At 43.4% G+C, this 65864-nt stretch overlaps 3 protein-coding genes across 7 annotated transcripts in view; all 3 read left to right on the forward strand.

Moving 5' to 3' along the window:
- The window catches only part of pik3r5 (phosphoinositide-3-kinase, regulatory subunit 5), a 20860-nt gene extending 4292 nt beyond the window's left edge, over positions 1-16568 (forward strand). The window contains exons 1-18 of one of the 2 annotated variants that reach the window (XM_048248240.1): positions 2351-2626; positions 4123-4235; positions 5648-5748; positions 6010-6078; positions 6754-6892; positions 7671-7740; positions 8537-8711; positions 9047-9215; positions 9397-9465; positions 9845-10848; positions 11297-11422; positions 12051-12182; positions 13087-13180; positions 13811-13887; positions 15208-15301; positions 15519-15601; positions 15934-16049; positions 16418-16568. In XM_048248240.1, coding sequence (XP_048104197.1) covers positions 4136-4235; positions 5648-5748; positions 6010-6078; positions 6754-6892; positions 7671-7740; positions 8537-8711; positions 9047-9215; positions 9397-9465; positions 9845-10848; positions 11297-11422; positions 12051-12182; positions 13087-13180; positions 13811-13887; positions 15208-15301; positions 15519-15601; positions 15934-16049; positions 16418-16565 — 2766 coding nt within the window. In that variant the 5' untranslated portion in view covers positions 2351-2626; positions 4123-4135 and the 3' untranslated portion in view covers positions 16566-16568. Of the gene's footprint in view, positions 1-2350; positions 2627-4122; positions 4236-5647; positions 5749-6009; positions 6079-6753; positions 6893-7670; positions 7741-8536; positions 8712-9046; positions 9216-9396; positions 9466-9844; positions 10849-11296; positions 11423-12050; positions 12183-13086; positions 13181-13810; positions 13888-15207; positions 15302-15518; positions 15602-15933; positions 16050-16417 lie in introns of those variants that run through there. The other variant, XM_048248239.1, reaches the window with a different exon arrangement.
- A 4114-nt stretch (positions 16569-20682) lies between these two features.
- Positions 20683-42621, forward strand: LOC125298419 (phosphoinositide 3-kinase regulatory subunit 6). 4 transcript variants are annotated; one of them, XM_048249130.1, is made up of 20 exons: positions 20683-20776; positions 29252-29394; positions 29769-29873; positions 30481-30572; positions 31055-31123; positions 32243-32375; positions 32463-32532; positions 32790-32976; positions 34215-34365; positions 35076-35162; positions 35524-35968; positions 36643-36736; positions 36920-37042; positions 37663-37773; positions 38816-38918; positions 39342-39412; positions 40116-40206; positions 40510-40562; positions 40651-40757; positions 40920-42621. In XM_048249130.1, the coding sequence occupies exons 2-20, from the start codon at positions 29304-29306 to the stop codon at positions 41074-41076; spliced, it is 2340 nt and encodes a 779-aa protein (XP_048105087.1). In that variant the 5' UTR covers positions 20683-20776; positions 29252-29303; the 3' UTR covers positions 41077-42621. The 4 variants fall into 4 exon arrangements, with proteins under 4 accessions (XP_048105087.1, XP_048105089.1, XP_048105088.1 ...); XM_048249132.1 differs by having other exon boundaries at positions 29252-29355; XM_048249131.1 differs by lacking the exon at positions 20683-20776 and adding an exon at positions 27840-28020.
- Positions 42622-42834: 213 nt separating this feature from the next.
- pik3r6a (phosphoinositide-3-kinase, regulatory subunit 6a) lies at positions 42835-53450 on the forward strand. Its single transcript, XM_048248526.1, has 6 exons — positions 42835-43087; positions 45889-46009; positions 49469-49542; positions 50027-50141; positions 51061-51131; positions 52090-53450. Exons 1-6 carry the CDS (start codon positions 42994-42996, stop codon positions 52209-52211), a joined length of 597 nt encoding a protein of 198 aa, XP_048104483.1. The 5' UTR covers positions 42835-42993; the 3' UTR covers positions 52212-53450.
- Positions 53451-65864: the final 12414 nt, after the last annotated feature.

The raw sequence follows: 65864 nt of genomic DNA on the forward strand, positions 1-65864 counted from the left end.
CTTGTGGCACAGTTTCAGTTCTCTCCCTCTCTCCGGTGCACGCAGTCCTCTGCCCACTGCCGGCTGCGGTCACGTTTTTGCTTCCCCTCTGGTTTTCCAGGCCTTGCTCTTAATGGGGTGACCCTGGCCACGGAAAGGTCTACCCCAGATTTCCCCATGCTGTGCTGGACTGATGTGCAACCCCTGATGTTCATCCCCTCTCAGCTGCACACAATGACAGCTTCCTGTATTACTCTGTCCAAAAGCCCCATTTGGCCTAAAAATAGAGAGAAAATAATGCTTCCCTTTAGTCATATGTGTGTGCCCGGATAAATGACTTCCATACATGAACGTCTTGCATGTAGACTTAAAGAATGAATATTTGTTGCCACCTTCAGCTAGAAAATATTAAATTGAGTGTTTTAAGAATCATAATATGCCTGTAAAAACAAACCAAGGACTGGCCAAGGACTATAACGAGGCAGTGTGATTTTGAACTTAGGCTACGTTCAGACTGCAGACAAAAGTGGTCCAAATCTGATTTTTTGGGGGGTCAAGTGACCAGGTCAGACTTCTTCAAAAGTAGTGTGAACACTCAAATCTTGCCCAGATCTGTTTTTTTTTCAGATTTCCAGATTTAGACCACTTCCATATGTGGTCCTGAATCAAGGATACAAGGATACAAGGAAGTTTATTGTCACATGCATATAGTTACTGGAAGTAAGAAATGCAGTGAAATTATGTCTGGTGTCAGCCTATTTGTGCATTTATGGGGTAAAAGTGCAGTAGAAGAGGGGTTTAGTAGATTAAGTGGCAAGGGCTGCATAAGAAAGGTGGGGGAGGATTGGGATTGGGGGGGGGGCACCAACAAGGAGCACCCAAGAGCAACAGGGGCAAGGAAAAACTCCCTTACCAAGGAAGAAACCTTGGGCAGATCCACAGCTCAAGGGGCTAACCCAACTGCCAGGGGTCTTGGTGTGTGTGTTGGGGTTATCAAAGTGTTGGGGAATCAGACCCAGGTCTGATTTTTTTCAATGCGGCCTCAGTGTGAACAACCAATACGGATTTGATGTGACTTTAATGTCAATCTACATCAACATTTGTCACAATTATGGCCTGCGGGAGTTTGCTGATGTCATTGTTATTTTGCGCATGCGGGTCGGTTCGGAACTGCAAACAGTTCGGATCTGAGCAAAAAATCCGGTGTGCAAAAAACTTGCGGTGTGAACGCAGCCTTAGTCTGAACCTTTGATGAACAGTTCACTGCAAGCAGCATTGGTCTTTGATTATGGCCTTTACTCTAGAAACACTAACACACTAACTACTTCCATTGATGATGCATGGTGTACCCGGAGAGCTCTTAGCACAACAGGGTCTACACACCTCGCTCACCCTGTGTTTTCGGCTGACCTTGCAGTAGAGGGAACTGCAGCACCCATGCCTCCTTTGCTAGGCTGTAACAACTTCACACCTTCCAGCTGTTAGGAGGATCCATGTCAGTCAGTGTGTCTGTCTGATCCTGATGATACAATGAAGCAGTGAGATATCAGTGGATCTTTATTGCACTGTTGTGCAATAGAAACAAAATGTTGTTCCCCTGAACATGAATTTTAAGTAATTGCAATAACAAACTGATATGAATTAAAACAACACAAGTGTGCACAGATCCATCTAGTCCTGTCAATGCAGGATATAGCAAAATGATAAGTGTATAGGCCTATTGTAATGACTAAAAAGTATACTCATAAACGTGTCAACGTTTAGTGTTTCTTTAATCAACACAATAAATAAACAGCGTATCAAATTAATTTGATATAATAACCCTTCTCCATTTTCACCATAGCTATAATCTAAAAATCTCATTTTTAGTAGAGTTAGTTCTAACCATAGGCAGTATTTATGATACATGTATTTAAAATAAAATTGGTAAAAGCAATTTTGGTAATGTAATGAAAAAACAATGAATGTAGCATCTTACTGGTGCTGACCAATGTCAAGTTTCTTGAGAACTTTCATAATCAGAACACATGGAACTGGTTACAGGCATGTGGTTCCCCTGCAACAAAAAGTTGACTTACCTCATGTAGGCCATCACCTAACATGATGAACTCGACTCAATCCTCCACCAGCTACCAACCTCACAGAGTCACAGCTGACATCTTTGATTATAGTTAACTAAGTGTATTTTGATACACTTCAAATTAGGGTATTTGGTATTTTATTTGAACATACATTTTGATGTATTTTGCCCGTCCCTGGTTCTAACGCTACCATTAAACCAACATTGAGGAGAACTACAAGTGCGTCAGTCAGTCAGGGCCCGACATCACAAAAGGACGAATAGCCTACGTCTCGTTTGAAGTTCTGGAGATGAAAGCTTAGTAGGCCTTTGTTGAGGTCAAGATGATGGTGGTTGCTTACAGGTTTAGTTGAGTTAACTAAGCTAACTGTGCTTCGGCATTCTCTCATGAGCTACTCAGATTCAATGCGATTGTAGGTTATTATACGCACTTCCTATTTGAAACCATCGGGAACACTTGCAGCAGTGTTGCTGTTGCCAGGTTTCGGGAGAGAAATGCAACCAGCTCTATGGAAGGATACGAAGCCCAAAAAAAGCGGCTTCTAAGAAAATGATGCAACAGACTATGTAAGTTGCTTACTTACCTCACGTTCATATTGTAGTCTATCGTTATGCTTTGAGACTGAATTAAATGACCACACTGAAGAGAACGCACCATGCTGCTGCGTCTCTTGTTTGTCTGTCAGTGCTTAGAACAAAAACAACATCTCCGTACAAAACCTCATCATCACTAATTGCACAATTTTTATTTGTTTATATTTATCTGGAGAAGAGAGTGGGCAGAGGGGATGAGTTATGGACAGACCAGTACAGGATGGGCTTTTATAGAGTAGACCTACGGTAAAATACATTATGATTTGGATTAGATTAGGACCTACATGTTTACCACTGAACTTGTGGCAAGTCCATAGTCTTATGGATGACAGTTGCTAGAGTACTGCCTGAGCGAACTGACTCATAGAGGTTGGTTATCTGTCTTTAAATACCAACATATCACGCATTAGTGGTGAAGGGGATTTTTGGTTTTCTCAGAGGGGAATTTTGCGGTCTTTTTGAGTGAAGGTTCCTCTAAAATGAACACATGATGTCGTCCACAGATGCTAAACCTCTTGATATAGGCCAATTATTATAGCCTGCTCATAGTGTAATTTTGGAAATGTTTCCAAGGATGCTTTCAAACATGGGGCCATACTGGGTCATACAAGACTGATAAACTTTAATCATTTTTTTTCTTTGCATAGTTGACTAGACCTACTCATCTAATCATAAGGGGTCCCATGACACCAGTGCAAATAACCTGTTTAAAATCTCTGATCACGTAGCCTCTGATTACAAGGTTATGTTGAATAGTTGTCAGGCAACTCTTAAAATCCCAAACATGCCAATGTTTTGATGAAAACACTCAGGGTTCTGTAACAGAGTACACACATGATTGGTTTGGGGAGTAATGCATCATATAATTTTCATGTGTGGTGGCTGAGGAGAAGTCCCCTGTAGACATAAGTTGATAAATGACTGGAGGTACAGGTGCCTGTACTATGGCTATCAGGAAATAAACAAGCTGTTTGTGTTCTGAGTTCACCTGAAATTCCCTGTGCCTCGCTGTGTTCTTCGAAACAAACAAGGGCATTTTCCTACTTGGTGCATATTATCTGCCACATTACTGGGATGCAAATCCAGTCAGCTGTAGTCTTCCTTGTTGGAGAGCTGGTGTTTTTCAGGGTAGGGTGTGTGTGTGTGCGTGTGAGAGAGTGAGTGTGTGAGAGAGCGAGAGAGAGAGAGATGGTTCTTGTTTGTGGAATTATGGGATGTATCAGAGCCCCTGGATCAAAAGAAATGCATTCCATCATGATATTTCCTATGTTTTAACAGCAAGTTATTGAACTAGATGGAATGACATTTAGATATTTAACCTATTAGTTACAGTATAATTTTAAATGTAGCACTCATTATTATGGACAGTTATATAAAACACAAAGGTACAGACAATTTTGATTAAATGCATTATAAATTTAGTTAAGTGTAAGTATGACGTTGATCCCTGTTCTTTCATAATGCTTTAGGTTGTGACTGAAAATGCAGAACACCACGTGCACCGAGGACCGGATCCAGCATGCCTTGGAGCGATGTCTGGACGGACTCGGCCACATCAACGGCCTGCCTCAACCATGGAACGGTAAACTGCGCCTCACGAAGGGGCATATATCTACACGCCACTAGTGGTGTTTTAACGTTCTCTTACCCAACGCTGTTCATGTAACATGGGATCTTACTCACATACATATATGTCTATCATATACACAGCTCTCAATTTATTATTTACTAGTGTTTAGGTGTGATTTATTAATCTTGTGTTTTCATTATTCTTATCTATGGTTCCAACAGATTTCCCCCCCTTTAATCAGTTCAGATGAGACAAAACAACTAAGGATAGTCATTGTTTTTAACATGCTATTCACAGCACAGCTTCACACTTTTGCTTGGTTGTTTGTGGGCTGTTGCGTCTAAGTGGGAGTGCTGCTGTAGTTGAACGTGAGGGAGGAAGAGCATAGTGTTTGTCATCCTGTGAGAGGAGGAAACTGAGACATAGACCACACCGAGGGTATAGCGCATGCAGGCACAGCGCATTGGGGCACCGCCCACACAGCACTCCCATCATATAGTAGGCTACGCACTCAGGCACACTTCTGCCAGGCCGCAAGAGAGGCTGCATTTATGCTACATAGTAGTGAGGTGTTATCTGCCATGCGGGAGACGGCTTCAACAGAACGTGGGCTGATATGGTTTACATAACAAGCTGTCCGTTGCTGAGTGATGTAACCATAACTTAGCAGATGTTTATTTGATGTGTGCTTGATTTGCGCCATGATGACTATAGTCAGGCCCAAGTCATTTGGAGATAAGTCCTGTCCGGATAATAGAGCCTGTTTTTATTAACAGCAAGAAAAATAGAAAGAATAGTTCTTTACAGTATTTTGAGATGGGTATTTTTTTGTATTGCACTGATTACCATGCTCTTGTACATTTATTCAAGGTGAACAGATATCAATATAATCATCAGCATTATCTGATGCATTATAGATTCTGAGATACTCGTTCATAATGAAGAGACGTACAATACTCGGAAGGGAGGAAATCTGATGAGATTTTACCATACCTGATTGGAATGAGCCACTACTGTTTACAGCCTCCAGATGTGTTTGAAACTGTGATCAGAGTTAGATAAGGACAGGTTTCCTATGCTTGGATGCCTCTTGCATATCCTGTCTGCATTTTGCAGCAGGGCTTAGCAAGTTTTTGAGGGGTTGTTTGCAACGGTGGGTTTTCTATCATTTATTTGCTAGAGGAAGCTCTATGCTCTCATTATCTTTGTCCTAGTTTCAAACTCAGGCTTTTATTCGCTTTTTCACACGCGTGTGTGTGTGTGTGTGTGTGTGTGTGTGTGTGTGTGTGTGTGTGCATTTATTCGTATGTGTGTGTGTGTGCACGCCTATGTGTGTGTTTGCGCATATGTGTGTGGGTGCGTGTATTTGTGTGTGTGCGTGCGCATGTGCACGTGTGTGTGTGTGCGTGCGTGTGTGTCCTCAGTTGGATGGTGTATGAATCGATGGAGTTTGGGAGAGCTAGTCAAAAGGGACCCAGACAACTTCCTCATCCTCTTGCAGCAGATCCTGAGGAAGGCCAAAGAGGTGAGTGTGTGTGTGTGTGTGTGTGTGTGTGTGTGTGTGTGTGTGTGTGTGTGTGTGTGTGTGTGTGTGTGTGTGTGTATGTGTGTATGTGTCTGTGTATTTCTGTATGTGTGTGTGTCTGTGTGTGTGTGTGTGTGTGTATGTGTCTGTCTCTGTGTGTGTGTGTGTGTGTGTGTGTGTTTGTATCCGTGTGTGTGAGTGTGTCTGTCTGTCTGTCCACACACTCAACCTCTCATGCCTTGTGTGTTCATGTGTTCACAGGTCCAGGAGCACTGTCAGTATGAGCTTGTAGCGCCGCTTGCACTCATGTTCACCTCCTATCTCCAGCAGGTATGTGTGTGTGTGTGAGGCCACAGACACACCGCAGTCAGACAGCACACTGCACCTGAACACCACAGAGGCACATTCTCACCACCTCTCAGTGTTTCTGAAACTCAACTCTGGTGGTTCAAGCAGCTAATGTCACTTGGGTTTATGGATTATGACTGTAGCCTATTATGATTGGGTGTACTTTACTGTATTCGATAGAAAATAAGCTCCTGAATGCATTAATACATTAGTGAAATGCTATTAGTGAAATTAACTGTCAACTGAGCAGCCTTACCACTAGGTTCACTCCAGAATGTTTTTAAAGGATTGCTCAAGCTGAAGATTAAAATACACTAAATTAAGTTAACTAAATTAAATGTACACCTCCAAATAGACATTAGTTCCAAGTATCCAAATAGGCAGACAGCCATAGAGTGTATAAAAGAGAGAAAAAGAATACATTACTAAGAAGTCCATCACAGTATATGTGTATATTCTGAGGGCACAACATGTCATGAGTGTTTAGTAAACCGCGGTGTTGTGGTGGCGTTGGGCTCATCTGGGCATCTCATGTGGGCATGTGTGTTCTGTGGCGTTGGGCTCATGTGGGCATGTGTGTTTTGTGGTGTTTGGCTCATGTGAGCATGTGTGTTCTGTGGCGTTGGGCTCATGTGGGCATGTGTGTTCGGTGTCCAGATGCCCTTCTGCCCTGCTGACGGGGAGCTCCTGCTGAAAGCGTACGAGGTGTTCCATGGCTTCCTGACCTGGCCAGAGCCCTACTGTGGAGTGTGCTCTAGCTTGTTGTCCACTCTCCAACAGGAACTCCGAGCCCCAGGTAGCACACACACACACACACACACACACACACACACACACACACACACCATCGATGACGACAGACACACAGAAGTATGCTATGTATGCCATGATGTATTTTTACCTTCTACCTTCTTGGGTAAACAGCTCCCCAGGATGCAAAAAGCTGGCCTCAGATAATGACTTAATACTTCCTCAGTAGGCCTCAGGCTTATCCACACAGAAGTAGAGTTTGCATATGTAAATATGCAAGGGGAAATCATAAAGTCATAATATGTTTTATTACACCTGGGGAAATACAATGTATAAAAATGTATAAAACAGTAAAGTGTCCATCTTTATACATTGTATTGTGTTCAAAAACATGTGCTGCCCCCTTCTGGCTTGAAAAAAAAATGATGCATCTTTGGCCAACCTCTGGAAGGAGGAATGTCTGGCCTACATGACCACAGTCCACCCCTACTTTGTTCTTTGTTTGTTTGTCTGTTTTGATTATAATGCCACCAGATTACAGAAGTGTAACTCGGGAGTGCGTCATTATTTTAAGTAAAGGGTGAATGAGAGGGCAAATTGGGGAAGTCATCGGTCTTTTTTGGTATTTCACATTCTAACCATTCTCAGTCTCACTCTCACTTTGTGTGGTTGTCCTTTGGCGGACGTTGATGGAAAGGAGATCTTCGTTTTGACAGACCCATTGTTCTATATATACAGTCTATGGACAGACCATACTCACTGAAGTCTGTTTTTTTCTTTTCTCTCATTCTGTTTTCTTTCTCTCTATCTCTTTCTCGCTCCAGGGATTTCATACCACAGGTTGGTGAGGGAGGAACAAGGCCTGACCACCTCCAAGCATTACGCAAAGACCATGTAAGTCCACGTGATTTCCCCAGAAGGGCAAGGATGTCCTGTTGTGTCACCCTCCCATTACTCACGCTGTCTGTTCAGAGTCACAGAGTGGCTCATATCCTTCCTCTATCAGTTCTTAGACTGCCTTCCTCTATCTGCACTTAAGTCTTTTCACCCACGTGGCCAACCTTGGGCCAACCTGGACCAACCTGTGACAGAGTGACTACCACACTGTAGGCTACAGGTTATCCATCTATGTCCTTGTCAGGAAAACAAACCTACAAGGCAAGAAAAGCCAATGTAGTCTCAATTTGAGTGATTTGAAAGTTTAGCGTAGTGTAGACGAAGACTCCGTAGTGTCATAATGTTTGTCTCTGAGGAGCTTTTGTTTCTGTGAGGACTACTGTTAAACATCTCAGAGGATATGTGGCTCTATCACCTCTTTCACTCACCTTCTTTTATCACCCTTGCATGTAGAGAGAGGAGGGAGGGCAGCTTCAACATGTCTGTGGTGTCTTTTCTCAGAATTGGTTCTTATCTGTGAACTGCATGTGACACCAGCCATTTTTTAAATTAGTTTTAAATGAGCATAGAAACATTTGTAATAAATAAAGTTTATCTTTTTTAAAGTACAGAATACATTTTATCAAAGGCTCTTCCTTGACTTTGGATGTAGAAAAAGGAGCAAAATAGAGTTGTTATTTTTATTATTATTATTATTATTATTATTATTATTATTATTATTATTAATAATAATAATAATAATAATAATAATAATAATAATAATAAATCATTCCTGTGTTCTCCATTTATCCAGTACGGTGCTGTTGATGAACCCGTCTGAGGTTCCTGTGGAGTTCCTGTCGGTGGCGGAGCAGCTAAGCGGCGTCCAGCTCTCCCGCAGGGATGTGTACAGCTCCCTCATCAAACACGCTTTCCAGTCCAGCCTGGGCACCAAGTACCCACTGCCCAGCATCCAAGAGAGCCTACAGGTAGGACACATGGATTACCACCAGAAGGTGCGAGTTAGTGCTAAACAGAGTGAGAAGTACTCGGTAAGTTATGTTTGTGTGGAATAATTAGCCCAGTTAACTTCATCCTTCGAGCTATGAGGATGATAAACGCTGGTTTACACAAACAGCAGTCCATCATACAGTAGATGGTGAAGCCAGCCAAGCAAAATGAATGATCAGTGCAGAGGCAGAAGTGTCAGTGTGTTAAAAGAGCACTGTAAGAGCAATATGAATAGGGACCTAAGAAAAGCAGAAATCAACAAAGATATTTGGCTTGATAGTTTGAAACACTATCTGTGTCCTTTTCTTCCCAGTCTGTCAGCACGGAGGACCTGGAGAGAGCCTTCTCCACGGTAACCAAGCTCATGGAGTCGGCCGTGTGCATGTCGGACCCTCTGAAAGCCCGAACCTGTTTGGTTCAGGGCCTGGAGGAGCTCCGGGAGAAACTTGGCGTCCCACCCTCCAACGGCAGGAAATCAGGGGGTGAGTAGCCAACGCTGCCGTCGCTAGGTGATATCCCGCCACCTTGCTACAGGGATGACTTCAAAACACTATTGCCTGCTGCACGTTGGATTGTAACTTTATGCAAAGTATATAGAAAGATGTTAAACTGTGATTATGTTGATGCCAATGTCTTTGTATGTGACCCATTTCTTTTCTGTAGGCACATTACAGACGATCCCTGTCCCTTCAGCCAAATGCTACGTGTTCCACTGGGATAAGGACAATTTTGGTAAATCAAAATAGAACTGTTTATACAGAAAAAAATAAATAAATGATGTCATTGTAACTTGAATATACAACTTTTGAGCTGTGCATTGGGTGTGTAAAAAGGGTTAAAGCAGTTAGTAAAAGCGTGTTTCACGTTTTGAGTTTTGTTTTTCACACCCTCAATGCAGATCAGATTCATCGCATGACCCTCACCACACTAGTCATTTCAGCTACTCCCACTCTCACCTCAAACTTCACTTTCAGCTACACCTCCCTGACTTTCTGTTTCTGTTTGTCTGAATCCGTCTCGTTTAGCCCCTCAGCTCTCTGCCTCTGTTTCTTTATGTGTAACAGAAACAGTAAAGCGCTGGTGTGCTCTTTGATTTCCCCCCCTCCTCCAGATGTTCTCAACAACATCCCAGAGACTGACAGCATACTGTCTGCTCTTCACTCCTCCGGCCGGGCCGAGGATGAGGACGGGGACGTGGACGAGGACGTGGAGGAGGAAGACGAGGACCTGGAGGACATGGACGCGTTCATGGGCAACGGCTGCACGCTGGTGGACTACCGTGCCTCCACCATCTCCACCGTGTCCTCGCTGTCCACCGCCTCCAAGGACTCCATGTTCTCCACGCTGTCCGTGGCCTCGTCCGAGGGCTCGCCCTCCTCCCTCTACGCGGGCCAGTCGGCCGCCGGCCTCTCGGCCTCGGGCACGGACAGTGACTTCTGCGAGGAGGCGGAGGAGGACAGCCCCTCGGAGCGGAGCCCCGCCTCCACGCTGAGGCCCGGCGGCTCCAACCACGCCTCGGGCCACGGCCACGCCGCCAAGTCGGCCAAGACGCCGCCGCGCCTGACCCAGCGTCTGTCCAGCCTGTTCAAGTCACGCAGCAGCCACCCGCTGTGCCGGGCCAAGAGCCTGTGCAGCCCTGACGGCCGCGACCTGACCGCCAGCGTGCGCTCCAAGCGCTCCATGTCGCTACCGCAGCAGGTGCGCACCTCCGACCTGGCCAGGCTGTCGTCGGCCCAGTCGTCTGGCCCCGAGGGCGCCGGCATGGCCGCCGCCACCGCGCCACACCTGCGCCACGTCTGCTTCCGGCGCCGGCCCATCCTCAGCAGCGACGAGGAGGAGGAGGGGGGCACCACGCAGGCCACCCAGCTGCGGGTGGTGGTGTTCGGCGCTGACCACGTGGCGGGCAGGGTGGCGCGCGCCTACAGCAGCCTGCGGCGGCGCGAGAGCCGCTGCCCGCGCCTGCTGCGCTCCTTCAAGATGCGCTTCTTCTTCGTGCCCGTCAGGAGGGACGCGGCCACAGCGGCGCCCACACACACCATGACACTCTCCAGGACGCCCAGCCCGGCCGCCCAGCAGCTCTCCGTCAGCCCGCTGAGAACGGCCGTCTCTAATATGGTAGGAGACTGACCAACACGTGTTTGTGTCAACATCCCTTTTTGAATTAGTAGTAGAGTGTTAGTGGTAGAAGAAGTGCGATTTCTGGGGAAATGACATGAGAGATTTTCTCCTTCCTCCCCCACTTGTCTTTTTTGAGGTTAACCTGAATGGGTGGGCACAGTGTACGTGACCTGGCTCGGATTACTAAACATTTATTACCATGGGGATACTTCAGTGCTATATCTCCATGTATTGTCTCCTGAAACGGAACAATCTATTACAACCCTCATTACAATCAAACTGCTGATAAGCAAAAAGCCAGCTAGGGATGAGCACCAACAGTGTCTGTGCTGAGCCTGTACTTAGTCTGTACTTAGTCTGTACTAAATCTGTACGGAGTCTGTACGGAGTCTGTACGGAGTCTGTGCTGAGTCTGTGTAATGGTGTATGTGTGTTGTTCTGACAGGACCTGAGTCTGTGTGCCCCAGAAGACAGCACTAATGATATCGCTCAGCTGCTGGGGATGCTGGACCCCTGGTACGAGCGCAACACACTCAGCCTGCTCGACCTGCCCGTCAGTGTGGTGTGCCAGGTGAGAGTACACACACACACACACACACACACACTTACACAGACACACACACGCTTTTACACAGACACACTTACACACACACACACACACACATACACACACTTATACAGACACACACACACACACGCGCACACACACACACACACACACACACACACGCTTTTACACAGACACACTTACACACACACACACATACACACACTTATACAGACACACACGCACTTACAGACACACACACACGGCTTTTACACAGACACACACACACACACACACACAGAAATAAAAAAATAATGAGAAACTTCATAACTTCAGTAAACATACAATGACCTAAGAACATACAGTATGCACACAACACATCAAACTGCCAGCCACACATTTCAGATCCTATTTCAGCTGAACTCCAGCCCATAATGTGATACTGGGATGCTGTAGTATTGTGCCCATTCATACTTTTCTAAGAATGCAGAACAGAAGTCAACGGGAAGAACCCAGCGCTCTTCTCTCTGTGTGAGCTGGTGTCACCGCTTGGCAGAGGCAAACATCCTGTTTACGGCTCTGCTTTCATGCTCGTGGTGATGGTGGCAAACTTGTGCTAACTGTTGCTTTACATGTCGTACTTCTTTCACAGCAAACGTCGAAGATAGACTCGGACTCGTACGATGATTCCCTGGAAGTGCGTCTGCCGATCCTAGCAGACCTGGTGCTGTACTACTGCCGGCAGGCCGCTCGGCCCACCCTCATCCAGCTCTACCAGGCAGAGGTACTGCTTGGGGTGGATTAGAGATGTGTACTGTGGTGTAGTTAGCTGTAGTGTGTATACTGTGGTGTAGTCTAGTTAGCTGTAGTGGGTAAACTGTGGTGTAGTCTAGTTAGCTGTAATGTGTGTACTGTGTACTGTGCTGTAGTGGTGTAGTTAGCTGTAGTGGGTATACTGTGGTGTAGTTAGCTGTAGTGGGTATACTGTAGTCTAGTTAGCTGTAGTGGGTATACTGTGGTGTAGTTAGCTGTACTGGGTATACTGTGGCTAACATCGAAATTAAATTTTTCCAGCTCGCAAGCCAACGGAGAGTTGCTAGATTAGTCTGGGCAGCAAATTAAATTAAATTTGCTGCCGCTAGGGTGCGTCTAGATTTCTAGGTTAGATGCACGTTACTTTTGCCACTTGTATCGTGGGGAGCCAATCACATTGGTGTATCTGATATAGGCGGGCCAAAGGGCGAGCTAAACGATTCGATGAGTGGGTGATCATGAAATGTACAAGGCTGCAAACTGATGCCATCTAGTGACTACTAGTTTAGCACTCTGCTACACTGAAGTGATAGGACTTCACCAGCATGTTGGAAAAGTTCTAGATCAAACTTATTTACATGGAAGCTGAAAGCAATAGGCCGAGAATGATAATGGTTTGTGCTCAACCGAGTCTCTAAAGACTTCACTTGATATGAATCACTGACAGAAGAACACTACCAACACTAACAGTACACTATACAAAGTATACAAAAACATTTAACCAAAACCAACAATAGTGTTAAATGGAGGTATACATGGATTTTTATGCCATTCCAGTTCATAGACTGAACATTAAACACTTATGTTCTAGTTGTAAATAATTAATCTATTTACTTATTTATTTATTTATTTATTTTTTTTGTATTCTTTTGAAGCTCACATTAGCTGGTGGCGAGAAGAGGAACGAGGTGTTCATTCACTCCCTGGAACTAGGCCACACAGCTGGGACACGCGCCATCAAGGCCATGGGTGAGTTCAGTGAGCCACCAACCATCCGCTCCAGCCACCAACACACGGCACACATCGCACGTCACCCATCGGCCACCTCGCGCATGCTTTCCCATGACCAGTTTGAGCTGTGCGAGCTCTCGGTCTGCGCTGATGCTGGTGCCGCGCAGGGTGACCTCTCTCTGATCTGTGCCTGAGTTCACTGCCTATCTTCAGATGGTGGTGACCGGAGGGTTGCCGGTTCGAACCCCGACCAGTAGGCACGGCTGAAGTGCCCTTGAGCAAGGCACCTAACCCCTCACTGCTCCCCGAATGCCGCTGTTGTTGCAGGCAGCTCACTGCGTCGGGATTAGTGTGTGCTTCACCTCACTGTGTGTTCACTGTGTGCTGAGTGCGTTTCACTAATTCACAGATTTGGATCAATGCAGAGACCAAATTTCCCTCACGGGATCAAAAGAGTATATATACTTACTTACTTACTTAAACAGTCTCAGTCAAAGAATGCAGAGCTTTAGGAGTATGGAAAGCAGTAATGTAATTTGATTGACTGTTGAGCTGCAATATCAATAACCAAGACTGAACCTTTGAGTGTATGAAGTTGTGTTCCTGGCTGGTTTGTTCGATGCTTATGTGGCTTTGTGTGCTGCTCAGGTGCTGCGAGCAAGAGGTTTGGGATCGATGGGGACCGTGAAGCCGTGCCTCTGACGCTGGAGGTGGCATATAACAGGGTAAGAGATGGACTTACAGTTATTTCTGATTGCTTAAGCACATTTTTTGTAACTATGGCTTTTTTTGCAAAACTCTACACACAAACAGGAAAACCTTTCACCCAATAAGCAAAACATTGTACAATGTGCCAACTACACACTGATGGTATGAATAAAAAACACATCTGGCTTTTGCTTTCTCTGTGCACAAGGTAGACTATGTCAGTTTGAGGTCATACTTTTGTCATAGTTCTGTAAACATACAGGGATCCAAACTTCAAGTATTGGTGTTTATTTACAAACATCAAAACAAACACAAGTGTGTTTTTCCAGGACAAAACACAAAATAGAGCATTCAGATTATTTACAAACATCAAAACTGTTTATTTACAAACATCAAAACAAACACAAGTGTGTTTTTCCAGGTCAAAACACAAAATAGCAATTTCACTGAGACAAAAACATCAGTCTACATCGTGTCGTCTCTCTCAAAATTTCGTCTACATCACATGCAATGTCCTAGTCCAAGGCACCAGGGAAAATATATTCTGGAATGCCATACCCAGGCCTGACATGACAATAACCCCACATGTAGACTGATTTTTTACCTGTAAAAGGGCTATTTCTTTCTCTTCTTACCCTTCCTCTTCCCCCTCCTCGTCCTCCTCTTGCTCCTCCCTGTCCTCTTCCTCTAACTTCACCTCCTTGTCCTTGTCATCCTCTCCCTCTCACTTCTTCACCTCTGCATCCTCTTCCACCTCTTCTTCCTCCTACTTCTTCACCTTCATGTCCTATTCTTCGACCTCCTCTAATTCTTTCTCTTCCCACTCTTCCTGCTCCCTCCATTGTACCCATTGTACATTACCTGTGGCTTATTTATAGTGCTTAGGCTGATTGCAAAGTGAACTAATTATCTAAAACAGTTTTCACATGAGAAAGTGTGCCATAGAGTTGGCAAAATAGTGTAAATAATGTGTATAGATTTGCTAGGAGTGTGTTGATCATTTGGAAATTGAGTGTAAAGCAGTGAGTTGTGTTTACAGTTCCGCAAAAATAGTGCTGTGCAGTGGATTATGCCTACAGTTGTGCAAAGTGTGTGTTACAAAATTGCAAACTGAGTGCAGTGTTTGTGCTTTTAGTTTCAGTGAGTGGTTTTGCTAGAAGTATTAATAGTTTTACAAATTGTGCTATAAGAATCACGGTTGTGTTTAAGCATTCAGAAAAACTGTAACATCCATCCCATGGTTTGACTGACACAATAGAAGGGGTGTGAAGGAATGAATGCCAGCATAGGTCAAATGCCAGTGACACTGTGAAACATTTTGAAATTCTCTCCCACAGGTTGTTATTAGTGGCAGAAGTAGTTCTACGAGGGCAGAGAAGGTCTGCACGTCTATCAACCTAACAAAGGCCTGCAAGAGCCTGGAGGAGCTCGGTGCGTTAATCTTATGGTGTTTTACCACCCAGTACATTATGTTTATTTGAATATCGACAAAAACATCAGAAAATCAGTAGATTATGATCATTTCCTCTGGTTATTATAGGTGGATGTTTCTACTCTGTTACATGAAGAACAGCTCAGCTCAGATTTAATTCACAGTCAAGTTGAGCACTCTGAACTGAGAGCCTGTTTGTCTGTGGTTGCTTTGCAGACTCAAAGATGGAGTGTCTGCAGCTGACAATGACTGAAGTGCTTAAGAGGCAGAACTCCAAATCGAAGAAGGGCTACAATCAGGTGAGCAGGAAGTGTAAACGAGTGAAATAATGCCCGTTAATAGACACGTCGAGAACAAAAACACACAACATGTGTCTGGAGAGGTCTGTTGTGGTGACAGGGGCTGACATGAGACATGAGAGACATGAGCACCTGTGCAGAGGAACTCGACTCGACCACAGATGAGCTCGATGAGTTCTCATGCTCACGTGCCAAGAGTCTGTAAACAACACAGTGTCTCTGTGAATGCTGGGAGTCAAAATATTCTGTTTGTAATTGTGTGTGAAAGTGTGTGTTTGTTTGACTGCATGACTTAAGAAAGATGTACTGTGCTTTGTGTCTGCCTCATCCAGCAACTCACCACTACTAAAGTGAAAGTGGACAAGGTGCAGGTCATTGGCGCCAGCAACACCACATTTGCTGTGTGCCTGGACCAGGATGAGAAGAAGATTCTACAAAGTGTCACCAGGTAAGGAAACAACACTACACAAACTAGATCCTCTGAACAGCAGATGTTCCCTAAAAATGTTCTTCTGTGTTTGGCTAATTTGCTAACAGTCACAGAAAGTCTCACTCTCCACACCCAAAAGCATTACTGCACAACAACCAGTGTTTGTCACCATGGTTACCACAGATGGTTATCTGTTTATTTGTAGCATTATTTGAATCTTTAAGCTTCTTTACCACTATTTCTGACTAATTGAGCAACAAAATGTGAAGATTACATTATAAGTGAAAAAGTGGCACAGTTTTAAGTGTACTAAGCATTGTTATTATGTAAAGTACAGTATCATTCTTTAGTAGGTCGATCCAGTAATATGTGGCGTGTCTCTGTAGGTGTGAAGTGTCTGTGTGCTATAAGCCGGACAGCTCGGCGGACTGGTCGCGTGGCCGGATGCTGTCCTCTCAGATCCAGCCCCTCCACCCCACCTTCTGCTCCCTGCTCTGCCTGCCCGTGTCCACCTTCAGTGGGCCTCAGCCCTGACGACCCCCCACACACACACACACACACCTCTCCCCTCCCTCACACTGACACACACACACAGGGCTCAGACAGCACTCACTCAGGTTCAGCCTCATAGGCCGCTCACTGGGATGACCTATATGGGATGACCATATAAGAGTGGACTCTTTATAACAGAGGAGGCAAACGTTGAGCCTCTGTAAATAGAACAGTATGTAAATGTGTATATGTTGTATGATTTTTATGTCCTGAGAGATTGGATATGATAAACTGATGTAATGTGATGATATATCATGGAACATTTAAGACACTCTTGACACTTTTTATTTGTATTTACGGTATATTTATTTGACTCAGGTTTTAATGCGTTTGGTCATTTTGTCTTTCTGCTAGTCCTTATATGTTTCAGCAGAGGGTGCTGTTTCCTTGCACTGAATTAAGACCAGCAAGTCTTTTTTTTATGCCTTTGAAAAGGAAATTGAAACACGAGATTGCAGGGTGCTGTCTTGTGACTTGTGCAGTAACTAAAAACAATAGCCTAGGGCTCCTCAATAACTGCCCGCACTTACAAAAGCCAGGCCTGTTAAGTGGACAGGGTGTTTTAATGATCTACTGTTCCTGGAAACACACTTAAATGGTTTATGGAATGATCTATGGGGATTTCTTCTCTAATGTGGAAACTTTAAACAATGTTCAGGGATGATCAACTGTGTATATAGCAGTTTAATTTCTAGATTTTTTAACATTTCTAGATTTTTTATGTTCTTTTACATGTTTCTTTTAACATCTAATCTGTCTATCAAATGGAATATTCAAATCATGACCACAAATCAATGAGATTTGAATCACTGTGCATTTTGTAATTAGTTTTTAATTATTATTATTATTATTATTATTATTATTGTATTATCCTTTCCTATCTCTACCAATCAAAAGTAATGTTAAACATTTAGATTTGCCGGTGCTTGAATCTCTTGCACATTTTATAAAATGACTTAATAGCAACCTAATCTTTTGTCAATAACATGGTACATTTGATTAATGTCAGACAACATGGTACATGATTCACTGTAACTTTCCATAGACCTCTGCACTTATTTCTTTATTTACTAAATGTATTTGGATTGTAAAATGTAATGTATAATGTGTAAAGCGTAATTAAAACATTTATGAATATTATTTTATTCACCTTGGTATTGAATACTTTTTCAATATCCTATTTAATTTAACATTATTATTTATTTTATGATGTGTGGATGAGATTTGTTCTAAAGTAGGGGGGTCAATTAATGTCATAAATTAAATATATTCTTGTGTATTATTTTAGATGATAAATTTAGTGCAACACCTGTTTTGTAACATGTGCTCTAGCTACCACTAGGACCCTTTGGACTGATGGAACGTTGGAGTGGAGGCCTGTCAGGTTGGCACCTGTAGGGGCTGACGGCCCCCCATGGAGCCACAGAAGCTCGCCACCCCCTAAAGGTGAGCTCCCTGAGAGCAGGCATGGGTAACCCCGGCTGACGCGCATGGTCAGACATCTGCAGCACTTAAACATTACAGAACTCTGGCAGTGTGGACTACCCAGGAGTCGGTGCCCTCCACAATTAATGGCACCCCTGCTAATCATCAGAAAAAGGGCTTTAAGAATGAATCCTTTTGATTAATTAGGGTAATCCTACAATGGAAGAATGAGAAAAATCTGGCATTCAGTTAAAGTAAATTTATCCTGTGGGGGAGGGGGGACTCCTATTATGAAATAAATAATTGTGGCAATGCATGTAATCAACAAGTTATAGATGAGACTAAATAAAAAAAAAAGAATTTGAGAGAAGTGAGAACTAAGAATGTAATTGGAAAACACACATAAGGTCCAACTGGAATGCAAAGACCAATGAGAAGTCAGTAGACCAGGTTAGCTGAGAGATCAAGCTTAATGCTTGGAGAGAAGTTTCAGACGAGTGTGGCAAAATATTAAAGGAAAGATTTAGGCACAAATAGCCTTTTGATCATTCTGCCTGGACACAAACAGCTGCAGCCTTTGCAAAAAATAAGTACATACAGTGTTTCAGGTTAGGGGGGTAAGTCAGTGGAGGGACTGTGGACAAGGACACTACAGTAGTCATTTCTAAGTGACCTTTTTACTGAAGGTGATATGTATAATTCTTACGAGAGTAAAACAATCTCTCCAAATTACTACTGCCTTGGCACTGGCACCTATCACCTGATATGAGTCAGTGGTTGTTTCTTTTTGATGTTAGCCCTCTCAGTTATGTCATGTTTTGCCAAAGGATAGCTGTTGCATTTGCTTCCCTTGATGGCAATCCCCTTTTTAGGCTTTGTAAACCAAAATCACACTCTGTGGTTAAACTCACGTGGTGATGCCACTTCTCCTAATCATTACGGTGGCACGTGGGGATGACATAACAGTGTGACATTATACATCTAAAGTGAGCATAATGTAACTTGTTTAAGGTTTTTATGGTCTACTTAATCCACATTACTTACCTTGAGAGTACGCTACCGGTTTGCTTACCAAGGATTCATCGGGCAAAAGCCCCAGCTACATCACAACTTACGTCAGAGTGTTGGTCAACACCTAGTGGAGACATCCGCAATGTGTTCCTTGATTTCCCAAAGCATTTCTGTTAAACTACATCAGTGGTTCTCAAACTTTTTCCATCATTCCCCACTTTGGAAGTGGGGAATTTTCAAGCCCCACCTGAGCCCATTACCCTGGCAAAATGGTAATGTTAAAATATTATTTTCGCATGTTGGTTTCATTTCCCGTCTCAATCTGCTGATTCTAATTTATTGTTATACTTCATATGTTGGTCTGCCTATGACTCCTATGTTTGTGTGTGGCTATTTTGTTTTGAATCTATGATCTTCCTTGTCAAAAAAGACAGACATTATTAAAGATAGGCACAAAAAAAAAATCCTCCTGTTCATGGGCCCCACTTGTCATCTCTAATGGGGCCCGCCCCACCCTTTGAGAACCGCTGAACTACATGGTTAAAATAAATGGCTGTTATTCTGTAGACTTTCTATTGTGATGAGAGAGTTTTCAGCAGCTATAAGCAACACATAGGCCTGTCTCACACACCGGCAGCCAGTGTAGGACAGCAAATTATACAGATAATACCTCTGGCGTAATAATGTGTCACTATAAGATAGCATCAGATAGAGCATCAGTCTTGTTTTAAGAGTACCACCATATGTCTTTAACTGTAGTTATAAAACAGAGGGACACATGCAGCAAGGAAGCGTAATTAGCACCTTTGTCACTGCAGAGAGCACACGCTGTTTCTCTCCATATTCCCTGGAATTTACTAAGCATTCACTTCATCAGCGCATTCATTTGCTGTGGCCACAACTGGACGGTATCATTCAATCACAGACGCAGTTAAATGGAGTCAACTGATGACAACATTAGAAGGAATCAAAATATACTTTCATTCATGTGTGGTGAGTTTGTGTATATAACCATGCCACGTTTTAAGGCACAAATACAGCATGAAACAGTCGCTAATGTTATTGAACATCAGCTCCCGACTGTCTGGAATTTAAAAATAGGACCATTCTAACGACTTGGAGCACATGGGTCATTAAATGACGCCACTTTTGGTCATCTGACCATACTGACCTTCCTCCTCACATCTCAGATGACCACAGTCGCTTTAGGCCGAGGGCCTGTCTGAATGGAGGCCTCATAGAGCTCTAGGATGGGACAGGTCATTTGGGCGTCACAAGAGAGCATGAGGCATCATGCCTTTAATGTCACACAACAAGGATGAAGGATCATTCACACAAAGAAAATGCTTCAACCAGTGATGCCACAGGCTCCATCAAAGGGGATGGTACATTATAATATCAGTTAGTTAATTATTTACCCCAGTGTGTTACAAAACAACCTACTCTTACATTGTTAAGATTACATTTTTACATTTACACAGTTACATTGTTAATGTGGCATCACTCACTCTTGGACAATAATGGACAATCCCTGAATAAGGCAACTAAATGAACTCGACTACAATAAGCTACTTGAAAGCCTAGTGGTCAGAGATGGCAATAGACAAACAAAACAGTTTATAGCGGCATGCTTGTAGGCGTTGCCAATCAGTTAACGGCGCAGTGCAGTCTACATCGCCAGAACTGACTTCTGACTTTGACAAGGAGGAACTGATAGCCTGACTAACTGTGTTGAAGTTTATGTTGTTCACGAACAGGTAAGATTGATTTCCTCTATACATTGTATCTGCTAATCATCCTTTGCCTATTTTGTCTTGTTTGGTCGATTCCGGCTCATAAAAAAATCAACTTATATCATACTGTAGTTCCGGTAGCCTAACTGTTGTGAGCGTGCATAGCCATAGTTAAACTTTTGGGGTGATCACAGTTGGTCAAAATATAGGCTAGCGTAGCATAGTGTATTGTTGTCCAAAGTAGCCTAAGTATTTGGCATGTGATGTGGTTATCACCATATACTGACACATCAGCATCTCGCGGATTGTTATTGGTTTGTTCAGAAGTTTCCATTCATTTGGAAAAAACAAAGGCACATTAGGGACTAGACGGCCATGGACCTGTATGCTATACATTGCTCAATCGTGCACTTCAGATGCCTGTATAATTTAAAGGAATAATGAGTAGACTGATATAGGCTGATATTCACATAAACTCTTTGCGATGTAGACAGTGCACGCGATGATCAGCGCCTGTGCAGTCCTGACGCACCGTTCTTCTTGTCAGATTGTTTCGAGTCAACTCTGAGAAATGATACAATGAATAAAGCAACATACCGGTGGCCATAGCTGCGCCCATTGTTTCCATTCACACTCTGGTGCATGCATGACTGAACGATTGAAGGCTCAGTCAAGGGCTCAGGGTTCATGCTGTTGTCGTCTATTTGCTGCCTTGGCTATGAAGTTTGACTTCAGCTCTGTTTTTTTTTATCCAGATATTAGGCATCAACACACATGTAAGCCTACATCAAGTAGCCTACATATTAGCAACCTTTCATCAGCATGTCCGAAATATTCCACACTAGCACAAATTGTATGCATACAATATTAATTCAAACACAGGTAGGCCTGCTACTACCGTAGACTAATGATGGTGATGATGATTCTAAAATAGAAAACACTGATTAATTATTCATTTCTGACCACACCTCTGATAATTGTTCTCCAGGGCTAATACTGCTCATTTGTTTTAATGATAGGCTACAGATGGATGGAATCATACTAAGAAGATAATATACCGTTATTTCAGAATTGTATGCATGTCAGCATATACTGTTTTATTCTAAAATTATATTATGTTATATTATAAATATTATTTACCATCGATGCTTTTCAAGTCATACCTGAATGGAGGAAGAACAATGCTTCTATTTTTACTCCTTTTCACTGAAAATAGTTCATCTGTATCATGCAAGCTCAAACACAGACCCCCAATGACAGGAAGGACTTTTTCAGTTCAAACAAATAATACTGTTGTACTAACAATGTCAGTGTCAGAATCTTGTAGTGCTTAAGATAATATTTATATGAATTTATGAGGTCAAGACAAAAACAAGGCATCCTTTCTCATCAGGTGTTGCCACAGTCCGCCCTTGAGTTTTGGTGACCGCTAAGAAAGGTCTTTTTTGGGAAGCTTTGAAATTTACCAGACACTTGTTAAAAGAACAAGAATAAGATGGACTGCTGCTCAGAATATTTCTTGAATTTGTGTGACTACGCCATGCCTGCGTCAAAAATAGCACTTGGTTTTGTGGCATGACCTCAAGTGTGGCATTAGTTGCAGGAACTGTCAGACAACTAAATGATGCAATGGTCTACTTGTAAATATTTTTACTTAAGGTCTAGTTGCCATTGACAACTGTGGTATGCTACAGATTCTTTTTGTTGCTGTGTGACTGATGCCACTTGTTCTTGAGCCAATGAAGAAACAGAAGCAAATTAACAACATGGATCAGATTGTAGCCACATTGAATTTAATCTGACCACAAAATAAATAAATCCAGAGTCCATGCCATTAAAGCAGACAGGCCAAAGAAGTCTTAAGACAGTGGTTAGATGTGTCATGTATAGAGTAGTGAGCTCAAGCCCAAGGAATGATTATTTTGCCACCATGCGGTGGCTGCCAGGTCCTGTGTGTGTCTTCACCACTGAGCCCAAGCTTCTGGCCTGCCAAGTTATGGGGCCGTGGTCTTCCTTGACGCACAAGGTACGTCCTGTTCCGACCAGACTGCATCACGTCTTCTGCCGTCGTCCAATACAGTTCTCCTGCATAACAACACCTTTGCCAAGAGAACGTCGAAAAAATCTGGGAAAGGCTAACTCTAATTTTACTCTCAGAGTGAAAGAACTCTGCGACCACAGCGCTGAATCTTTTTTAAGACTGATTTTTTTTTAATGAGAACTTGTGGGTTGTATAACAAATTGTATACAAGGTGTAACAACAAATCTATTAAGACATAATTTCTACTGCTGAGAATGCTAGTGGTGAAATTGTAGAGAAGACAAAAAGACTGACCTAGCCATTTGTACAGATGTAATTACATTTGCTTGATATATATTGCTCCTCATGCCTGGCACTGTGTAGAAGGAAGAGAAACTGATGTCAGCCGGGTACATCCTACTGACCAAAGATCCTTGATTACTCCGCTTGAACCCTCTCTGCCGGGTACATCCTACTGACCAAAGATCCTTGATTACTCCGCTTGAACCCTCTCTGCCGAGTACATCCTACTGACCAAAGATCCTTGATTACTAGCTCCGCTTGAACCCTCTCTGCTACTGACTGTAACAGGGCATACAGTATTCTGAAAACAATGTAGCCTATGTTGTTGTTATGGTTACAGGCTGGAAATGGACTTACATTGTATTTAGTCTTATTGAACATTATCAATATTAGCCAGAAAGATGTATTCACTTATTAGAAAACTATAACCTCATAGCAGAGATGGTTTGTACTTCATCAGGTCTGTGCAGTACAGCCAGGGTGATTTTTATTTGGGTCATACTTGTCCAGCTCATGTGTCATTTTTACTGCAGCAGTCATAAATCTGAGCGCAGCCACTGAGAGGGATGAACATTAGTGTTGTCCTGTCACCGAGTCAGGTGAGGAAGCCAGAGTGCTGCTATGGGAACACATGCGTTTATGGACAGATTGAGGAATTGCCCAAAGAGTACCTCATTTTCATGACTAAGGCTGTCACTGTGCTTATTCTGCGCTGTGGGACTTCCTCAAGCTGACCACCAAGCAGCACCATCAGCGTCATGTCACATCCAGCAGACAGAATGGGAAAAGGGAAGAGCATTACTCTCAACCCTCTTCTAGTTTTTGAATTAGTTTTATATTTTCACCAAAGAATTCAAAGAGATTCATGCGGCACACAGATTACCTATTTGATAAGTGGTGTGAACCAAGAGGGATGCTGATAGATAACGCCTTAAATGAAATCATCAGAAAGAAACAACAAAACAAACAATAAAAAGGCATCCCGGTCGTTAACTGCCAGTCATCCAAACCCCAACGGCTGCAGGGGCGAAGAAGGCAGTGTCAAGTCACAATATGCATTGGATGGAAGTTGGATGGAAACCTGCTTATTGTGAATCAGATAAACCTAAATCAATTTAGTTAACCAACTGCCAGTCACCCAAGCCCCAACGGCTGCAGGGGCAGAGGAGGATGACCCTTTCCCCGGGCCACTGACCCACTTCACACTCCGGTCCTGGGGCCCTCGCCCTCCACTTCCTGCTGCCCCGGCCCTGATGCATCGTCCATGTGTGTGAGGCGCTCGTGCAAACCTGCCGCTCACTCCATTGTGTCCAGTCAGGATGGTGATAGAGGAAGCAATCCCACCCCCCCACACACACACACCTCAACCCCCAGACTCTCCCTGCCCCCCTGCTCAGAGCAGGTAGACGGCCAGAGCTCTGGGCGCACAGGGGTCCAAAAAGAACTTCCGCACATTGTGCAGCTGTAAATACAGGAAGTCTTGTTGATTGATATTCTCCCCGTACTCCTTCTCAGTCTTTGAGTTGCCGTTGAAACAGATACCTGTGTTTTGTTTGGGCATTCTGTGAAATTTATACCATTAATGTTCAACTGCATTGGCTGCGACCTTTAGCGGTTTGTGCACTTTTTGTACAAAGCTATTATTCTTTTTGTAGGCATTGTAAGATGTTTTTGCAAACCTCTGTGTTTCTCTTTTCATTCTTTGGGTGTCCTCCCCCTGATTTCCCGGAGTGTGTGTGTTTACCCTTATTTGATAATAGTTCTGGAGATGGCACGTCACTTTTTCACACATACTCGCAGCTCTGAGGGTTCTTTCCCCAGTCTTGCGACCTGCATCTTAGTGAAGTTAAGGACAGGAGGTAGACAGTGTCCCCACACTGGGGATTTCCACTACTCACACTCTTCCACAGCCTCTTTGAGATGCCGCCACTGAACGGCTTCCTGTTTTTTGAGGCCCTTGTAGTCGAGCCGGAGGCAACAGGCCGTCCCTGCTGTTTTCACCTCATTGAGTCACTCTGTGTCCTTCACAGTGTTTCAGCTGGAAGTCAAAAATAGTAATCCCTTTCATCATTTGGCTGCATAAGACACGTAAGGATAAATACATGTAGTAAAACATATTTATTTTCCTAATTGGATAAGTTTAGCATATTTTTTAATTGCTGGAACATCTCATGAACTATATAGTTACATAACACTGCAAAAAGTAACTCCTAAACTATAAATAACATACCCAACATGGTGAAATGCAATTTGTGCCAGGGCCACGTTATTCACAGGCAGGACTCCAGTCTCACCGCCAGGCCTGGCCTGGCACAGAGACGCCTCTCTCTCTCTCCGTCTCTCCCTCTCTCTCTCCCTCTCCCTCTCTCCCTCTCTCCCCCTCTCTGTCTCCCTCTCTCTCTCTCTCCAGATGACAGGCAGGGCAAGTTTACACAGCCACCTCTTGGCACGGCGCTCTGTCTCTCTCCTCACCGATTTAGACCCGGTTGTCCTCCTTGTCACATTTACATTTCCACTCTCCACCACCATGGAGCAGCCAAATAGGGCAAGGACGTTACTCATGCTCCTCCAAACAAGCAAGCAGGACTGAAGAGTGCTGGTGCTCCTGCAGTAACCCTCAGAGCTTACAGAGCAGAGAGACTGGATCCTCCTCTCTGATGTTCTCATCTTTCCACATTGGCACCTTAACGATTATATCATCACATTGTTGGCCCTCATCTAATGATGGTTTGCTAGAAGGTGCTCTAAGCGATGGTACGCGGTTTCTAAGCTAAAAAACGAAACGGTCACATACAGCAAACATCTCCTCACCATCCGCTAGCAGCCTGTCCCTAGCCTAGAAATCTAGACGCTGCCAGGGTAGTCTGGAAACTCTCCGTTGGCTTGCGAGCTGGAAAAATTAAACTTCGATAAGGCCAATCACATTTTGTATAGAGTCAGTAGGCGGGCTTAACATAATGATTGATGGCAGAGTTGCAACGGTTCGGCGTGAATTCCCAGCTACTTGAAAACAAAGAAGATGGATGTTGCTGTTGGCGAACAGCGTGACATGAGTTAAGCTTTTTTTAAGTCGGCAGAAGTTGGAACTAGCCAACTCACTCTGCTGGTGGGAAAACGCATTGGAGTCATGAGTTGTAGCGCTATCCTATTGCGTGTAGAGGGAATTTGAAAGACAACTGATTATCCCGCCCCTCGGACTGAGCACTGCGAATGGTGAGTCCCCAGACCCTACATCTTACACTGTAAAAAAGCGTGGTCTCTGTGGACAGCCCAGCAAAATGGCAGCAAAAATAGCCCAGTCCAGCCTGGACCATGAAACATAACAAACTGTTCCAGCCGATCACCGATGAGTTGCGCATTCAGGAAAGTTTCAGTTGCACTGGAGGGAGTGGGAGGGAGTCGCGAGCTAGCTCTCTGTTTTCTTTGAACGTCAACAGAAGTAACATTACCCAACAACACTTACACCTTTAAGTGGCAACAGCCTCAGTCTCTATATCCAACAGCATCAACCCTCATAAAAACATCATCCAGTCCATTCCACTCATCAATGTGGGTCATTTATTTACAGTTACAATTGCCAGTGTAGATAGTTCACTGTTGCAATTTAGTTTGGTGTTATTGAACAGTTATTGAACAGCAGAATAGAAAAGTAGCTGCTTGATCATTCTGTGGACAGCATGTGTCTGATATGACACCCTGTGGTGTATGAGGCTGTTGAGTTGTGAATGGACCCATTTGTGGCTGATGGAGCCACAGCGGATGGAGTGGATGTGGGGTGGTGTGAAACTCCTGGAAACTCTGTGGGCAGACCTTAGCAAACTCTCCAAGCTCAGATCATTTCACACCAGAACATTCACATGTCGTCTACGTACACACCTTACACACACACACACACACACACACACACACACACACACACACACACATTCACCGCCTCACCCTTAACATTCCTCACAGGAGGAAGGAGGTAATTTTTTATCAAGCTTCTTTTGCAAACATCAGGCCCCAGTTGCACAAACTCACAGATGTCTCGGACGGACCGTTTTGACAACCCATCAAATCTATTTTGGTTGCTGCTGCACACATTTAGCTGTCGTCCTACCTCAGGGCCCGGGCTAAAAATATCCGCCAGCACACACACACACACAAACACATACACACACAAACAAACACACACACGCGTGGAACGCCTACTCATTCAGGCGGCAGGAAGTGTGTCAGGTCCTGTTGCTCGGCAGCGCAGGCTGATTGAGTGCGAGCTGAGCAACAGGAAGCATGCGGTCGGGGCTCTGTGCACGCTTCTGCTCCACTGCCCAAGCTGTGCTGGTGATAACCCTCTATGTTAAATCTTCGTGCTGCGATTAGGAGTTGAAATCTCCCCCACCCACCCCCACTCCCAAAATAATTCCACCCCCTCTGCATCTGTAGGTGGACAGGAGAGGTGATCTGAGGGTCACTGAGAGACATAGGAGGGCCCATAAGATGACCCATAGGGCCCATAAGATGACCCATAACTTATAGATAACTTCTCCAGCCAAATGTATTTTATTTTTATCATTAGTGAAAGTTGATGATGACAGCTGTACTTCCTCCCCCTGAGCTGCCCCCTCTCTCTCTCTCTCTCTCTCTCTCTCTCTCTCTCTCTCTCTCTCTCTTTCTCTTTCTCTGTCTCTCTTTCTCTCTCTCCCTCTCTCTCTCTCCCACACTCATGCGCTTCCTCCCCCTCGAGCACGGCAGCGGTGTGTGAGTAGAGCTCTGAGCTCTGAGAACAGCGTTGGCCACTGCAGTGACAGCAGCAGCAGCAGCAGATAGAGGAAGTAGAGGCAGCAGCTCGAGCTCCCGTGCGACGCCTCTCTCTCACACACACCCGTGTTTGTCGGATCCACGTGCGGCCTGCGTGACGGCAGGTGCCCTGAGTGCGCGAGTGAGGCGAAGATCCCTGCAGGTGAGAGGGCTCCACGAGACGGAGAGGCTCGTCCTTTTTTTTTGTTTTTTTTTCTCCCAGGGGCCTCTGGGAGCTGGCCGGCTGCGTTGGAGCCTGAATGTGTCCATTCATGGCCTGAGTCAGGGAGAAACTGAGCCGCTGGGAAAGTCGCTTCGCTCAGCATGTTCACTCGCGGTTTTAAAGCCACAACTAGTTTCAGCTCTTTCCTGGGTATTAGTTTTGTGGTGTTCCTGTAATCTGTCAAGCTCATTCACACTTTGAATGGCCCTGGCAGGTTTGGCTGGTGTTAATGGCCGACACCAGACTGTATGAGTGCTGTTCACAGTAACAGGTGTGCAGATGACAGCGTACGCGTGCTGGCATTCTGTGTTTTTGTTTGGATCTTGCTGTGGAGGAGTCAGCAGATCATTCTATGTGATGTGTTTTGTCTGTATGATTTAAGTAATAGGCGTTTCGCTTTCAGCTGGGCAAATATTGGAAACCAGGCTGCCTCTTGTGGAACTTTTTAAAAATCACACTTTATTTTTTTCCCGGTGTTTTTTCAGACAATCCCTTTTAAAATTGTTTTTCTACCAGAGGTTCTTGTGGTTGTGATTCATTTGGTTTTGTAGCATATTTCTTGTGGAGCGTCAGAGCCTCCCACAGATGTGGCTATTTTCAGTTTGACTTGTCATGCCAGTGTTTAAGCTAGGTTGTTGAATATGCTCACCCCAACCACGTGAAGCTGACAGCTTGTGTTATCTACAAACTGAGATAAAGAGGTTTTTTACCGGCATGGGAAGTGGTTTCTGTTTAATCAGTGGTTCAGGTGTTTTTGTATGAGGAAAAGTTAATGTGCCACTAGAGTTATGTTGGCATACCGTTGTCTTATGTTGGCATAGCGTTGTCCTGGTCACGTCCTAATGGTAGGAGATACGTGTGTGTGTGTGTGTGTGTGTGTGTGTGTGTGTGTGTGTGTGTGCGCGCGTTTGTGTATTTGCCATGTTTGCATAATGCTGATAGCAAAACCATTTGTGAAAGTTTGTGAAAATGATTTCAGGGCCACTCTAAATCCTAATGAGAAATGAAAGGTGTAAATGTACGACCATCTCAGGAACGTGCTCCTCTTCACTCCTCTCATCTGCACATTCATGAAACATCGATGAGCACCTGCTTGTAGGATCCACATTTCTAGGACCATGATACATCCTAAGCGCTCTTCAGCCTTCTGTTCTTCTGTTTCCCTGCGCAGGAGTGTACAGTAGGCCCACGCCACGTGACAATGACAGAGCCCCAGTAGCAGCATGGCCCTCTGGGATGTTCCTAATAGCCAGGGCAGCAGCATGGAGCCCACAGGTAACTACTCCACTCTCAGCTCCACCTCAGCAGTCACAGGTAACTACACCACTCTCAGCTCCACCTCAGCAGTCACAGCACCAGCATGTTGCCCATTTGGTTATCTGGATTCTTGGTTGCAATGAGTAGGTTAAAGAATAACTGGATGGTTAAGAGGCGACATCGTTGTTCAGTGTACATATGAAATGAATGATTAGCTCCGCTAGCTGAACGTCAGACCTACCACTAAGTTCCTGCTGTGTTGTTGACATTAGCAACTGATGAGGCTTGCAAATCACTAAACCTTTAAAGCTAAGATTTGAACTGTCTACTTCTGAAATTGAAATTGAAATGTCCACTACTGACTGTATCACATGTCACCATATGGAGTAGTGCCATTGAGAGTGAAGGTAAATGGTGCTTCCTTGTTGCAGATGCTGGTGTCTCCACTGCTGCACCAGAGTCAGACATCTATCGCAGTTTGCAGGCTGTGCTCCGAGAGCTGGACAGCCGACATTCCACCGCGCGGGTACACAAAGGTACGGCCTCCACCTCCACACCATACTCACCTCCACCTGCACACCATACTCACCTCCACCTGCACACCATACTCACCTCCACCTCCACACCATACTCACCTCCACACCATACTCACCTCCACCTCCACACCATACTCACCTCCACCTCCACACCATACTCACCTCCACACCCACATGAGGAGCAGGAGGTCTTCGGAGGACATCTGCAAGTCATCCATGTTTATTTTAGTCTCGCCATCATAACATGTTTGTTATCTAGTTAGGCTTCCTTCCTGAGTCTGCATCTACTAAACACAGCAGTATTAGTCATTGGTCAAGTGTGAAATGAGATGGGAGATTTATCAGATCTGCTGCACACATGGATAATTTGGTGTTGGGCTCTTTATCTGCAACTATAAATATGCCCTTATAAGCCCAGATCACATGAGGATATGACTCAGTCACTTTTTGACGTTCACAGCAATTTAGCTTTTACAAACTTCTCATATTACTTCCAGCTTTCGGTGTCCATCGTGATTTATCAGTGAAATAGTCTATGCTGACTGGGCAGCAGTGTGTGTGAGCACGTGTGTCATTGCTCATGTGTTTGGCTTGTTTGCTTTCACAGGGATGCTGAGATGGACTCTTCACAAAAAGGTTCAGAAAAACCCACAGTACAACCTGATTTTAGTCAAGGTGGTCATCAAGGAACTAGAAAAAGTGAGTCAACAACATGCATGAATTGTAGGCCTCAGAAAACAACCACAACAACAACAACTTTTATTTAAATAAATTGTATGTTAAATATGTTACATTTGTTCAATATGTCTTATGCATACATCATATTTTCCAGACAGTTGAGTATTTTGAATGCTGTGTACATGGTGTTGATGTTGATTGTTCTAATGTGTGATGTTGTACTGTATGTTGGATTCTCTAATGGGAGCTTTGTGAGTAAAAGTGTCCTTGAAATGAATGAATCTAAATGTGGATAAATAACAATAGTTATTCATCAGCCACTTTGGAACAAAATCTCAATCTCTGTTATTAACAGAGAATAGCAACAGTAGGCTGACAATTTATATTTAATTAAAAGCATGAGATCCCAACCTGTAGTTGGTGTACAGAAGGGGTAGATGGCTTGGTGGGTGCACAGGGGGAGCACATTTCCTGACGTGTCTCCAAACATGTTGTGTCTCTAGGCAGAGAGGGTGGACTGCAAGCTGCACATCATCCCCCTGCTGCATACCCTGATCTACGCCACCATACAGGTACAGCACACACACACTCCACTAAAGTCTGATCTACAGTTATCATCACCCACAGTACAACCTGATTTTAGTCAAGGTGGTCATCAAGGAACTAGAAAAAGTGAGTCAACAACATGCATGAATTGTATGCCACCATACAGGTACAGCACACACACACTCCACTAAAGTCTGATCTACAGTACGCCATCATACAGGTACAGCACACACACACTCCACTAAAGTCTGATCTACAGTACGCCATCATACAGGTACAGCACACACACACTCCACTAAAGTCCGCACGATGACTCCGCTCACGCGCAGCGCTCCTCTCAGGCTGGTGAAGGCTCTGCACCTTGCTCCAAATGACACACAAGTGGTTTCATTTCATACGCACACCTCACACCTGCATTTCCTGGTCAAGATGGAACGTTTCTGTGACTGATATTTACCCACTGTTTGGTGTGAGTGTGTGTGTGTGTGTGTGTGTGTGTGTGTGTGTGTGTGTGTGTGTGTGTGTGTGTGTGTGTGTGCGCGTGTGTTTGTGCCTACACAGACTGTAAGAATAAGCTGCGCTGTTCCGTCGTCATGTTTCCACTGATTAATGGCCTTGCTGTAAATGCATCTTGTTCTGAAATCATCTGTGTGTGTGTGTGTGTGTGTGTGTGTGTGTGTGTGTGTGTGTGTGTGTGTGTATGTGTGTGTGTGCCTACACTGACTGCAAGAGTTAGCTGCGCTGTTCCGTCGTCATGTTTCCACTGGTTAATGGCCTTGCTGTAAATGCATCTTCACTGCTGCCAACTCACGCACTGGAATGGTGCGAAATGCGTGGAGCCAATCAAATAAATTAATCTCACTCTCAAGAGAGTTGCATACATGCATCTTGTTCTGAAATGATCTCTCTCTCTCTGTGTGTGTGTGTGTGTGTGTGTGTGTGTGTGCCCGTGTGTGTGTGCGCGCGTGTGTGTGTGTGTGCGTGTGTGTTTGTGCCTACACTGACTGTAAGAGTTAGCTGTGCTGTTCCATCGTCATGTTTCCACTGATTAATGGCCTTGCTGTAACTGCATCTTGTTCTGAAATCATCTCTCTCTCTCTGTGTGTGTGTGTGTGTGTGTGCTCATATGTGTGTGTGGTTTCCAGACCCCGTTCATTCCTGACGACCTCTATAAGAGAATGTATGACTTCTGTAAGAGGCTGCTGACACTGCCTCAGCCATACTGCACCGTGGGCCTCACCTACTCCAGACAGATGAAGATGGAGCGGGGGACCCCAGGTACGCACCCCCCCCCCCACACACACACACACACAAGCTCCACTAAGTCAACCAAACAGCTTTAACATCTTTGCTTTGTCCTAACAGGTGTTCTATACCAAAGACTGCTGGTTTCAGAACACAGCCTGAAGAATGACAGCTATCCTCTTCAGGAGAAGTGAGTGATGCATTAAAGTTTTAAAAGTTTTAAATTCAGGCCATGAATAGTTTTGTGTGTGTGTGTGGGGGGGGCATGGGTTTATATATAGCATAAACAATGCAGTGCTGCAGTGCTTCCTGACTTGCCTCTTGTGTGGCCTTGGCCATGAGCGCTAAAAGTCGCTGAGTACAAGCGTGAGTCAGCCCTGTGGTGGCGGCCACTGAGTCACCGTCCCCGTGGTAACCGCCCCTGTGTCCGTCCTGCTTCTCCCTCAGGGTGTTTGTGTTCGCTGACCCTGCCGTGCTCGCAGGCTCCCTGGCGAAGGTGCTGAGGGTGGACATCGAGTCGGGCCAGGGCTTCCAGAGCCCACTGGGCCTCATGCGCTCGGCCGTGCAGCACAGCCTCCAGGCAGCGCTCGGGGAGGACCGGTGCCAGGCCGCTGCGCTGGCTCACGCCCTTCAGGTCAGTTCATGCCGCCCGCGGTCAAGTCCGCACGCCTGTGTTCTTTCTTGAAAGTGATTCTTGGGAACAACAACTATTGACCACTAGCCTTCATGACACTTCATCTGCGGGGCAGCCCTGACACATTTGTACTCTTCAGAGCTTGCGAAATGCGTGTTTGTTTTCGATGTGGTTTATCGCTGTGGATTGTAACATTTGTGAGGATCAATCTAATCTTAATCTTAATCTGATTTAAAAATGTCAGGACTCTTGCCAAGAAAGGTTGTGTCTCCTGCGTCTTACATCTCATGTAATATAATGTGTTGTGGTGTGTGCGTGCGTGGGTCGCTGGTCCGACCTCTTTCTCGAGATTGCTGGTCCTCTGTGGTTCCCGTGGTTGCAGTTTACAGTAAAGCGTGTTCATTTCTCACAGCTGGGGTGCGGCAGCTGGGACCCTCGCAGTCGAGGCTGTGTGTAGGAGGCTCAGATACTACAGGGGCCATGCGCATAGAGTTCAGCTTTGGCATTTAACTTGCACTGCAAGTTCTGTTTCTCTTTTTGGTCTTTTAAACTGTTTCCAGACGACTCAAGTTCTTAGATTCTCAAGTTCTCTTAGTATAGGCAACAAGATTTGGTTGGCATTGGCAACCAAAACCTCATGCATCCACTTTTAGCCACTTTTAAAAGTCAATGTTGAGCCCTGATCCACTGGATTCATTTATTCAGTTGAATTAATACAGGGCTTTAATGGCTGTTATTGTTTTTAATGGCTGTTATCACCATTTCTCAGCTTTTTCATTTGCGTCTGCTGAGCGCAGTACATTGGCTAATGAGTACTGATACCGTTTCTGATTGAGTCAGCTAGTCATTTACTGCATTAGGGTGTAATCTACCACAGTAATCACACTCAGTGACAGGAGCAGTCTGCCACACTCCAAAGTGTTAGCCAGTACGCACCGCAAAGATTCTGAATGAGATGAGAAGTCAGTAGCAGTCAGAGCGAGACCTGCTCCTCCCCCCGGGTGTAAAGAGTGCTCTGAGTGTGTGGAGTTTATCATCAGTGCATCGTCATTACCAGAGACGCCTCAACAGGATGCCCACTGGAGCGTCCAGCTGCTGTTGTCCCCGACCCGGATGGACTGTCACCTGTTTTTTTTAATCTATTTATCACTCAGTTTTTACCTTTGTATTTATCTCTGTCTTTCTATGTGTGTGTGTGTGTGTGTGTGTGTGTGTGTGTGTGTGTGTGTGTGTTTTAGGGTCAGTCGTTACAGGATGTTGAACCGTACTTCCAGGAAGTGCTGTCGGCGATGGAGCACAGTGCGGAGGCCAGTCGGAGTGAGCGCTCCCAGCTGACCGACAGGCTGCAGACACTCTACACTGAGATCCTCAGGTCCTCAGTTGACCAAGGTAATGGCAGGTGGACATGTGGCCAGGGGGGGGGGGGGGGGTGTGGCAGGGGAAGGCCTTTTTTTGGCCGAAGTACTCATTAATTTGTTGAGCAAAACAATTTGATTTGGGTTGTTTTAAAGATGAAGTTGCACTAAACGTATAAGGGAACTATTTTCTATCTCTTTCTTTTTTGTGTCAAAGATTTAGGGGGTACTGGGGGGTATTTGGGGGGCACTGGGGGGTATTTGGGGGGCACTGGGTGGTATCTGGGTGGTATTTGGGGGGCACTGGGGGGTATTTGGGTGGTATTTGGGGGGCACTGGGGGGTATTTGGGGGCACTGTCGCACCGTGCCACCTTGTGTCCAGGTGCCTTCAGGGACCCGGGTTTGAGTCTGACCTGGTCATTTCCCAAACGCCACTCTTCACTGTCCTCTATCAATACATTTAATTATGTTTTTTTTTTTTTTTTAAATGGATGGTATTTCACTTCCAGTTAAAAATTGTATTCTATTTCTGAAATACATTTCAGATTCAGGGATCCCCGAGGAAAGCTGTATTTCTCCCAGTTCTATTTGCTCCAGACAGTTTGTGCCTCAGCCAATGCATCCTCCAGTCCCTGCGGACTGCTTTCATGCTCTTTGTCTAGCAGCTGTCTGTGCCGCACAGGATGCTGGCGTTTGTTTTTGGTGTCATGGTGACGGGTTGGGCTTCTTTCCCTCTCTTTTAGCTCCATTGTCCCACAGCTCGCCGTGTGACGTTCCGCTTCCCAATCCGGAGATGAGCTTCCACATTTGGAGTGAGGAGGAGGAACTCTGTGAGTGGGCCTGCATTCAGACAGTCCTTATTACTGTATTACACGGCTCTATTGGACACTGGCTCATTCAGACAGTCCTTATTATTACACGTCTCCTATGTCCCTACTGGACACTGGCTCATTTTTGGACATTTTCATTTGTTGTATTGATTATTATTGTTAGTGGCTTAAAGTTCACTCTCTTCACTCAACATTTAGGTGGATATAGTTTCATATACCCCATATTCATATTCCCCCCCCCATCTTGCTATTATTTATGTTGTACTTGACTTTTGTGCTGTTGGATCATTTATTGTGTGGGTTAAGAGTTGTTGACAGCCCTTTTTTCATTTCCTCTTTCTTGCATTGCTGTGCGTGACAGGGCGAGAGCTGGCCAAGTTCATCCGCTCCAACTCCTTCTGTGAGCCCTTCTCCTTCCCGGAGGACTTCATGGCCGACCTGTCGACTGACCTGGACCCCGAGATGCCTCGCCACTCCGTCATATCCACCGACAGCGGCATCGAGCGCGACCTGCCCGAGGCGACGGAGCAGGTGGCACCCTCGTCGGGGCGGCTGTCTCGGCGCGGGGGCATGAAGGTCAAGCCCTCGGTGACGGACAGCGTGGCGCTGATGCAGGACGCGTTGGAGGAGACGGGCGCGTGCGTGTGGGGCACCGCGGGCAGCGGGGCGGGCATGCTGCAGAGACGCGCGGGCACCAGCGCCATGCCCTTCCCCAAGCAGCAGCAACGCCAGTTCACCGCCCGCATCGTCATGATGGGGGACGACAGGGTGCTGGGCAGGATGGCCAGGGCTTACTACTGGTTCAGGTGAACACTCACACTGCTTTGGTTTAGTTTGTTCCTGGCCTCAGTGTGTGTCTGCTTACTGTATACTGCATTAGGGGTGGAATGAGTGCAATGGCTAAGGAGCTGGGCTAGCATGCAGCCACCAGATGTGGGGATAATTCTGGGTTTCCACTGTTGTGCACTTGATCAAGGCACTTCATCCTAAATTGAGATTACCTTGTAAAAAGTAGATTACCACTTTTTTACTTTGAAGTAGCTTTGTAGAAGATTATCTGTTAAATGAACCAGATAATGTGGAACATGTGCACACAAGCTTTTATTGTATGTTACCTTGACTTGACTTCAGTTGACTTGATTTCCACATCACTGTAGTTTGATATCACTACAGAAGAAAGCACAGAGAATCACAACTGCACTGTGCTGTTAGTTGTAACTGCTGCATTCTCTCTAAAGCCTGACATGAAGTGGTGTGAAATTGACCAGCATGCGGAGTATCATGGTTAAAATGGCTTGAATTTAAATAAAGGAAGTGGATAAATCTGTTTGTGCGCGTGTGTGTTTGGGCACAGATTTCATGCCATGCACAAATCGCATCAGCTCTTTTGGTCTTTCTAACAGCCCTCGGAGGTCACTTGAGGGCTTCTGGTGATCTAATTGCGGTTCCTCCATAATGGCCTTCTGCTTCTGTTTGTCAGGAAAAGGGAAGCGAGAAGGCAGTTCCTCACAGCCAAAATCAACCTGCAGATTTACTACATCCCTGTTTCTGACCAGACCAGCTCCCCAGCCAAAGTAAGTCTTTCACGTGGTGTTCAACAGATCCACTCAGATCCTCAAATCGTGTGCATCGCCCGGTAGCTGCCCCTAGTGAGGCATCAGATAAGAAATAAGAAATGACAAAAGGTGTGTCATCTTCAGTTCAGCATTGATAGTGTTTGTCTCATAGTCTGTGTCTATTTCTTGATCTCCCCTCAGGAGAATACCTCAAGCGTGGCGAGCAGCCCTTGCTCCCTGGCGTCCTACTTGGGTATGGTAGATCCGTGGTACGAGTGCAACATAACCAGTCTGGGCCACATGATTCCCAAGCTTGCCAAAACGGTATGCACTACAACTGCTCATGTGCTTTAAATAGCCAAATTATAGTCAGTGCTAGCAGCAGTTAAATGTTACTTATCCTGCATGTAGACATGATCACACACACGCACCACTGAGTTAATGCCTGGAAAAAAACAAATAGAATGAAGATTATTGGAGATCTGTTTCTCTGGTGCCCTGCTCCATCAGACACATCCCTTTGTGAATGTTTTCATCATGGAAGGGAAGAGAAACTCTTTTATGAACGTATCTTAAAAAGAGGGAGGAAAAGGAAATGAGTTGTGGCCTTCTGTAAACAACAACACTCAGGATCAGCTACCGTCAGTCTGTGTTGAACGACAGGGCTATGGGTGTCTGACCAGTGGAACTATGTTAAACAACAGAGCTAGTGTCTGACCAGTGGAACTATGTTGAATGCCAACAATTGTAAAACTGCCTCAAAGTGCCTCAAAGTTCATTTCACTAGCAGACTGACTCTACAGTATGGTCATATATCATTTTTGCAAGTGGGATTAGTTGAGATTATCATGCACACAACCTGTTTGCAGTTATGAATGTGTATTCCTATATTGTGAATGTGCTGCTACAATGATCTCTTCCGTGTGACCTTTGACCCCATGTAGCATTCCAGCCCTGGCATGACATGTGAGCCCAACCCCTTCCTCTCTGATGTCATCTCTTACTATGTGCGCACTGCACTGCAGCCGGTCTACTTCACCATCTATTACATCAAGGTAGTGAATCTGTCCTCAACACAACCAAGCAGAATGCGTGTCCTATAGGAATTCAAAAGAGCTGTCATTTTCCTCTCCATATATGTATATACAGCTCTGGAAAAAAATTAACCACTGCACATTTTACTCATATCATCCTAGTCACTGAGTGACATTCTAATGAGTTGACGGCCCTATTCAAAATTAAGAGACCACTGCAAATTTGGTCAACTCATTTGAATGTCACTCAGCAACCGCAGGATGACATCAGAAAAATGTGCAGTGGTCTCTTCATTTTTTCCAGAGCTGTATATGCAGCGCATAACAATAGACCTTTTGATGTTAACCAGATGTATTGCTGAAGATAAAGGGTGCCATCAAAAAAGGAAAATAAAGAAATAGTGTAAAAATGTATCGTTTTCTTAACAGTGCCATGCATTGTTTTAGTGTTGCTGAGAAATTGTTTGAATGGAAAATGTCAAAATGTATAGAAAAGCTTCTGATAGAGATTCTCTGACTTCTAACATTCTTTAAGAATCTAGAGATATTTTATGCGATATGTTTTTTGTTGTTTTGTGTAGTGGGCACTACATTCATTAAGTATTTAAAGTCACTGTTTCCACTGTTTCCACTCTTTCCATTGGACTGTAAGTGTATGCGTAGGCAGTATCTCTTTGTTCCACCAAGAGAGTCTTAGCAATGGGAATGTTCACACAGCATCTGAAAGCATAACAGTGATCTTGACTAAATTCTCTCACATTTTCCATTTCTTTAGTACTTTGTATGAAACCCATCTTTACTGAGATTGCGTATAGCATTTGTCTACTGTGGTGTACAATTCCAGTGGAGAAAAAGCCTCAGTGTTTTCATGAGTCACTGTCATTGACTGGGATGGGCTCTGTTGAGCTGAGCAGGGCACAGTCGATCTAGATATATAGAATAGTGTCTGATGTAACTGCAGGATAGGGTCATTTTATAACCGTCCCTCAGTGCTCTATGGATTCCCCCTGAGGTGGCATCAGTAAGCTGAAAGTGATGATTGGTATGTGCTTCCTCCTCACAGATCTCATTTTCTAACCTCACAAAAGAGCCAGTAGAGGAAGTGTTCCTCTCTCATCTGGAGCTGGACTTCCCTGATTTTAAAGCCCTCCAAGCCTCTATGAAAGGTACATTAGGAGGGGGAATGCAATTATCTGTGTGTGTGTGTGTGTGTGTGTGTGTGTGTGTGTGTGTGTGTGTGTGTGTGTGTTGTGTGTGTGTGTGTGTGTGTGTGTCTGTGTGTGTCTGTCTGTCTGTCTGTCAATGTGTGTGTGTGTGTGTGTGTGTGTGTGTGTGTGTGTGTGTGGTTGTGTGTGTGTGTGTGTCTGTGTGTGTCTGTCTGTCTGTCTGTCAATGTGTGTGTGTGTGTGTGTGTGTGTGTGTGTGTGTGTGTGTGTGTGTGTGTGTGTGTGTGTGCGTGCGTGCATGTGTGTGTCATATTGCATGTTTGTTTATTTATATTTGGTCTTGATTGGCCACTCCACAGTCTGATTGCTTGGTGTTGACCCATTGTGTGTGGCTCTAATGTTTACCCTGTATGCTCCACTCAGACATGTCCATGAGACAGAAGAGGAATTCTCCGGAAGTCTACGGTGCCGCCATCTCAGTCAACTACAGAAAGGTGACTCATGCTAAACAACAAACAAGAAAACAAGAACTTGATATCACTATAATAGATGAAATTATATTGCTCACATTATGCAACTTACAGGTTAACATTTTGCTGAAAGTAAGCCTCCGATCTATAAACCCTTAAAGCAAGCTTTGAAGACTACATTTGCCTTAGATATGGCCTGAGAAACCACACCGGCCAAAATAACTATAAGACTGATCATTATTTTGCGCTAAATAACACAGACAGTGTACCCAATGGAAAGATCATATCTTGTGGATGGAATGGCCTGTGCTAGGCTACTCCAGAGCTGCTATAGGAGCACGGGAATAGAAAGGATTACTTTACTTTACTTAGAACAGGTATCATGTCAATTCAATCATTTCCAACATTATCATTCTCATGAAACTGATCAAACCAATGCAAATCATCACTACCAAATCTAAGACACAATTTCAACACTATAAGAATAAAGTCATATGCCAGCGCTAAATTCCACAGTAGGCAACATTTAGGTGGCCGGTGCTCCACTTACACACTGTGTCCAAGCGGTTATGACCAGTGCCACTCAGAGTGAGGACCCACAGGTGTGTGGTCAGCCAGTCTAAGCCACAGAATTACAGGATCACTGGCTCCTGTGTCCCTGTGTCCCGTATCATGCTAGATTTGCTTCTCAATTGTTATCGTTGACCTTGTGTTACCATTCTCACAGGTGTCGCTAAGCAACAGGGAGGTTGACAAAAGCCTGTCACTGAGGGCATCTGGGGTTCAGATCTGCGCCATTCCCCCAAATGAAACCGAGGGTAAGGCCTCATAATAGGCACTGTGCCACATCCATTATGCGCACTGCTACATTCACTCAATGATTGCATGATGGTATTGTGGATGATATCTTGCCCATTTGAATGTGCCTTGACTTTTTGCTGCCTTCTTGTACTCAAATGCACACTTGGTGGACTAAACTGTAAAAATAATGATTGCTGATGGTATTTAGCAACTGGATACTACTGGATAATTTGCAGTGTTCATTTTGAAATAAGTTCATTTTGAAATAAGTAATTTTGGGCTGCAAACCACATACTTATTCATGCTTTTGTTCTTTTCAGATTTCAACTGTCTTACTGTTAGCTTTACTGACATGAAACCCAAAAGTAGCTTGGTAAGTCAATTCATATTCATTTTATCCATGTTGTGTGTCAGAATGTTTATGCTGACTGACCACCACAATTTGTGTGTTACATTGACAGGAACCAAAGATTTGGACCTGTGACATTAGAATCAGGTCTCTAGAAAGAACAACATTCACTGTTTGCCTGGACAATGACTCACGCAGGACTTTTAAAGATGTTCAAAGGTAAGATCACAAGGAACTATTACTCTCAGATGTAGACCGTATCTATTAAACATCTGTCATACACATATCGTGTTCATTATTTGTGACAAGAAGACATATTTGAATTGAATTTGAAAACTTAATTTTGTATAATTGTTTTGTTTGTTTGTTGTTTATTCACAGTATTGAGATTGCTCCCTGTCTTGATCCGGGATACTGCCTTCAAAAGACAATGAGGTCAAAGTTTAATGTCGCAGATGACATTGAGGCTGGCCTTAGCAAGTACATAAACAAGCGCCTGTCGCTGCCTATTAACACATTTGCTGGCATCATTCATTGACAAAAAGACAACGGGACAGAGTGGACAGTGGACACCTCTGCTGGTCACTTCATGGAGGTGGTGAAGACACCAGAACCGTAGACACTGGAACCGCCAGCCTTGTCACGCCATTCTGATGGACTACCGTTTAAGAGATAACTTCCCTTTTCACATGCAACAATCTTTGAAGAACACAGGCTGATCATGTGTAAAGAAATCATCTTTATCCTCACAGAAAGCTGAAACACAAGTCAGTTCATAGTCATTCAAAAATGGCTGGGTGCTTGGAGTGATATGAGGGACTATGGGGCAATAGCTGAACCATACTGTGCTGTAATGTACTAATATATCAATACTGGTATAGCAATATTGTATGATAACACCTCTCTCTCTCATCCATTGCTCAATCCATATGACACTAATATTGATGATTCAGTGGTACCTGTACTTAGCATGTGGTATGATTCATTTCAGGTGCATATCAGTCCTTTCCGTCTGGTTAGGTATGCTTTTGTCATTTAGTGGTTTGAAGACCTAGTTTTCAAAAGCTATTCTTCATATCTAACATTTCCTGTTTCAGTTTAAAGGTAGATTCCTCAAGTCTAATTCGGTACCCGTTAGTACACTCTCTGTCAAATGTAACAAATGGCTCATCAGGGCCCTCTAGCTGTTGGTTCTGTCTGTGCACTTCAAAACACCTCTAGTGTTCATAGACTGCCCTGCCCTTATAAGTGGGAAGCAAATAGTCATAAACATTTCTAGCCAAATAGCCCGTTGCTTTCATGACCACAGACGGGAAGGGTGAAATTTGGTTATTTTGTTATTTCACCAACAAATGTGGGTGTTGAAGTAGAAAAGGAGGACTCCTCATTCTTGTTAATTGTTTATGTGTTTTGCACATGTTTTTGCACACACTGGTCTTCCGTGAGAGCCTGTAAACATGCACCAAATGGGGCTGATAACAGACCAGCACAGACACAGCAGCCAATGGCAAAGCTCTGTGCTTGTTTGAAGCAGTGACTGCAGACTGTGTGGTTTTCAAGGCCAAGTATCGCTCCACTTTATATAAATTGTGCAAATTTCCTGTGAGATCAGTCATGATTATGTAAAAGAAATGGCATGTCCAATTTGATAAGGGTTTTTAAAGCATTTTCATGACATTGCCTGTAGTGTAATTTGTAAATCAAGACGTTTTTCCAGTAGGCCCTACCTTCTTTGATGTGAGATATTCATAATTCATCAGGATATGAAACTGCACAAAATTGCCTCAGCTGACAATAACAAACCTCAGCAGACTTTGAGCAAAAAACATTAATCAATGAACCTAAATTAGCCACCAAATGCTTACTAATTATGCTATCACACATGATCTTTTAATATGAAAACAGACTACACACACATACACACACACACTATATTTAAACATGTAAAGGTCTACAGTTACTCTTTTTGTAATTTATTTTATCATCATTTTGTAAATGATGTTGCTTGTACATATGTATAGGCCTACTTTATGTAAATAGACATAACATTTGTAACTCAACATTAAAGTATTATGTTTGTAGAGAACAATGACTGAAATAAGTTGTTTTAATACCACGGTGTAGCAGGGGTTCAAACCTGGTGACAGTGACAGCATCATGGACTTTAGCCATGCACCTGGAACACCTGCTCTGTCCGCAGTTCATTTTTAAAGCGCAAGATGGTGCCATTGGGCAACGTGAAGTTAATTGGCGCGCAGATCCCACGACTCGTGTTGAAATCATCAGAACAGGAGAGTGCAGGGAAGCATTCACAAGCTCTTATGCCAGCATCCAATATGTCGGATTTTACATTTATTATAGTTGTATGAAAACGTGCCGATCAACTCGCCTCTTTGGTTGCTCAGTTCAGCTGTTGTCAGTTTCTCTGCTGGGGTGAAATCTTCACTGTGGGGTGATGGACAAGGAACGGAGAGCCTCAAACCAGTACGGGTCGCTGGAATGCACTAAATGGAATACGGAGACCGAAAAAGTGACAGGCGACAAAACAGGTAGATTTTCCGTCGTCAAAAGCTATAGGCTACGAATACAGCTGATGTTACACATCTGTCTGTCTGTCTGTCTTGTAATATAGCTTTTATACAGGCCTACATATATATGTACATGCAGCAGCATCCCTGAGAAGGTGAAAGAGCTTAGTGTTTGTGTGTTATCTGGTGATAGGCTATAAGTTATAGAGTGGAAATTAAGTTGGCCTAATGATAATATTATACAGTGTCTTGTGCTAATGTGCTTATACTGCAAAACAAAGTAGCGTAATCATGCGTAATTCTAGCTAGCGTAATTCAGTAACTTTACAAAATTGTAGCCTACCAGCTGGGTGACCGCCAAGACCAATTTAATACTGGAGTCCTGTTTAATTTGGTGATCAAGATCCAATTATGGTATTAAACAGCAGCTTATCCACTGAGTGCTGAAAACACAAGAATGTGAAATAACATGCATCCTTAATCAATTCATATTTATCTATAGCCTATCCTAAAAAATGTTTGACGTATTCTTGCTGTCAAGAATTTGCATCAAACTAAAAGCCCATTTTGCACACAGCATCAGCCAAAATCATCCAAAGTGACTGAAGTCTATGGGAACATTGTCAGATTCATATCATTCTTGCCCCTCATTCAACAGTTATCAAAGGCTGATCATCGATCATAAAAACAGGCCTACTCTTACTAATTTGTAAGCCATCGCTAAGAGATTTCGCTTGGCCTTGGCCATGCTGTCTTAAAAGAAATAGGGCTTGTATGACATACTGTCACTGGATACCCCCTTGGCCTGATGGTTGCCATGCGTGGGAGTTTCTCTTCATTAGCTCAGAGGCAGTATAGTGTCATCAGTGTAACGACCAATGAGGTGAAGAATTTCTAGTTTTGTATGCCAGAGCTGTTTCATGGGGCAGAGCAAAAACCTATAAAAGAACTTGGCTTGTGTAATTAAAAGGTTGCTTCTGAAATGGATGCCTGGGGAGAGTTGGGTGTTGTACATTTGTAGTGGAATGATCTGGCGTTGATGTTCGAGTGTGGGGTATTCGGTATGATAGAAAGTTCTTGTGTAATGAATGACTCAAAGCAATGACCCTAACTCTAAGTTATACACATTTCAACATGTGCACAGATACACACATATATACATACACACACACACACACACACACACACACACACACACACACACACTGTAGAAGCAAGCATGTGAGCTTGCTGAGGCACTTTTAGAGATGATGATGGCTCTTTCGGTAATAGGGGCTGAAGGCTGGGAACAACCTGAACCTGAAGCATGCGGCACCTTCATATCAAAGTGTCAGCCGAGATTTACCAAACAACACACTGGTCTGCTGTTAATAATGTGGGCCTACAATATGAATGCATCAGAGACAAGCACCTTGTTAATAATGTGGGCCTACAATATGAATGCATCAGAAACAAGCACATTGGTCTAATCTTACTAGACTGAGGCGTGACATGAACGTGGTTCTTGGGGTTGAATGTGTTGGAGGGGGCGTAGAGCACAGGTTCAGAGTGACCCTGACCCAGAGTGACCCTGCATGGAATATCTCCAGTTGATTGGCCAGATCATGTCTCGGGTACTATTATAATATAAAGTTGGCCTATCATGTAGCAAATGCAACTGCAACGATGACGAGAAGGGTGGGAAGGGTTGCTATGACAGTTTGTAGTGGTGTGGATTTTCAGGATTTGTTTCAGTTCATCACCATCTTGCGTGATTTTAGTAGATTGCCAGTAAACACAAAATACATATCTCAGCCATCCTGGTGTGATCAAATAAAGTCAGTCTCCCAAACCTCACTGGTTTATCAAGCAGGCACCTTCTTCCATGGGTGTTTCATTGAATTATGTGATATAATGGACATGTGATCAGGAATAATACCAATAAAGGTTGGTTTCCAAGACAGCCAGAGCTTTACGATGTAATCCTTGGCCACCTGTTGAAACCCTAAGTTATTTGTCATTATACCCATTTCAGTTGTTTCTCATTATACCCATTTCAGTTATTTCTCATTATACCCATTTCAAAATGGACCTTATTTAGCTTGTGCTTGACAGGCAGCTTGAGACTGTGCTACCTGCAGAGCCATTGTCCTTGTCAATGGTAAGAGAGGGAGCATACAAGCGAGAGAGGAAGAGAGAGAGAGAAGAAAAAGGGAGAGAGAGAGACAGAGAGAGAGAGACAGAGAGAGAGAGACAGAGAGAGAGAAGGGAGAGAAGGGAGAGAGAGAAACATAATTAATAGCAGTTTTAGACAGGGAGTTATGCCAGCCCTGGTTAGCGCTGACACGCAATAATTTGCACCCCACATCCAGTGCTCACCAGTCAGCCCGCCGAGCTGTAATTTCAGGCTGCGTCTCTGACACTGATTTATGACCCTTGCTTGTACACTAAGTAGGGGGGTGTGTGTGTGTGTGTGTGTGTGTGTGTGTGTGTGTGTGTTTGTGTGTGTGTGTGTGTGTGTGTGTGTGTGTGTGTGTGCATGCACACATCTGTGTGTCTGTATGGTAACTGAGAAAGGAAAGTCCTGAATAGAGTTGTGATCAGTGTTAATGTTATGCTTGTGCTCTTATCCAGACATGTAGATCAGTTATGTTTAAAGAAGTGACAAGGCTGAATAAGCATTATTTAATGGGTTGAATATTGTACATATGGAATATAACACAAATCACTGTAAAAGTACTAAGAAAGTAGTTAGTTGTAATTAAAGATGTATTTAACGACACATTTAACAACATGGAACAGATCTGCGATGACTGATATTTTGGTTGTTAATTGTTTCACAGAGGAGGACGTGGTGTCCATGGCAGACTCCACCATCACTATAGATGACATCGAGGGGGAGCTCTTTAAGATCGAGCGCATCCGTGATGCATTGGTGAGACGCGAGTCTGAACTGAGATACATGTGAGTACTGAGCCAGTCTACTCTACACATGCCCAGTTTCTGCCCTCTCTCTCTCTCTCTCTCTCTCTTTCTCTCTCTCTCTTTTTCTGTCTCTCTTTCTGTCTCTCTCTCTTTTTCTGTCTCTCTTTCTGTCTCTCTCTCTTTTTCTGTCTCTCTCACTTTCTCATCTGATGTAAGATAAATAGCAGCTGTGACAGACAGCCATGTGCTGCCACTCAGATGATACATTTGCATGAAAATGAATTGCATGGCAGTGGCTTTGCCTCCCGCTCCCAAACCACAGTGCCTCAGTTATTCAGAGGAAGGTCACAGGTGTGTATAACCAGATCTCCATGATGCCCAGGGTGGCTCACAATTAATCTGTTTTGACTGTCATCATGGTGAATGAGTTATGAAGAGTGGTTTGAGCATTCCTTTATTGGAGCATCACATTTGATTTCAATGAGTTGCATAGATTTTTGTCTGAATACATTTTGCCGCAGATTTCCAGTGAGCCGTTTATGATACTAAATTTAGCAATCCAATGCAGTTTAGCAATCCGTAGCCATGTGTATGTATGACGATTTATGCATATATGGTAACAATGTAACAACAGGATTTTAAGACCATAATCACAAAGCTTTAGAATCATGTCACAGTGTCGTGTACTGTAAGTTGGCCAGCAGCAATCCACAATATACTGTACATGTAAGCTATGTAAGATGAGTTAAAAGTTCTAAAAGTTATGGCCTAGTTGTTTTACCTGCAAAAGTTTATTTGTTCCAGTTTTAGACCTATACCATAGTTCATTGGTTTAGTGAAGCACTTCTTTGTTGTAAACCTGTAGCTGAACCTTTCATGCATCCCAGTTTGATTGCCCATCTCATATCTTCCCAACTCATTTTGTGTTGATATACTGACACATAGTGAGGGGCAGTCCACCTTTTTGATAGATTGCATGCAAATAGAATGTCTCCAACCCCTGTTTATTTCTGATGCATATTCCTGGTCATCAGCTTATGTCTGTGCACATACATTCAAAGAATATTTGATCATGGAAATGCCTGGCCTCATGATACATATCATGTCCACATAAGGAAGGTTTCAACTGTATGCTTAATCTTATACTTTCATCGCAACTCTCAACTCAGCTCCTCTTTTCTCATCCTCTGGTCGAGTTTTTCCAACTCGTTCCCCCATGCAAGTGTGCCAATGTGCCTCACGTCCTCTCATATGCACTGACAGCTGTTCTTAGATCAGTTATTTCTGTTGTCACCTCTCCAGACTTCATCACCCACAGGCATCTGATCAGCCAGCTGCCCCTCATTAAAGATTCAGTGGGTTTTGCTTTCACTGTTGCCACCAGCACCTCTGTGCTCTGTGTTGGTGCATGTATATTAATCTCTCCCCCGAATGACTTTGCAGATCAGAGACATCTGAGGCATATTTAGCTCAGAGGAAGGGATCTGCCTTATTCAGTGGGGCTTACAGCCAGTGGCCACCCCAGATGTGAGTCATGATTGAGCTAAGTGATGAAACTGAGATGAGTCAGTTAAGGAGTAATGAAGCCGCCGAGAATTCGGCAGGCAGGAAATTTGCATGGCAGTTAGGTTCGCTAAGTGACTCACAATTTGTCAAAGCATCCAATTATACTTATTATGAGAGGGCTTATTACTTTTGTATTACTAATACTATTACTAAGTTTTAATGAACATTGTGACAGAATCATGGATAATCCCATCATTTTAAGGCAGGAGCTAGATATTGTTTAGATGTGCAGTGCTGGCCACCAGAGAAGCCCTGGTGGTATCTCATGTGTAATACTCTCTGGCCCTCCACTCCATTCATTAACAAGCCAGTCATGGGTAGATGGTGACATGCTCTCATTTGTTCTTCAAGAGGTAGCATTTAAATGGCGGACATTTCCTTTAGTCAAATGCCACCACAGCACAATTGAATTGATGTTTCCTGCAGCCAGGAAACAGGTGAAAATGAAAGATCAAGGCAAGATCATAGCAAGTACTATAATTTGGAGGCTTCATGTAAGGCCACATGTAACATCTCTGGTTATTTTATGCTGTTTGGTCGTCTGAGGACTTTGGCGAATATGCGAGTCAAGGGTTGGGTTCCCATAGAGTAGAGTTTTTAACTGATTGTGACCCTGGGACCACCATTCTGACCAAGGAAGCAAGATGAGGTGAACCACAGAATAATCAAATAGTGATTCCCACAGTGTAACTCCATTATTGATTGACCACTGGTTGAAAACTTTTGTCATAGAACACATGTAATGATAAAACATATTCCTTACTTTGGGCCAAATACAGCTGGTACAATACAAATTTAAATAGGCCTGCAACAATGTATCTATTAATCAACTATTCAATTAAACATCACTTCCATTCATGAGTTTGGGGTCATTTAGAAATTTAGATTCTTCTCCATTATAGACAGAATACCAGCTGGCTGCTTCTAATCATCCTCCATCCTTTCATCTTTCATCCTGTACCAGTTTCCCAATTCACCACCAAAACAACCCCAGACCATCCCGCTCCCTCCACCATACCACTTGTGCTGCAGCTCACGGATGTTCCCCTTTGTGGCCAGAACACCTTCAATTTCTCTGTCCATAACACTTTTTTCAAGTCCTCCACTGTTGACAGCCTTTGTTCTTTTGCCCATCTTAATCTTTTCTTTTTATTGGCCAGACTGAGATATAGCCTTTTCTTTACAACTCTTGTCTAGAAGGCCAGCATCTGGATGTTGACACTGGTGTTTTGTGGGTACTATTTAACAAAGCTGCAAGTTTAGGACCTGTGAGGCACCTGTTTAATCGAACCCACAATAGCTGGTGAACTCCAGATGGCAACTCATCGATAGATGGCCAGTTGTATTGCTTCTTTAATCAGGGCAGCAGTATTCAGCCATGCAAACATAATTGCAAAATGGTTTTCTAATGATCAGCTAACCTTCTATATCGATAAACTTGGATTAGCAAATACAAAGTGCCATTGAATCTGCCATGTCCTGTTACAATAGTCATTTGTATTTCTGATTGATTTGATGTTATTTTAATGGACAAAAAGCTTTTCCCACAAAAGCAATGGAATTTGTAAGTGACTCCAAACTTTTGAACGGCACTACACTTTGGTAAAAAATAGATTTTCTGACTCCAGATTCTCAAACTGTTTACTTACTCCTCTATCTCTATGACAGTAAACTGAAAATCTTCAAAATAAGACATCATCTTGGACTTTTTCACCATATCCTGGAATTTTATAGACCAACCAACCACATCGATTAGTCTAGAAAATAATCAGTAGATTGATCGTCTATGAAAAAATGTATTTATGTTTTGTTTTTCATGACCATGAGATAATAAAGCTCTCTGTCTCTGTATTGGGTCAGTTTTTATGGTTGGCTGTGCTATATCAACCACTACGGTAACTTATTGTCAAATTTACTCCTCCGTCCCTATAGGATGGATGACATTCAGCTCTGTAAGGAGATCACACGGCTGAAGAAGGAGCTCCAGAAGCTGGTGTCCATTCCAGGTAGAGCACCTGTCATGTCTCCCCTGGTCGTCACCGTGACGGCAGTCCGGGGCTTTGTGGAAGCTGCAGTGAATGCTGTGTCACTGGGTTCTGGGTCCTAGTGTCAGACCGCGTTTGAGGACAAGTGTACTTTGACAGAATGTGCCATTTAGGCGAGTGTGCTTTATCCCAAAACTGTGTGTCTCTGAGACTTTGGCAACACTTCAGTGGGTGGTTGTTGATCGCCCTGCAGGCGTCCTCCATATGCCAGAAAAAAAGTGATGCTACTGTGCTAATTGGCAGAATTCATTATTTGTAGAATGTGTGAATTTTCTCAACCGCTAGTCTCTGTATTTCTCTGGAGGAAAACTCAAGTGTCTTTTGAACATCTTCGGAACTGTATCTTTCATGGAGTGGATCTCGTCAGCACCCCAGCAGTCATTGACATTCATAGAAGAATTACTTGTTGATTGGAGAGGTTTAGTGGCATGTGTTTTCTTTTCAGATAATGACAAATCAAATGAAGACAAACAGAAGGAAGAGGAGCTGCTCTTGCAAATCCACAAGCTGGTGGAGACCAGGGACTTCCTGGTGGATGACGTGGAGTTTGAAAGACTGAGGTTAGACATCTCTCTCTTTGTCTTTCTCCCTTTCCCTCTCTCCCTCCCTCTCTCTCTCTCGCTCTCTCTCTCTCTCTCTCTCTTTCCCTGAACATACATAGCCAGCTACAAGACTCACACCAACAAACAAACAGCTTCCTCCGAACCGTATTAGCCCAGTGACCATGCCGGGGTATTCTTAGCATACTGTAGCTTGTGTGAACACCTCCATTTACATGGTTATGAGACCAAATAACGTTGTGGTTCAGGGAAAGCATTTTCACTTCCAAGAAAACCCAATAGGCTGACATGAGCTAGAGAAGCATAAGGAACAGAGGAAATGGCCGAGGCACAGTGATAACGAATCGCTCCAATGCATTGTAGAGACGTGAATCCAGTAATACAGGCCAAGCCCAGCCTTTATTTCATTGTTTATTTGATAAGCTGGCAAGCCCAAAGGGCAAACCCCATCCTGGCTCAACACTAGGGCTCCATCACATTCATTGTTAGAGACAGATCCTTATTCTGTCATTCAATTTTACTCAGATCATTCAATGAAATCTCGCGCCATGATATATTTTCATGAAGACACAGTGATATTAATGAGGTTTATTTTTCTTGCCCTTTCTCTCTGTGGCACATCAAATAGGCAACATCAGATAGTCATCATGGCCTTGACAAGAACTGTTCACACACGCGCTGCATGTTTGTATTTCCAGTCGGTAGGAGAAAGAGAACACAATCAGTTTGTACAAATCTACCGTCATGCAAGTGCCATCTAAAGAGAAAAGAGCCATTTGGTGTTCAAACACATAAACATTTCACAGAGAACAGAGAAAGCCTGGGGTTATTGTGCTGAAACAATGTGAGCAAATGACACACCATCAGTAACACAGCGACAATACCTGCTATGATCACCATAGTAACCTTTCCTCAACAGGGAACGTGAGGAAGACAAAGAAATGGCTGATTTCCTGAAGTCAAAGTTCCCCAAGAGCTCCAAGAACAGAGGTACTCTCCTAAACGGTGTTATACTCTGGCAGTATTAAAGTACTCACAACAAGGAGGAATAACTGTATTCCTCTTCTTGCAGTTTTGTTTCATCTTGATTGATGTGGGAGTTTTGGGATGAATAATGTGGCCAGTGAATCTCTGGTGACTGCTCAAGGTGGACTTCATTTGTCTCAGTCAAAATAATCATAAATATGGAAGCACTGACAAAATACTCTGGAGTAGGCCTTGCAGTTGCAGTTGGTAAAATAATGCAGAATTTCTTTTTCTGAAGGTCGCTCAATGGTTGCGTAAGATCATTTGTCTTCCTACTAGATGAATGGTAAAGCCTTCTTGGCTTGGCTGATGTCAAACAGGGAACAATTAATTAGAAGTTATCTACCAGAAGCCTGTCCAGACATTTTCAACAGGAACATTAGGTCATTGTGAATTACAGGACTCTTTATTCAGTGAGTCAGAATTGTCACTTCTGTTACCAAAGGCTTTTTTTTTTTAAAGAGATGAGATTAATTTCTCTCCCTAACAGGGACTCTTTTGACAGGGAGTCTTTTGATTGTGATGAACTAAACAAACTGCTTAGAGAACATCATGCAACTATTCCTTTTGTGAACCTGTTGTTTGCATCCTAGTGTGCGCACATTCACAACAGATCATATTTGCTAGCGCTGTCTCGTCTCTTTCCTTCCTGGGAAGAGAAAGTGTGTTTGTTTGTGTGTGGTCACACATGCATGGCTGTGTGTGTGTGTGTGTGTGTGTGTGTGTGTTTCATTTTCATATATCAACAGGTTTTCACGTTTTTTTTTTCTTTTTGGGTTGTTAAATCTGTATGCACTGGTCATGGCCAATACACCATGAATATTACAAATGGAATGAATGAAAATATGTTAATAGGAAAACAATTGGCAGCATTCATTTGTTTGTTTGTTTATTTATCTGTTCATTTATATATTTGTTTCAGATCCATTGTCCAACCGCAGACTGGCGTCCCGGGCCCAGCGGTCCTCCTCCTCCCCGTTCGTCACTAAGACGGGGCTGACCCTGCTGAAGGAGTGCTGCGGCTTCACCTGCTCCGTCATGTAGGGGGCGCAGAGGCATCGGCACGAGGTGCCACCGCAGGCCCACTGGCTGGTTGTGCCACCACAGCACCCGATATGCATGCCACTTGTGCTGCCCGTCCAGTGCACAGAGAGGGTTTCCCTTGAGAGTTGTCTTTGTGTTTGTACAGTCTCTCTCTCTCTCTCTCTCCCACTCTCTCTCTCTGTCTTTCATCTCTCTCTCTCTCTTTCTCCCACTCTCTCTCTGTCTTTCTTCATCTCTCTCTCTCTTTCTCCCACTCTCTCTCTGTTTTTCTTCATCTCTCTCTCTTTCTCCCATTCTCTCTGTCTTTCTTCATCTCTCTCTCTGTCTCTCTCTCTCCCCTCTATATCTGCACATCTATTGGCTGTTCATTTCCTCCAGTGGATTCAGCTGTCAGACACTCTGCTGACGTTGCTTTCATCCTCGTCCCCCCGCTCTCATTTCCCAGAAGGCATTGCAGCAGTCTGTTGCATCTCTGTTGTTCTGGCTTCTGTCGTTTGTCATTTTTAGAGACTCTCTTGTGGTGGCCTCTCCTAAAGATCCTCATACATGTACAAACATCCAGGCAGTACTGTTTTAAATACAGTAATAGGCATCATTACCGCCTCAAGGATTATTTGTCATTCTAATAACTCATTTTTGTGGCCATTAAAAGAAACCAGGAACCAGACTAATCATCATGCAGAAAGCATTACTGTCCTAATTTAGCACAAATCAGTGACTTAACTGCATTGAACTGACGTGACTGCCACTGTAGCTGTTCTCTCTGCAGCTACTGTTGGTCCTCATTAACAGGCAGCAGCAGCATCCAGCACAATTGATCAAAATATTTAAAAGTGAATCTTCTGTAAACATGTTAATGTATTCAGAGCTTCGTTTCTGATTTAGGAGTGCAGTGATTAATTCTGAGACTGCTTGGGTAAAATTAGGAAAAGCCTTAAGTCCAGCAGTATCATTAACATAACAGGTATTTAACTTCCATTACACATAGGGGTGCACTGACTGGACCTTGTTAAATCTAATTGGATATAAATGACCTGAAATGAAAGTTTAATGTATCAGATTATTGAAAGCCAGACAACCGTTTGTGCCATTTTAACACTGTTTTATGCTAGGCTGTTCCCCTTAAAGGACAGTTGATCTCACCAGTGCCGGCCCGAGCCTTTTGGGGGCCCTAAGCAGAATTTGATTTGGGGGCCCCCTCCCACAACGCAGAGTCACCTGTGCTTGGCGATAATTGACAACTTCACACTATAATGTCATATTATAAATTAATACAGTTATGTATTAATACAGTGACTGATTATGAACTACTGTCCCCTGGACACAGATGCATAAGGACTTCGGTAGGCTCATTCAGTAATCCATCCTTGCTCACATGCCAAAATGTTTTGGGGCTCGCTCTAGACTTCTGGCCCCATGTGCTTGGTAAACCAATGTATTAATATAGTTGTTATTTACACCAACCCTGTCACCTTTTAATCTTAGAGGGTACTAAAATCACAGATTTATTTGAAACATTCATATTCAAAGTGAAGCACTAAGGGTGGTTTACTGAAGTTGAATTGACAAATAACAAAATGCAACAGCATTTGTATTTGTTGTAAACAAGTACATCAGTTTAATGACTTGTTTTTCAACAGATTTGCAGAATAAATCCGCAAATGTGCATTAAATGAGCAATCTTCAACTACAAAATAAAACCAAAATAGACAAACAATAATAATAAAAAATAAAATGTCCCAAAAAATAGATACTTATTCCTACTTCGTTCCTGGCTTTCAGGCATCTGCAACTCTGCAGTGGACGAATCTGCAATGATTAAATAAATACATAAAAAAAAAAAAACTATGTTAAATGTGTCATGTCATATTAACAGGCTATGTAACCATTTGCCATCAAGAAAACCTCACCTTCTGTGTCATCAGCCATGGAGGCAGACACTTGATGAAAAAAATTAAAATATTGCATAAGTGCATATTTGATCGAGCAGAATGAGTTTATTTTGCTATCATTACTTACACTCATCAACAAGCAATTCCACATCTAACAATTCATATTCTATTGGCAAATGAGGCATAAAAGCCCATTATAGTGAGCGCTTTAACATGGTGATCTACTGCAGCCTAAATATTAGGGTAGCACCGCTACATCACTTGCCACTATCTTAATCAAAAGGTCTATTTTCATCACAGAAGTCTCCCCACCCAACATGGTATATTTTCTCAAACACTACCATCTCTCTCCAAAGATCGAGCAGAGCGTACTGTTCCATCTTTGCCTATGAAGCTGGAACGTTACCGATGCCCAGAGTCGCGCTGGTCAGTGGGTTGGGGTTGGGACTGGGAGCCTGGGCTTAGCCTGCTGTTGCTATCAGACTTACCACTATGTCACATATTATAGAACAGTAATAAACTATCAACACTTTCAAGTGCGAAATCAGAAACAATCCCTCTGTGGTAAATTTGCCTTCAGCTACGTTTTCATGTAGCTACTGTGCTAATGTCCACTTCAGTCAGCTAGCTAACTTCAATTTACAACATAAGCTCACCTTTGGCTAGGGAACATGCTTGATTGAACATCCAAAACAATCCCAATATCCTTGACATCTAAAATACACCTAGATAAATGTATATTAATGGGAGACATTTCTCTGTTGATGGCGGGGATTTAGCTCTGGTGATGGCTTATATTAGATCATGACAGCTAGCTAGCTACCTCAAGCACAAAACATACTGTAAATAATCATGCAAACATACCTGTATCTTGCTCGTTTTTCTCCTCTGTCATTTTCTTCTTTCTGTTTTCGGCACCAGAGGGATACGTCGTTTTTTGTGACTTGTCTTAACATTGCCGTCTCTTCCGATTTTTGAACTTGATGCAGTGTCTGCACGAATTGTCTATGCACCCGAGGAGTCTAGTTTATGCGCGTGATTCAAAGGCTGGCAGACACAGTAGAGGTAGGCAGGCATGTTTATCATGAAATCAGAATTTTCTTGTTTTGAATTATTAATTGTTTAATTTATTCATTCATTGATGTCACTTGTTTACGTTATTTATTATGTAAAAAAAAAAAGAAACTCGATTGGGGGCCCCCTGGTGGCCCCAAGCAGCCGCTTAGTTCGCTTATGCCTCGGGCCGGCCCTGGATCTCACAGTCCTTTCAATTAACATGGACCCATGCGGTCTCCACATAATAGGCTTTGTCAAGTCAGGAAATGTTAAGCCAGAGTTGCTCTCCCTGATACATAAATAAATTGCATGAGCAATTTGAAGGAGAACACTGCCCTTTAATGTCTCAGTTGGGTGATAGTTGTGTTCAGTGCGGACCAAGGCAAGCATCTAACTACCCACACATCTGTGACTAACTTCTTGAGGTAAAAGGAGTTTAAGTCCTCCTTAATGATATCAAATGAATTGGCCACAGTACTGTAGCTGTGGTCAGAGTGGAGAGCACATGGGTGGGAACACTGCAATGCAGTACATTGAGTCTGCACCAAAGTTGCATGATAACTGGTATTATACAATATAGTTCTTACACGTTTCACCTTATTTTCAAGCACATGGCCTCAGCATCCACATTAAAACACTGCCAACATGTTTATTTCATTTATTTATTGTGATGATTAGCTCGGTTCCTATTTGGAGTTAAGATTGTTAAATCAGAGAAGGATATATAGGAGAGTGCTCTATGTGAATGTGTAGCCTTCATTTGGGTAGTGGACCTGAGCTATGATGGCATCACTGCCACTTTAATGGAAGATGCTGAAGCACTCGCTGCACTACCTGTGGTGGTTAATTCTAGAATCCCTGTGGTGCATGGACATGACATCTCCACACAATCCATTTGGGACTCCATTGTGTCTCTAGGAGCCTGGGTGGTTTTCCAGGGTGCTCTTCTTCTCCGAGGACGGGCACTCTATTAAGTATAAAGAGTTCTTCGCCGTGGAGACCAGTCTCCATAGTTACCAGAGAGTAGACACTCCATCCACGTACCTGGAGAGCTGGGATCAGGTGAACGTACATGTCAGGTTCCCAGGCAGTGCTTGGGGTGAAGTAGGTGATAAAGTTCTCTTCACTTTTTCTGTGGATTTCTGTCTTTAAAGGATTACAGAAGCTATTCGACAATTTATTGTGTAGCCAGAGGTGTGAAAAAAAGATTGCTGTCTGTTATTAACTTGCCACAGGCGTTTGTAGTGGGTGTGCATATGTAACGTGAAACATCCACACAACTGCTTTTGACCTCATATTAACACTGATTTATGTTTAATGTAGGGCTGTCAAAATAACTGATTAATTTCGATTAATTAATTTGAGAAAAAATAACTGATTAAAAAAATTAGTGCAGATTAATCGGTTCCGTATGACCTTTGACCCCGAGCCGTTCTAGTCAGTAAAAATTAGACTGTAAAATGAAGGAGAGAGAACAAAACGTGCTGCCTGGATCATTGATTGGAACATTTACTTTTAAAAAATGGCCTGATGGTGTTGATAAAAATAAAGTGTTGAAAATAAAGTCCTTTGCAATGTCTGCAGCAAGGAATTTGCATATCACCGGAGTTCATCAACTATAGTCGCACATCAATGCAAAGAAATAAGTGTTGACATTGAGGGGAGTGTTAATTTATTTTCATTGTGTCCCCTAGGATATATCTGCCTTCCCGAAGACCTTTTGAATTTATTTCATCAGCATATTAAGTCATATCATAGATTATTATGGCCATTATTTGAACAGTGAAAATAATAATAAAGAGTTTTTGAACTTTAATGTCACTAATGCTGATTAATCATTTTAATTTAAATATTTAAAATACTTAAATTATAAATGTGATTCATTTAGATTAATTAATCACAGAGTATGTAATTAATTAGATTATTTTTTTTAATCGATTGACAGCCCTAGTTTAATGCATTTGCTGTTGTCTCTGTATATTAGGGTCCTTGGTAAAAATAACATTTTCCTTGGAAAACGTTCAGAAAAATAGATTAATAGAACTCAATGTAGCAGAGGCAAGTTTGTTATCTGTAGAGTAGCACAGAAAACCAATATATTACTTCCTCTTTATATTCTCCCTTCTGAAAATACATGTCAACAAACCATATTTCCAGCCACATTCTTTCTTTCTACCGCCCTTTCTTTTCACTGCATAGCTGGAATACCAGGAATGCAGGAGTGAACTGCTCAACAGTCCTTGTCATTTTCCACCACTGTGAAGGTCATCCCTGTCAATCACCCCACACTCCCTCACACTGCTGTGTCACCAGCAGGTGTGTGACTCACCAGCAGCGCTCATACACCTCCTGTTCTCCATGGTAACGCCGTCTCGTCTCCTTACTGATGTGTTAACCTCACAGCTGGCATCAGATCTAATGATGTGGTCACTGACGAACATCAAAGTCTCGTCCAAGCGTACGCTGCTGTGGTTCGCAATCGATAAATAATAAAAGTGTCGCGTGATGCTTTCGTGTTGAATTCAGCGTGGCGTTGTTCTGGAGGTTAACAAAGTTTAAGTGGCTTGACACGAGCCCATTGTGTGAGGCCCAGGGGCCAACACTCCTAGCACGCTGCCATCAGAGGTGTGAGATGCGGCTCCGCTCCGCTCCCGGAGGCCCAGATGGGCGGGTGCTCGGCTGTCCTCTCAGGGGGAGTGGTGATCAGGATTCCATCCGTGGGCTTTTTAGAGGTGACATCCAACTTCACTGGATCTCAGTAGTCCCTCCAGCGCCAGTTTAATGCTGTATTGACACATGTATGCTTCTGTTTTGGTGAAATGCTTTGAGGTGGGACAGACTTTTATTTCATGTTTTCCAGAAAGCAAAAATGCTTTCTCTGTTGCAAACATAATACTGTAATTTATGAATGATTCATATCATATGGTACCAAAACATTCTATATTCTCAAGAAGACAATATGCATTTTGTAATTATTTGACTACAGACCGCATTATCATCGTTTCTGATTTAATATGTCGAATATTTTGAAGTGTTAATTTCTATAGAATGTTAAGATGACTCTATGATCCTATGAGCTACATCTACAGCTCATATCAAGGCACAACTGAGTCCTTGTCATGGTGCCACTTTCTCTTAGATCTCTGCGATCTGATGAAGGCCTTGTAGGCCGAAACGTTATCGCCTAAACGTTTTTTCATTTACTTGGAGTGTGTGGCACCTTCCTTCTCTTACTTTATACACACCGGTAGCCAGCACCTCATCTTGGTGTGCGTTACATCTCTCCTCAATAAAGTCACTGTCTCTTCTCACAGTGGAGTGTCATTGATTAATCCATATCTCTGCCGCCGTGTCCCAGTACTCCCCAAAATGTCACTGCTGTGGGAAATAATAAAATACGAGGGAAAAGACAGACTCGTTTTGATTCTACTGTATAACCCTGGGGAAAGATCCCTAAAATATTCTTTGGAAGGAAGCTTATTTTAGCTATCCTTTGTAATATATGAAGAGGAATGAATAATGACATTTTGTGCCTCTGCATCAAAGCTACAGCTGAAGTAGAAGTTAATGATGGGATCACTATTAGGATTAGGTAACTTTACAGGCCTGAGATCAGATCTGTCCCGGAAATGCAGCAAGATCCTGTTACATCCTCTGATGAGCTTCACTCTGCCTCGGCCCTCATTTCCTTCCTTTTGGGCTCTTTTGTTTGTGCCGCTCTAGCATGTTGTCTGAGAAAGGAGGAGAGAGACTGTGTGTGTGTGTGTGTGTGGTTTTGTGATGCAGTACATTGTTTTGGTCCATCACCTAGTCAGCTGTCAACATTCTCACATAAAAATTTGTGAACCAAAACTGTGTTGCTTAAAGCCCCCATCTCTCTCTCGCTCCTTCTACCACATTGAAAGACATGGATGAATGCTTTCTGGATATCGTTTTTTATTCAGGAGATTTGCTCAGTGTATATATTTTTGTATCTCAATGAAACAGCCCTAATATTTAGTTGGTTAAAGTTGTCTCTGCGTTAAATATGAAATGTAAAGTAAGCAAACATTTTAACTATATAAAGAAGTATTTGCATGCCTTCTCTTGACATCGAGTGTGTCATATAATGTCCATGTTTGTACCTGGATAGGCCAGGTTGGCTGTTGATGAAAGTTACTTCAAAATGAACATTTTATTAATGTAAAATGCAATCACTGTACATGTCAAAAAATATATTAAAACAAGTAAAACGTTTAACGACATTATGGACTTTTGGGTTTTTCATGGAGTGTCTGATTTTCAAGCTGTTAATCTGAGGGCCATTAGAGCATTAGAATGCAGACCTCAGGAGCTTCTTCAGCAGGATGCTCCGAGTCTGACCTGGGGGTTAGATGGCCAGCAGAGCCCCACCAGGGCCTGCCTAATTGATTACCAGCATGTGTGCAGCAGTAGACATGTGCACATCTGCCCTCGGGGGCCTTGAGACACAGAGAGTTGTCACCAGTTATCAGTAACCTGAAGCATTCCTCACTCCCTATGGTTACAATGACAGCTGTGAGAATCTCCATTGATTTCCTTCAATGTCCTCTCTACATCACTTGACATTTAGAGATGTTTTATAATTCACCTCCTGCTCGACATTTTTGAGAAATACTGGAACACATAGGTAATGATATGCTGTAAGAACATTCTGATTTCTGCAGTGAACTGCCAACATATTAAATATTTTACATTTTTCACAATCATTGCTCATTTGTTAGGTCTTAATTTTATACAATTAAGATTTGGAAGGGCAGGATACTTTGAAGTTGGACTCCGTATGTTGTGCTCAGCTTACTAATCCACCTCAAAGAGAACCTCAAGGCAAGTGTCATCAGAAATGTCTCTGTGCCAGCACTCTCCTGTTTAAACCACAGGCACGCGCTCCTTACTTCCTGCCCTTTTCTTTTACTTCATGAGCAATGAGTCATCGCTGACTCCGTCCACACGGCTGGCAGAATAATCAGCCTATTAGCATTCGGGCAGCTTGACGGTACGCTGTCCAACCCACTGCTTAACGCGCACGCATGAGATGTAAACAACACGGAGACGCGCCATGCAGATGCAGATGCGGTCGCCAACGAGAGATATTCTCACTCTCCTGGAAAACAGAGCTGTCCCTGTAGACTAGTGATTGGAGTCTATCACCCCGCATTACTCGCCGTGGCAGTGATGGATGAGTGCAGGTTCAGGTTGTGTGGCCGGATGCGCTCGGCCAGAAACCTGTTTAATATGTATCACACAGTGCACAAGGTTTGCGCATCTTTTTGCGGGTTAACGCGTCTGAGAGTGACGAACTCCGAATTTTTATTTGGCCTCCAATGCTTGTAAAGTGCATGACTTCGGCTTCATGTATCTACTTCAACTACAAATGAGTATTTTGTGCCCTAAATGAAATACACTATCTACAGTACGTCAGTGTATGCAGTCAGAGTGCTTATGACGCTTACTTTTCTCCAGGAATTAATTAAATGTTCTCTTTAACATGTGCACTAGCCCAAATATAATTGTGAATGAGTGTGTGTGCCCTCTCTAGGCCTTCTCAGGTGTAACAGACATATCCCTTCTCAGGTGTAATGGACATATCCCTCTTGACTTCTAACGTAAGAGCTGTGTCAGTGGTACTATATTAGCTCCTCTTTGACCTGGCTCATACCCTCTAAGAGGTCCCATGTATTTTATTGTCATGACAACAAGAATCTGATTGCAGTGTGTGTGTGTCTGTGTGTGTGTGTCTGTGTGTGCGGGTGTGTGTGTGTGTGTGTGTCTGTGTGTGTGTGAACATGAGTGTGGCTTGGGTGCTCTCTGAAGCAGCTGTGGGCTTAGCTCTGTCTAAATAGAGCAATGGTGCATTGCAGAACCCTGATGACTCATCCCCAGGTAGCCTCCTGGAGAGAAGCACTGAAGATGGCAATGGGCATGAGTCCCTGACATGCCACAGCCTACCAGCTACGGGAGTCCAACCTCTCAAGGTTATCTGGAAAACTGGGGTAAATAATCCCTATGCTATAAAACAGTCATGATGAGCATGGGGAACAAAACAAGATGTTACCACATGCAGCGTTTGGCAGTGATTTATAATAATAAACAATTTCCAAGAAATACCCAATGCAATTTTCTCAAACAAATTAGAAAATGGGGCTCCTGGAAATGCATACTTTTAGTAAAACATTTTTTTAATTTCTAAATGTCAGCCATTATGGACTTGACAAGCTCTCTTAAACATGTAGGCTACAGACAGGATAGTATGGGCAAACTGTCATTTTGAATCATCCTATATATATATATATATATATATATATATATATATATATATGTAATTGCAAAATGTTCTTATGCTCATGGTTGTAACTTTGAGGATGCTTTATCCATTGCTTTCTTGTCATAAAACAATAAGTCTGACCATTCTGCATAACAGGCTGTTTATGTAGTTGGAGCCAAGCTGTGTTTGTAAATGCTGTGTTTCTACACGCTTTGTCTCTAAAACTTTTTGCACTAGTGGGGTCTCTGGAGGCTAGCAGATTGAGTGATGTTTAAAGCCCTCCCTTCTACTTTGACTTCCTCATATCTTCTTATTCTATCTCAGGGTGCAGACAGCTTAAGCCATAAACATGTGTGCAATTAGGGGCCCTCGCTTGCTGTGTCCTGCACTGTTACCTAGCAACATGCCAGCATCCTAGCCAGTTAACATGTATCCTGATATAATTATTTTACTGAGGTTGGGTAAAATTGTGCACGTTGGAGTGGTTGTGTATGTGTGTGTTAGTTTCAAGGCCTTTGTAGAAATGCCATGAATGCATGTCCCTGGTATGTTTCTCTTATCAAAAGAAGCTTGTTTTGTGGGTAAGATAATGGCCTTCTGCCTTCACTTCTCAAGTTGCACTGGTAAATATCGCATATATAGATATTGGTGGACACTGGATCAGTCACATTCACCCCATTTGAGTACATTTGTAGCTGATAACAGCAACATCTGGAACAACAAATGAATGAGATGGGGGGGGGGGGTGCTGTGGTGCAGCAGGCTACAGCAGGCCACAGCGCCTGTACCATATACGGGCCAGAGTGCCCACGGGGACCCAGGCTCGAATCCGACCTGCGGTCATTTCCCGATCCCACCCCATCTCTCTCCCCCACTTGCGTCCTGTCACTCTCCACTGTCCTGTCCAAATAAAGGCAAAAAAGCCCAAAAAATATTTACTTAAAAAAAAAAGTATGAGATGAAGCTTCCTTTCCTTCAGTTTCTGATCACCTCCACTTTAGTTTCGCTCTACTTCATGCTTTACTGGGGTTTTATTTGCAGTTTTAAAAGCAACTTCAAACTTTTCCATCTCACAAATGATGGGCACACAGTGCTCAAGAGTCTAGGCTTTCTTTCCGCAGAACCAAGCTTGCCTGATTCATCATGTGCCCTGTCTGAAAGATGATGATCATTCCGGCTGAGCGATTAAAAATCTCATGTTCTGAGACCTCCCTTTAACACACTTCTAAAAGCAGAGATAACAACCCAATCACATTCAGATGCGCTTGCTTGTGTTAAGGACTCTATAACAGTTGTGTGTGTGAGAACGAGAGATATAGATAGAATGTGTGGTTTTGACAGCCTCTCTTTGGGTACTTTGAAAGTGCTATGAGTGTGTATTTATTGGCATGCATGTGTGTGTGTGTGTGTGTGTATTGTAACACCTTACTAAGTGCTCTCTGCATGTGTTTAAAAGTAACCAAGGCAGCCCTCTGAAAGTGCTGCTAACTTCCTCCAACAGCAAGGCGAGTGTGAGCGATCTTTGCCAGGTCACAGTCTGGTAATTACTGCATGTGAGGGAGGACGATTGGATAATTGGTGTCTCTGCTGAGCACCACCCTCCTGCTCCGAACCTCCTCGCTGTCCTCGGCCCTAATGAAGGAGCTTAATGCCACACGGCTCCCGTTTCTTCCAACTGATAAGCGCGCCGACCACATAAAGAATGTCGTCCTTTCCACTCTGTCCCTCCATGCTTTTCTGTTGGCTTGTCCACATAATTATCGCCATGGCTCCAGCAAGCAAACTGTACACTCAATGCCGGTATGAAAACTGGCAAAATGTTCTTTGCTTATAAAGGTGGACTAGTTAAGTCCACTTACCTTCATAAGTTAGTCCCATTTCTAGCAAAATATTTTTTTTCACAGATTGTAAACAGCATGAATAAAATTGTTTTCCAAGAATAAAATAAACTGCATCACGTTTGCTCATGTTTTTGTTTGTTTATAGGTTTACAGTATTATCCTTTGCATAAATTAAACATAAATGACATCAACGGCTGCATCTCAGATGTATTTGTTGTGTATAGTGATATTTTTCTATCTGCCAAGGCATGCAGGCTGAGAACAGTATATGTTAGAGTGGTTGTTCAATACCTCTTTAACAGCTTAACATGTTCATTTAGACATATATCTGGTAGGAAAACAATTAGGTCTATTTCTGCTGTCACTGACTGAGGAGGCCCTTATAGGTTAAAGCTGTACTTGTAGACGTAAATGTGATAACACATTTCACTGTGTGAACACTGATGAATGTAAAGAAGTAGCGAAATGCCACTTATTTCTATTCAACCTACAGGCAAACTATCTATTGTAAATAATCATATTATGACGGCAGATTATTTTCTATTGGGTGGTTGCCCGCTTGCTTAAACAGATCTCTAATTCTTCTGAGTTTCCTTGATAAAGTGTGCTTGCTCAATGTACAACTGTGAACTATGTGTAGCTGAATGTTGCATTTGTATTTGTTTTGACATCTTCCCAGCGATACAACCCCACCCACACATTATGTATATATATATTTTTTCTTTTGCTGTGCACTGACCAGTTTACTTAGGGATCAGCAAATTGGTATGCAGTGAACTAACAATTCCAAGAAATGTTCTCTCTGGTAGACATCAATGACTCCCCTTACCTTGTCTGACCACTAAAACCAGGCCCATAACAACACTGTGACTGTGTTTGTGTGTGTGTTTGTGTGTGTGTGTGTGTGTGTGTGTGTGTGTGATTGTGTGTGTGTTTGTGTGTCTGTGCGTCTGTGTGCCTGTGCATGTGTGTGAGTAAGTGTGTCTGTGTTTGTGTGCGTGAGAGACAGAGTATGTGTTTGTGTCTGTGCGTGTGTGTGTCTGTGCGTGTGTGTGAGTGTGTCATGTCTGTGTTTGTGTGCATGAGAGAGAGAGTATGTGTGTGTGTGTGTGTGAGTGTGTCGTGTCTGTGTTTGTGTGCGTGAGAGACAGAGTATGTGTTTGTGTGTCGTATGCCCCTGGGCAACACAGCGGTCACTGCCCTTTGGAAGATAGAATTACAAGAAGTCATGCAGACCCACAGGGCACTGGTCCTGATTCAGAGATGATGGGGAGAAAAACATCATCAGTTCTACTCACAGAAGCAAGGGGAATATAAGGCATGCACTTTGTGTTTCTCCACCCATTAATCAATAACATTCATCATTCATCGACTCTTTAACTATTTTCTCCATCAGCTGGCAGTGTTGTGTGTGTATAAATCTACCACAATCGAACACAAAAGCTTCAATAAAGCAGCTTCAATCAAATAATAGTACCAGTCACTCTCCTTCGAGCCTAGATGGCTAAAACTGGTCGGTGTTTTTACTTCGGTACCCCATAATTAAAATAGAGGGTTTTTAAACTTTAACTGACTCGAAGGAGAGTGCCTGGGGTACTATTATTTGATTGAAGCTGCCTTATTGGAATAACTCCAAGTGTACCCCTTTATCTGGAGATAAGACAATTAGAGCACTCGCTAACTTCTCATTTTGTCTAAACAAAAAGCCTCCCAGTTGCAAATATATTGTTATATCATCGGGGTATTGAGGAGTTTCTATATCTCTAATCTAATTTCAGATTTGCTATGGCAAGAACACAGTACACCGAGTGGGGCATTGAGTATTTAAAGTATCCATTAATTAAAAAGATTTAACCATCAGAATGTTATGTGTAAGATTTCAAATATTTCGTATATTGATATACATCGCTGGTAGGTTGACTACAGTGTGGATTTGGAGGCACTCAGAATGGCATCTTACAATGACCCGGGGCACATGGTTAATGGCAACACATGCTACAGCCGTCTGTGACGCAGGGCAGTCAGTCAAAAACAATGGCCAGTCAAGAGGAAATGTGTTATCCTAGGAGGCGTGATGAGTCATAGCCCTGTCCACGTCACTCCATAGACTGAGGAGAGAGTGAGAGAGGTGGAGCGGGCCGCACATAACCCAGACAAAGATAGAGCACCACAACAAACTGTCAACGTGGTCAAAACAAATGCATGCTGCTCATGCAGAATGGCAGGCCCCGACTCTGAGCTGCATCAGAATCACAGTGAAATTACTGGTTCAGCAGACGGTCCACTGTGTATCACTATGCATCAGGTTTGGACTATACAATCACAGGTCATACAGTTATATTGAGAAATATTGTAGTATGCACATGAACTTTAATTAAGTAAACCCAAGTTTAATTCCAAACAGATGGAAGTGCTTGAGATCATCATTTCAAATTTGTCCATATTTAATAGCCAGCCTATTCATCCTCCAGCTTCACTATCAGTCTGTGTCACTGCAGTCAGTCAGTCAGGTATCAGTCAGTGTCACTATACTGACCTCTAGTGACAACATTTCGCCTACATTATTATTTTTTCTTTTGAA

This window comes from Alosa alosa, chromosome 7, assembly GCF_017589495.1.
Source record: "Alosa alosa isolate M-15738 ecotype Scorff River chromosome 7, AALO_Geno_1.1, whole genome shotgun sequence".
Classification (NCBI taxonomy): domain Eukaryota; kingdom Metazoa; phylum Chordata; class Actinopteri; order Clupeiformes; family Clupeidae; genus Alosa; species Alosa alosa.

Bases quoted from the DNA above. Each gene is read 5' to 3' on its own strand.
- LOC125298419 (XM_048249130.1), top strand. From the start codon at position 29,304: ATGGCCCTCTGGGATGTTCCTAATAGCCAGGGCAGCAGCATGGAGCCC. The intron at 31,124-32,242 runs GTACAGCACACA...TGTGGTTTCCAG, and splicing joins TGATCTACGCCACCATACAG to ACCCCGTTCATTCCTGACGA. The intron at 38,919-39,341 runs GTACATTAGGAG...TGCTCCACTCAG, and splicing joins CCTCCAAGCCTCTATGAAAG to ACATGTCCATGAGACAGAAG.
- pik3r6a (XM_048248526.1), top strand. From the start codon at position 42,994: ATGGACAAGGAACGGAGAGCCTCAAACCAGTACGGGTCGCTGGAATGC. The intron at 46,010-49,468 runs GTGAGTACTGAG...CCGTCCCTATAG, and splicing joins GAGTCTGAACTGAGATACAT to GATGGATGACATTCAGCTCT. The intron at 51,132-52,089 runs GTACTCTCCTAA...TATTTGTTTCAG, and splicing joins CAAGAGCTCCAAGAACAGAG to ATCCATTGTCCAACCGCAGA.